Source organism: Somniosus microcephalus, chromosome 27 (assembly GCF_052327205.1).
Source record: "Somniosus microcephalus isolate GS21.2 chromosome 27, FLI_Smic_1.0, whole genome shotgun sequence".
Taxonomy (NCBI): Eukaryota; Metazoa; Chordata; class Chondrichthyes; order Squaliformes; family Somniosidae; genus Somniosus; species Somniosus microcephalus.
The window spans coordinates 18,860,855-18,932,943 of record NC_141013.1 but is presented as its reverse complement, the minus strand read 5'-3'; the positions used below and the strand labels follow the sequence as shown (position 1 = coordinate 18,932,943).

Here is a 72,089-nt window from a genome sequence, read left to right as displayed (position 1 = left end):
CACTACCGGTACAGGTAGGCCCCGTGTACCGGTCGCTGTTTGCGGCCGGCGTGGGGGAGGCGGCAGTGACCAAATATGGCCAGCGGGGCGATAGCGGGGCGCTGCGCACACCGATGACATCATCGGTGGCGGCGCAGCGCTACTGGCTAACGCCGCCATTAGCGCCCCGCTAAATATCGCGGTAGGTTTGCACAGTGGCGCAAAAGCCCTCTTTGGGCGCAAACTGGTGGCGCAGGCCACTGAATTTCTAGGCCATAGGGTCTAATGAGAGGAAGGAACTGAATGAAATCAGTATTTGGAGGGAAATGGTGTTCGGGAAATTGACGGGATTGAAGGCCGATAAATCCGCAGGGCCTAATAATCTACATTCTAGGGTACTTAAGGAAGTGGCCCTAGAAATAATAGATGCATTGCTGGTCATCTTCCAAAATTCTATGGACTCTGGCACAGTTCCCATGGATTGGAGGGTAGCTAATGTAACCCCACTATTTAAAAAAAGTGGTAGAGGGAAAACGGGGAATTACAGACCGACAAGCCTGACATTGGTAGTGGGAAAAATGCTAGAGTCCATTATAAAAGATGTAATAGCAGAGCACTTGGAAAACAGTGACCGGATCGGACAAAGTCAACATGGATTTACAAAAGGTAAATCGTGCTTGACTAATCTACTGGAATTTTTTGAGGATGTAACTGGTAGAATAGATAAGGGAGAACCAGTGGATGTGGTGTATTTGGACTTTCAGAAGGCTTTCGATAAGGTCCCGCATAAGAGATTAGCGTGCAAAGTTAAAGCACACAGGATTGGGGGTAAGGTACTGTCTTGGATAGAGAACTTGTTGGCAGACAGGACGCAAAGAGTTGGAATAAACTGATCTTTTTCCGAGTGGCAGGCAGTGACTAGTGGGGTACCGCAGGGATCGGTGCTAGGACCTCAGCTATTCACAATATATATTAATGATCTAGACGAAGGAACTAGATGTAATATCTCCAAGTTTGCAGCTGACACAAAGCTGGGTGGGCGTGTGTGCTGTGAGGAGGATGCCAAGAAACTCCAGTATGATTTGGACAGGTTGGGTGATTGGGCAGATGCATGGCAGATGCAGTATAATGTGGATAAATGCGCGGTCATCCACTTTGGTGGCAAAAACAGGAAGGCAGATTATTATCTGAACAGCAATAGATTGGGAGAAGGGGAAGTGCAACGTGACCTGGGTGTCCTTGTGCACCAGTCACTGAAGGTAAGCATGCAGGTGCAGCAGGTGGTTAAGAAGGCAAATGGTATGTTGGCCTTCATAGCGAGAGGATTCGAGTACAGGAGCAAGGATGTCTTGCTGCAGTTGTACAGGGCCTTGGTGAGACCGCACCTTGAGTATTGTGTGCAGTTTTGGTCGCCTTATCTGAGGAAGGATGTTTTTGCCATGGAGGGAGTGCAGCGAAGATTCACCAGACTGATACCTGGGATGGCAGGAATAATGTATGAGGAGAGATTGGGTCGATTGGGCTTATATTCGCTGGAGTTTAGAAGAATGAGAGGTGATCTCATTGAAACTTATAAAATTCTAACAGGACTAGACAAACTAGATGCAGGGAGGATGTTCCCGATGGTCGGGGACTCCAGAACCAGGGGTCACAGTTTAAAGATAAGGGGTAAGCCATTTAGGACAGAGATGAGGAGGAATTTCTTCACCCAGCGAGTGGTGAACCTGTGGAATTCTCTACCACAAAAGGCAGTTGAGGCCAATTCATTAAATATATTCAAGAAGGAGTTAGATATATTTCTTAAGGCTAAGGGGATCAAGGAACATGGGGAGAAAGCAGGGACAGGGTATTGAATTTGGATGATCAGCCATGATCTCATTAAATGGCGGAGCAGGCTCGAGGGGCCGAATGGCCTACTCCTGCTCCTATCTTCTATGTTTCTATGTTAAATACAAAAATGCAAATACTTCACAAAGACAGTTCCCTTTTAAAAGTCAATGGAGAAAGATTTCCTCTGTGCACAATGCCAAATTTGTAATGTCAACAAAATTGGAGCTGTGGTCACTCATCACCCGGCCAAGCCGATACCAGGAGCAGAGGCTCACCAAATTATGTTATGCTCTCTGTGCATGGAAAATTTGCCAGATGGAGCCTGATGAGCACTGTGATTGGCCAAGGGATGGGAAATCTGGTGCAGCAGCAGCTCTTAAAAAGCTTCTGCTCAACATTTCAGCTGCCTGGGCCCTAAGCTCTGCAATTCCCTCCCTAAACCTCTCCGCCTCTCTCCCTCTCTTTCCTTCTTTAAGAAGCTCCTTAAAACCTATCTCTTTGACCAAGCGCTTGGTCATCTGCCCTAATATCTCCTTATGTGGCTTGCTGTCGATTTTTTTTTCATAACGCGCTTGTGATGCACTTTGGGACATTTTACTACATTAAAGGCACTATATAAATACAAGTTGTTGGTGTAATGTAGGAAATGCAGCGGCCAATATGTGCACAGAAAGCTCCTACAAACAGCAATGTCATAACGACCAGATTATCTATTTTAGTGATATTAATTGAGGGATAAATATTGGCCAGGACACAGGGGATAACTCTCCTGCTCTTCCTCGAAATAGTGCCACGGGATCTATTACATCCACCTGGTTCCTGGTTTAATGTCTCATCCAAAAATGGCATTTCTGACAGTGCAACACTCGCTCAGTACCGCACTGGAGTGTCAGCCTGGATTTTTGTGCTCAAGTCTCCGGTATGGGACTTGAACCTACAACCTTCTGACTCAGAGGCGAGAGTGATCTAAAAGAATCACAGCTGACCGCTTTCTCTGGTTTCCCTCCTCTAGCAATCCTTCCATCCATTGAAGAAATATACAATCCACTGGCATTATTTGGAAAAGACAGCCACATCACATAAATTAAGGTAATTGTTACACGTTTAGGGTTTTGCTTTGACAAGTACAGCGGCGCTACTCATTCCCATAAGTGGTCTGAATGTCTTATATTTAGGGGTGTGCCCATCAGAAGAGACAGGCAGGTGGCCAAACTTAAAAGTAGCCAGAAACCAATGGTTCAAGCTATAAGCTCAGCTGTGGAGGATAACAAATTATTACTAAAGCACTAACAAGTCAGGCTTAGTGATGTTATTACACTTACTTTTGTCAATGGGGGCACGTTGGGGGCAAGACTGCTGGTTGTCGGGTTTCAGTCCCGCCCCCAACAACGTCCGGCCAACCCACTCTATTTTCCCTTGATTGACCTTGTTAAGCCTGCCCTGCAGGCCAATTAAGGGGAAGCCAGTGACAGAGGACGTCAGTTTATGACGTTTCATCTGTCAAAAATTTTTGACAGATGAAATGTCAGCATTTGACAGCTGTCAAACACTGACAATCTCTGTTCTAAGGTGAGCCCTTGTACTGAAGACTCACCAAACCTCTTTCCTCAGCAAAAATCAGATGACTGCTGCATCTGAGAATGCAGCAGCCATTCTGTCATCTCTGCCATTGAGATGAGACATCTCCGGATCCCCCAAGGGTTGACGCCTGCAGGAAGAAACAAAGGTAAGTAAACTTTTTCCAACACTTTACACTCACCTCTCATACTTACCTCTCCACACTTGCACCCATCACTCACCTCCACAGTGCACTTTTCGACCCCTCTCACCCCCGCAGACCCACTGCTCGCCTCACTGACCCTGGCAAGGTTCGCAGCCGTCGGGAAGCCCGCACTTGCAGGGGTAAAATGGGGATAAACTTCTTAACTGCCTGTTAACTACCTGGTAGTTAATTGGCTCTAATCCCCTTCCCGCCTCGAGGAGATGGGTCCCTGCGCGAGTCGGGAACCCGCCTCTTGGGAAGATGGCACGGAGGCAGGTTGGGGGCGGGTTCGGTACCCGCTCCCAGTTTCTGCCATTTTCCCGGCAGTCCCGCCTCCCCAGGGCTGGCAAAATTCCCCCTGATCTCCACTATCACACATTCTGGCTGACCCACACTGTATAAGAATAATGGTGGATGCTAAGATAGTTGGCACACACATTTACTGACATTCTGGCTATTGTTGAATTAAAAGTGTTCCTGAATATTTTGCATTCACTGTAGGTTTACAGATGAATTCACACAGGAACAATCGATGGTGTCTCGAGTGTTTGAAAAGCCAGCAGCCGCAAAGAAAATCTTTATAGATTCCAGTATAAAAAAAAAGGGAAACAGATTGGACTCGTTCAAAGGACTGATCAGAGCAATACATTTTGCAATGGTTGCTTGACTGATGCCCTTATGGCACTGACTAGAGTCTGATAGGTAATGGTGAGAACCAGCAAAATACAATTCGTTGCAAGGCGAAGCTCCAAATCCCCTTAATTCTCACAAAGGTCAGAGGGTATTTGCTTATTAAATTGAAACCTGTGCTTTCATTTCGATCTCGTCCACAAAAGGAATTCACGGTTTCAGACATGGACCTTCTGTTTCTTTCTGTGGATGCATGAAAAACGATATTAGCAATCTTCAAATTTGAAGCATCACCTGTGATCGTTGTCCCTGCCCCCTCCCTCTTGAGATTAACCACTGTAGTGTATGTAATTGTTCTACCTTTAAGAGAACTATTGTATGTAACCGTCCACCTTTAAGAGAACTATTTTAGGTGTGGCACTACTTTATCCTGGCTGCTGTATACTGTAATACCGACGGTGACCACACCGGTATATAAGTGCTGTGGCAGAATTTATTGGGCAGATTCGCCCTGACCTTCGAATAGTAAAGTCCTGTTTAAGTTACTCTTGTAGTCTGTGTATTACTTCGCTATACAACCCACAGACTTTACAACCACCACTGCAAAAGATGCGACATTAATAGTCGTATGAATGATTGACTTACCATCTTTTAATTCACTAATACGATTTAGACTGCAGCACAAAATATACCAGTGATGTTCACTTGCATGAGAGCTAAAAGTGACTGAGAGTATTGGTGCATGGAATTAGCATTGATGCAAAATGCTTTTACAAATTACAGCACAGCACAACAAGTGACATCAATCATTTTGGCAGACAAGATGCACTCAGCACCAATACAGGCAGGAATAACACTTAGCCTTGCCATTTTTATCTAGATACTTTACATGTAAGCCCATTACATTAACTTCAAGTAGTTAAAATGATATCATGGCAGTTTAAATAGTTTCACTGAGTGAATTTGCAAAACAAAATTTACACTTGATGGTAAAGTGGGGATGTTAAGAATAACAACTGGGGAACTACTAACATTATTTCTGCTGTTGTCCATCTTGATAGTAGTCTTAATGTTGGTACATTGACCAACCAGCTAGCAAAACCACAGGGCAAGCCCCATTTATGAATTTAACAACCATTAGAATTTATTAAAAGAAGCAAGAACTGTACTGGAAGTGTATTCATTTTGAAGCAAGGAAAAGCAAAACAGCAATTAAGTGTTCTCACCTATTGAATGACTGTCCCTAGATGAAGGTAATGTATTGTTGTGCAGCCGGACTGTGTCATCACTGCACAATCCAACCTTGTGGAGACCTGAAAAGAGGTCTTCCTCAGGGATGTACTGGAGTTTCCAACATGACCAGGGCCAAATATGTATTTCAATAACGGCGATTGCAATAAAGAAAAAAGAAAGACTTGCATTTCTATAGCGCCTTTCACAACCTCAGGACGTCCCAAAGCGCTTTACAGCCAATGAAGTACTTTTTGAAGTGTCGTCACTGTTGTAATGTAGGAAACGTGGCAGCTAATTGCACACAGCAAGCTCCCACAAACAGCAATGTGATAATGACCAGATCATCTGTTTTTGTTATGTTGATTGGGGGAATAAATATTGGCCAGGACACTGAGGATAACTCCCCTGTTCTTCTTCGAAATAGTGCCATGGGATCTTTTATGTCCACCTGAGAGAGCAGATGGGGCCTCGGTTTAACGTTTAATCCAAAGGACGGCACCTCTGACAGTGCAGCACTCCCTCAGCACTGCACTGGAAGTGTCAGCCTAGGTTTTTGTGTTCAAGTCTCTGGAGTGGGAATTGAACCCACAACCTTCTGACTCACCACCCACTGGGAGAAGTACAGGTGGCTTTAGTCCTATGCTGTATTGTCTTTGCTTTTTAAGGCTTTCCACGAAAGGGAAGTTCGAGTCTTGGGCTGAGGCAGTGCCAACAAAAATCTTTTAAAAGTCACATTTAGAGATGAACATTTTTTTAAAAACTACTGTAAATGAATCCTAAGTCATCAAAATCTGTGTTTAGGATTTATTACTCTTTGATGGAAGGCTAAGAAAAATGAATGAATTGCAACATTAGTAACAGCCATGATGGAAATAGTAGGATTAGTAGGAGCTTCAGCGCGTCACAAAGAATCGGAGAAAGTAGTAAATCACAGAGTGAAATCAGAGGAAGGAAAACACACTGGCGCCAATGCCAGCGACTAACTTGCTGCTCAGCGGAATTTTGAATCCTCTGCCTGAGGCTACTTTATGGTCTTTTATTATCAGACTTGCCAGCTCAAAACACAGTGCAATTACTTTACTGGCCGGAAAACACCTTCTCAGCATTCTCTGCCTGGCAGCAGTGTGGTTGCCAACTTAGTCCACCAGATGGTGTGTGCTGTGGTCTGGTCTGGTCAGCTTTCCTCATTTCCTGTCGATTGGGGGTCATTTCAACCAAGCCCAGGAATCCTGAACCATCCAAGGTAAACCTTGTTGGAAAAAGCAGCTCGGTAGGTTTATTAGGGATGCCTGTTGCTATCTTTCTTGCAGAATGAGAATGTTTTGAGTTATAGTTATTGGAGCCTTCCACATGTAAATCTGGGTGGCAGAGCAGGTACCTTATTCTGTTTTAATAAAGTTATTTTAAAGTTAGCAACTTGTTAGTTTTGCTAAATAATATCAAAAGATAAATGTCGGATGGTGGTAGGGAAAGATGTACTTTTGTTTTGTACTGCGCCACAAGATCCACAATTGCCCTCCACTCCTATATTCCCTTTCCCCACTGTTTAAATTTAATTAAACCAGGATGTTTCAAGCCTAAGTACCCAGGTGCAATCTTATTTTGGCAAAGGCTAGTGCATGGGGGAGGCACAATTGATTGCTAAAGATGTTACAGTAAGCAATTACATTACTTGTAAACACTGCCATTTACAAGTTTTGAATGTTGTTCATAAAGGAATGGTAATCACTTTTCACTTCTGAAGTATCTGCTCCTTGCAGCTGTGTTGCTGTGTTGTGCCAAACAATGGAACTAGACTTTTGCAGAGCAACAGAGGGACGGGGTCAAAGTTAATCAAAGAGCTGCCAAAAAGTCGCTGTGGGCTCCCAGCAAAGAGGCCCAGCACAGCCACCAAACGCACCTAGGGTGGCCAACTCTGATTGGCCATATTCCTGGAGGTTGCATCACATGATGACAACAACAACTTGTGTTTACATAGCACCTTCAACGTAGTAAAACGTCCCAAGGCGCTTCACGGGAGCGTTATCAAAGCAAATTTGACACCGAGCCACATAAGGAGATATTAGGGCAGGTGACTAAAAGCTTGGTCAAAGAGGTAGGTTTTAAGGAGCATCTTGAAGGAAGAAAGAGAGGAAGAGAAATTAGAGGCAGAGAGGTTGAGGGAGGGAATTCCAGAGCTCAGTACCTTGGCAGCTGAAGGCACGGCCACCAATGGTGGAGCGATTAAAATCGGGGATGCTCAAGAGGCCGGAATTAGAGGAGCGCAGATATCTCAGGGGGTTGTGTGGCTGGAGGAGATTACAGAGATAGGGAGGGGCGGGGCCATGGCAGAATTTCAAAACAAGGATGAGAATTTTGAAATTGAGGCATTGCTTAATCGGGAGCCAATGTAGGTCAGCAAGCACAGGGGTGATGGGCGAACGGGACTTGGTGCGAGTTAGGACACAGGCAGCAGAGACCTCTCACCTCCCACCACCTTGCCCCCACGCTAACACTATAGGTCGCCCAACACATCCAGCCTTCCGGCCCACCACCTTCCCACACCAAGGGTAGAGTGAACAGACTTTTAGGCCCCAATATTTACTGGGGCGGGATTTCCAAGCGGGTTGGGGTGGGGGTGGCGGGATGGGAGTGGGTGGGAGAGGGGTTCTGGTTGGGACTCCAAGAATGGCGTCGAGCTTTAACTCCATGGTGTGCGTGGTTTTTTTAACAACTTCCCCATCCGGAAGCCAGCTTGATTGACAGGTTTGGCTCCCTGTCAGGCAGGGAGCGCTGTAGAAGAGGCTGCAGCCCAGGAGCAGGTAAGTTGGTGCTGCTCATGGTAGAGATCACGAGCGGGGGGGGGGGGGTGGGTACAGCATGGTTTGGAGGGTCGCAGGGGAGGGGGGCAGAGATGGGGGGTAGTCGGGGAGAGATCAGATGGGGGTCAGAATGAGAGATGGGGGGTCTGAGAGAGAGTGGAGGCAGTGATGAGGGTTGGGAGAGTCGGTGATTGTGCGGGGCGGGAGGGTGTCGGTGATCGTGTGGGAGGAGGGTCCGATCGCTGTGGAGGTCTGCTTGGGGGGAGCCAGAGGGAAGCACTCCTGCTCCTACTGGCCCACAAGCAGTGCTGGAAAAGCACTTACCTCGTCCATGCTGCAGCCCTTACCTCCCTTTAGCTGCCGGGTTTCCCATGGCCCGGGAAACCCGGCCGGTCAGCATTAAAGCTGGAACAGAGAGGAAATCTAATGCGACCCGCCTCCTGGGAGTGGGTTGGTCGGCTATTCCTCGTGCTGCCTCCGTTAAAAGTGGGCGGGTTCAAGGCAGGTTGGATTCGGGCATGAGATTTATTACATTTTTACTTCCCACCCGACCCAATCCCATCCATTTTTGGGGTTTAAAATTCTCCCCCTTGGTTACTCGATTGGCTGTTTCTTGACTGAGAGTCATCAAAGAGTGCTGTGAGTTTGGGTAAGTGTGAGAGTTCTTTAATTGTTATTTCTCTTTAAATAATTCTTGATAAGATTACTTAAGCAGTTTAAGTAAAGGGGAAAAGTTAAATATTTGGGATTCTGTTGGTTTAAGAAGAGTAAAACAAGGTTACACTGCAGTAGGAGTAAATTGGCACAGCAGGCAGTGGAAACCAGTTTTCTAACCAATCAGCAGGGGTGACTCATTTGGCTGTAAACAAACAAACAGTATAAAAAGACCAGTCCTAGTGCGAGTCATCAAAGAGTGCTGTGAGTTTGGGTAAGTGTGAGTTAGGGTAAGTCGGGTGTTAGGTGCTCTTTTCAAACTTTAACTCTGTGGGTTGTAGTTAATAAAGCCTTTCTGGTGCAGAGTGACTGTTGGTAAACCATTTAACTGGTGTAACTAGAGGGATTTATTTAATTTAAATCCAATTAATTAAAGGGGATACTAGCATCTAAAATCGGGCAGAGGGTGTCCATAACTAACAATAAAAAATTTAATTAATTACATAGAATGGCGCAGGTGATGTGTTACTGTTGCAAGATGTGGGAGCCGGTGAACCCCATTGAGGCTCACGGTGATTACGTCTGTGACAAGTGTCTGCTGCTACAGGAACTCCAGCTCCGTGTTGATGAGCTGGAGTCTGAGCTTCAGACACTGCGACACATCAGGGAGGGGGAGACATACCTGGACTCTGTGTATCAGGAGGTGGTCACACCTATGAAGTTAATTAATTCAGATGTAGCCCATGGTCAGGGACAGGACGGTGTGACTACGAGTGAGGCAGGTACGGGGATCCAGGAGGTAGAGCTGGAGGAGCTCGAGGTTCTTACTCCCTGTGGGGACAGGAGCAGGGACTGCAGGGAGGATGAGCAACCTGGCCACAGCACTGTGGAGCAGGGGGCCATTCAAGAGGGGGGAGTAAATAGAAATGTTGTAGTGGTAGGGGATAGTATTATTAGGGGGATAGATAGAGTTCTCTGCAGCCGAGAGCAAGAGTCCCGAAGGCTGTGTTGCCTACCAGAGTTAAGGACATCTCCTCTGGGCTGGAAAGAAACTTGCAGTGGGAGGGGGTGGATCCAGTTGTCGTGGTCCATGTTGGTACAAACGACGTAGATAGGACTGGGAAGCCGGTTCTGTTAAAGGAGTATGAGCAGCTAGGGGTCAAATTAAAAAACAGAACCTCAAGGGTAATAATGGATTATTACCTGAGCCACGAGCGAATTTGGCTAGGACAAATAAAATTAGAGAGTTAAATGCGTGGCTCAAAGACTGGTGTGGGAGAAATGGGTTTTGCTTCCTGGGACACTGGCACCAGTACTGGGGCAGGAGGGAGCTGTTCCGTTGGGACGGGCTTCACTTGGCCAGTGCTGGGACTAGAGTCCTGGCGGATCATATAACTAGGGCTGTAGAGAGGGCTTTAAACTAACTAGTGGGGGGGAGGTTCCTAGAGAGCAAATAATAAAAATGACAACAGAGAAGGTCATAGACTTAGGTAGCAGTGGGGAAATTAAAAAACAGAGCGTGTCAGGAAGGGGCAGAAGGCATGGAGTAAAAGGTAAAGTAATAAAAAGGGCAAAAGCAGGAACTAAGTGTCACAAAACATATTTGAAAGTTCTCTATCTGAATGCACGTAGCATTCGTAACAAAATAGACGAGTTAATGGTACAAATAACTGCATATGGGTATGATCTTGTGGCCATTACAGAAACATGGCTGCAGGGTGACAATGCCTGGGAATTAAACATACCAGGTTATTTAACGATCAGGAAGGACAGGCAAGAAGGAAGGGGAGGTGGGGTGGCTATGTTAATAAAGGAAGGAATCACTGTAATACAGAGAAATTATATTGGGTCAAAAGATCAGGATAATGAAACAGTTTGGGTGGAGGTAAGGAATAATAAGGGGAAAAAACACTAGTGGGCGTAGTCTATAGGCCTCCGAACAGTTGCAACTCTGTTGGACGGAGTATCAATCAGGAAATAGTTGAGGCTTGTAATAATGGAACATCTATAATTATGGGGGATTTTAACTATCATATTAATTGGACAAATCAAATTGGGCAGGGCTGCCTTGAGGATGAGTTCATTGAGTGTATTAGGGATGGGTTTCTTGAGCAGTATGTAACTGAACCGATCAGGGGGCAAGCAACCTTAGATCTGGTCCTGTGTAACGAGGCAGGATTAATTAAAAATGTCCTAGTAAAGGATCCCCTTGGAATGAGTGACCATAACATGGTTGAATTCCATATTCAATTAGAGGGTGAGAAGGTTGGCTCTCAAACAAGCGTGCTAAGCTTGAATAAAGGAGACTATGAAGGTATGAGAGCGGAATTGAGTAGAGTGGATTGGGAAAATAGATTAAAGGGTAAGACGATACATGATCAGTGGTGTACATTTAAGGAGTTATTTTACAACTTCCAAAAAATATATATTCCACTGAGAAGAAAAGGGTGTAAAAGAAAAGACAGCCATCCGTGGCTAAGTAAAGAAATTAAGGATAGTATTCGACTAAAAACAAGGGCATATAAGGTAGCCAAATCTAGTGGGAGGATAGAGGATTGGGAAAACTTTACAAGACAGCAAAAAATAACAAAAAGATTGATTAAGAAAGGGAAGATAGATTATGAAAGTAAATTAGCAAAAAATATAAAAACAGATAGTAAGAGTTTTTATAGTTATATAAAAAGAAAAAGGGTGGCTAAAGTAAATGTTGGTCCCTTAGAGGATGAGACCGGGAAATTAATGGTGGGAAATATGGTGATGGCAAAAACACTGAATGAATATTTTGTATCAGTCTTTACAGTAGAGGACACTAAGAATATCCCAACACTGGACAAACAGGGGGCTATAGGGGGGGAGGAGCTAAACACGATCAAAATCACTAAGGAAGTGGTACTCGGTAAAATAATGGGACTCAAGGCGGATAAATCACCTGGACCTGATGGCTTACATCCTAGGGTCTTGAGGGAAGTGGCGGTAGGGTTTGTGGATGCATTGGTAATAATTTTCCAAAACTCCCTGGACTCAGCAAAGGTCCCGGCAGACTGGAAAACCGCTAATGTAACACCCTTATTTAAAAAGGGCAGTAGACAGAAGGCTGGAAACTATAGACCGGTTAGCCTAACATCTGTGGTAGGTAAAATTTTGGAGTCCATTATTAAGGAGACAGTAACAGGACATTTGGATAATCATAATTTAATAGGACAAAGTCAGCATGGTTTTATGAAGGGGAAGTCGTGTTTGACAAATTTGCTGGAGTTCTTTGAGGAAGTAACATATAGGGTGGATAAAGGGGAACCAGTGGACGTAGTGTATTTAGACTTCCAAAAGGCATTTGACAAGGTGCCACACAAAAGATTATTGCTTAAGATAAAAAATCACGGGATTGGGGGTAATATTCTGGCATGGATAGAGGATTGGCTATCTAACAGAAGGCAGAGAGTTGGGATAAATGGTTCATTCTCAGACTGGCAATCAGTAACTAGTGGTGTTCCGCAGGGGTCAGTGCTGGGTCCCCAACTCTTTACAATCTATATTAACGATTTGGAGGAGGGGACCAAGTGTAACATATCAAAGTTTGCAGATGATACTAAGATGGGAGGGAAAGTAGTGAGTGAGGAGGAAATAAAAAACCTGCAAGGGGACAAAGACAGGCTAAGTAAGTGGGCAGAGATTTGGCAGATGGAATACAATACTGGAAAGTGTGAGGTTATGCACTTTGGCAGGAAAAATCGTAGAGCAAGTTATCTTAATGGCAAGAAACTGGAAAGTACTGAAGTACAAAGGGATCTGGGGGTCCTGGTGCATGAAACTCAAAAGGTTAGTATGCAGGTGCAGCAAGTGATTAAGAAGGCCAATGGAATGTTGGCTTTCATTGCTAGGGGGATAGAATATAAAAATAGGGAGGTATTGCTTCAGTTGTACAAGGTATTGGTGAGACCGCACCTGGAATACTGCATACAGTTTTGGTGTCCATACTTAAGAAAAGACATACTTGCTCTCGAGTCAGTACAAAGAAGGTTCACTCGGTTAATCCCGGGGATGAGGGGATGGACATATGAGGAGAGGTTGAGTAGATTGGGACTCTACTCATTGGAGTTCAGAAGAATGAGAGGCGATCTTATTGAAACATATAAGATTGTGAAGGGGTTGGATCGGGTGGATGCGGGGAGGATGTTCCCGATGATGGGTGAAACTAGAACTAGGGGGCATAGTCTTAGAATAAGGGGCTGCTCTTTCAAAACTAAGATGAGGAGGAACTACTTCACTCAGAGGGTGGTAGGTCCATGGAATATGCTGCCCCAAAAAGCTGTAGAAGCTACATCATTACATAAATTTAAAACAGAAATAGACAGTTTCCTAGAAGTAAAGGGAATTAAGGGTTACGGGGAGCGGGCAGGAATTTGGACATGAGTCTAGGTTTGGATCGGACATGGCCCTGTGGGTAGCGGAGCGGGCCCAGGGGCCGTGTAGCCTGATCCTGCTGCTATTTCATGTGTCTAATTCTGTTAGATTCAGGAGATGGTTCTGTGATAGTAGATTGGCGGTTAGGATCAGATCAGCCATGATCTTATTGAATGGCGGAGCAGGCTCGAGGGGCCGATTGGCCTACTCCTGCTCCTATTTCTTATGTTCTTATGTTCTTAAACGGCCAATTTTCCTATCTCCAATATTTTTATAACTAAGAAATGAAAGTACTCAAAGCAAATGAAAATAACTCACAATTTTTTTTATTGCCCCTGTAATTTTTCTCCTGCGTGTTGCTCACAACGGTGTCCTGGAGATTAATCTTTAAGTCCTGGAAACTCCTGGCTAATTCTGGAGCGTTGCTGACCCTAAGCTCATGTGAGGTGACTTGAAGTGACACACAAGGAAAAATATGGTAGACTACAGTTACAGCAGCACAGAGAACGGGGAAGCCATCAGGAAGAGATGAGTGGGCAAATGTCTAGCTATTACAATGGGTGCGGTAGCGTAGTGGTAATGTTACTGGAACTAGCAATCCAGAGGCCCGGACTAATGACCTGGGGAAACAAAAAGAAAATACTGCAGATGCTGGAAATCTGAAATAAAAACAGAAAATGCTGGAGAAACTCAGCAGGTCAGGCAGCATCTGCAAAGAGAGAAACAGAGTTAACGTTTCAGGTTGATGACCTTTCGTCAGAACTGGAAAAAAGCAGGAAATGGAACAGATTTTTAAGCCACTACACTTACTTCAGCGAAGGAAGTCTGCTGTCCTTACCCAGTCTGGCCTATATGTGACTCCAGACCCACGGCAATGTGGTTGACTCTTAACTGCCCTCTGAAATGGCCTAGCAAGCCACTCGGTTGTTTTCAAGAAGGCAGCTCACCACCACCGTCTCGCGGGCGATTAGGAATGGGCAATGAATGCTGGCCTTGCATTTATGAATTTAAAAAAACCCATTGATGGGGAGAGGGAAGATTTCCTCAGTGCACCTCATGCAATGGGATCAAAAGTCTGTTCTATTCTATTTAAACACATTTAAAGTTTTACAGAAGGTATCAGAATGTGGCAGAATGGCAACAATGGATGTACACATGCAGAAAGACCTAATTTGTGCCTCTACATATAAAGAAAGACTTGCATTTATATAGCACCTTTCACGACCACAGGATGTCCAAATGCCAATGAAGTACTTTTGAAGTGTAGTCGCTGTTGTAATGTAGGAAAATTGGCAGCCAATTTGCGCACAGCAAGCTCCCACAAACAGCAATGTGATAATAGACAGATAATCTGTTTTAGTGATGGTGATTGAGGGATAAATATTGGCCAGAACACCGGGGATAACTCCCCTGCTCTTCTTCGAAATAGTGCCATGGGATCTTTTATGTCCACCTGAGAGGGCAGGCGGGGCCTCGGTTTAACGTCTCACCCAAAAGACGGCACCTCTGACAGTGCAGCACTCCCTCGGTACTTGAGACATTCCTCTCACTCTGGCCTCACATCACTGGGCAGACACTATCCCTGCCTTCACAAGTAATATTACGCACAATACAGTAAAGGAGTAAATGTTATATTATGTTAAAACCACATAGCTGGGAGCAAGATAATGGTTGTAACAGAATATTGTGGTGTCAGATAGCATGCATAAATTGTTCAAGGGGTTCTCTCACTGAAACCCTTTGAATATGTTACCATTTTCTAACTGTTTTTCCAGGTATCTGGTAATCCCATATTACCGGAATTGTGGAGCGGGCACAATTATTTAATTTTATGGAAACAGTATTTGTGTCAGTAAAGTGCTTTATATTTTCACTGCAGTCTTCATGATCCACACTCCTGTTCACCACGATCCCGATTATCCAGTAGAACCTTTGCAGGACAACGCTTTGTGCAAGGCCTTGCCTCATTGGACAGCTCCTTTTTGTTATTTGCTTTACTCTTTTCTTGGTAAATAAAGCTGATTAATGTTTATTTTGTTATTTGTTACTTGTATTCCCATACCTCAGATGCACCTGTACCAAACGTGTGTTACTGAAATTTGGAGCCTCTGTCATGCAGCAATTTCAATTATCAACCAGGTTGCCCTGCCGATTGTTGTAGGTAGTGACCGCCCCACTGTACTCCGGGAAACCTGTCTACCTAGACTAGCTTGGTCTGGCATGCAGCATAGGGCGAAAAATATCCAGCACGTCTTGAAAATTTCAATTGACCCAGCATCCACAGCCCTTTGGGGGGAGAGAGTTCTGGATTTCCACTACCCTTGTTCACTTCCTGATTTCCCTTCCAAATGGCCTAACCCCAATTTTAAGATTATGGTCCTCGTTCTGATTTCCCCCACCAGAGGAAATAGTTTATCTGTAGCTACCCTATCGAATTCCTTTATCATTTTAAACACCTCGATTAGATCACCCCACAACCTTCTAAACTCAAGGGAATACAAGCCATGTTTATGCACCCTCCCCACATAATTTAACCTTTTAATCACGTATCATTCTGGTGCATCTATGCTACGCCCCCTCCAAGGCCAATATATCTTTCTTGAAGTTTGGTGCCCATAATTGAAGGCAGTGCTCGAGATGGCGCATGATCATGGCTGTGTACAACTGAAACATCACTTGCTCACTTTTATATTCCAATCCCCTTTAAATAAAGGCCATCCATTAGCCTTTTTGATTATTTTTTGCACCTGTGCACTAGCTTTTCGTGACCTGTGCACGTGGACACCCATTGCTCCTCCACAGCTCCTAGTCTCTCACCATTAAGAAAATATTCCAGTTTGTCTTTCTCGGATCCAAAGTGAACGACCGCACACTTCCTCACATTGAACGCCATCTATGATAGTTTTGCCCACTGATTTAGCCTGTCTATGTCCCTTTGTAACTTCCTGCTCCCATCGACACAATTTACTGTGCCTCCTAATTTAGTGTCAACCGCAAACTTGGATTTTCAACTCTCTATTCCTTCATCCAAGTCATCAATATATGTGGTGAAAAGCTGAGGCCTCAGTGCAGATCTCTGGAGAGCACCATATATTAAAATGAATTATGAAAATATCAATAAATTTCCCCATTCCATCTCATAATTTCTGCCACAAGTTTCTTCTGAAGAGTTTTACCTCTTTCTTTAAAGCCTGGCCTTGGGTTTTGCTCCATTCCTGAAATTTGTTTAGCTGGACTTCGCTGCCAGCTTCTTTGTTGGCTCCACTTTTCAACCATGTCTTCCTGGTAGATATGTATAAGGAGATACATGTATTTGCAAATTCCAGTCATCATCATATCTTCTCTCTCTTCCCTTGGGGAACAGTGTGAAGTAGTGGAAGGATTCGTAGGCTGATTAACTGTCTGACAGGTCGAGACACTAACGCTCCTTCCACGGCCACAACCATCTTCGTACCAGCTGGTAGGGTGGTTGGTCCTATATCGCAGGAGGGTTTTATGGGCTCCCACAACCCATACGATGAAGGCGGAGCCCATAAAACCCACACCCACCGGATGCCAGTATCCCGCTAGATGTCAACCCAGAATTCGAAGCCGGAGCTCCGACTCCACTCGCCGGGACTGTCTGGAGTGGGTTTGAACCCTGCACCGTCTGGCCCAGAGGTGGGACTGTCTGGAGTGGGGTTCAGACCCTGAACCGTCTGGCCCAGAGACGGGACTGTCTGGAGTGGGGTTCCAACAGTGCACCGTCTGGCCCAGAGGCAGGACTGTCTGGAGTGTTGTTCAGACCCTGAACCGTCTGGCCCAGAGGCGGGACTGTCTGGAGTGGGGCTCGAACAGTGCACCATCTGGCCCAGAGGCGGGACTGTCTGGAGTGCTGTTGAGACCCTGCACCGTCTGGCCCAGAGGTGGGACTGTCTGGAGTTGGGTTTGAACCCTGCACCGTCTGACCCAGGGACGGGACTGTTTGGAGTGCTGTTCAGACCCTGCACCATCTGGCCCAGAGATGGGACTGTTTGGAGTGGGGTTTGAACCCTGCACCGTCTGGCCCAGAGACGAGAATGCTACCACTGCACCAAAAGCTCACTCCCTGCAAATTCCAGTTACTCGCCTGGAATGAAACAAACTGGTCCAAGCCAGAAACCCCATTTAAATTGTGCAAATTCGAGCCACAGTCTCACTCGTTGATGATGGGAGGAGGTGGGTTTTAATCCCAGAGTCTGCGCTTTACTTTAGTGTTATTAGCAACACAATCGCTTGCTGTTCTGTGCAACGTGATTACCTAATTGCAAATGTTTGGTGAAAAAAAAACTGCAGCAATGTGAAACTGTATTAATATTGATTCATATTACCTGAGGTGGAGAGGGAGTCTGACTGGCAGTTACACATGCCTGAGGATGGGAGGGAGACTTGAGAAGTACATAAAGATTGATTCATTTCTTCAGATCGGGGGTGTCCTGTCGGCTGAAGGCACAGGCAAAAAGAAGCACGATCGACAGGGGGGTTGGCAACAGTACCTCACACCAAAGAGCAGCAGGACAGAAAGAGACGACAGAAAATACTCTCTGCTGTGAGACTTTCATCAAAGGCTTCAAAAAGAAAATTAAATTCACAGACAAAGCCATTATTTCACGCACACAAAAGCATGTAGGGAAGAACTCAAACTGAAATACAATGAACAGATACAATGTGCATTTGCAGAACTGAATAGGAGACACGTTATAGTGTGAAACATTAATCTAAATTCTCATCTCAATTTTTTAATAGTGTGAAATGATGTAAACCAGTAAAATATAAGCGATGTCATAAAAATATAGAGGAGACTTGAAGAGAAGAAGTGACAAAATAATTACTTTTTTTATTCGTTTATGGGATGTGGGCGTCACTGGCAAGGCCAGCATTTATTGCCCATCCCTAATTGTCCTTGAGAAGGTGGTGGTGAGCCGCCTTCTTGAACCGCTGCAGTCCGTGTGGTGAAGGTACTCCCGCAGTGCTGTTAGGTGGGAAGTTCCAGGATTTTGACCCAGCGACGATGAAGGAATGGCGATATACTTCCAAGTCAGGATGGTGTGTGACTTGGAGGGGAACTTGGAGGTGGTGGTGTTCCCATGCACCTGCTGCCCTTTTCCTTCTGGGTGGTAGAGGTCGCGGGTTTGGGAGGTGCTGCCGAAGAAGCCTTGGCGAGTTGCTGCAGTGCATCTTGTAGATGGTACACACTGTAGCCACGGTGCGCCGGTGGTGGAGGGAGTGAATGTTTAAGGTGGCGGATGGGGTGCCAGTCAAGTGGGCTGCTTTGTCCTGGATGGTGTCGAGCTTCGTGCACCGTCTGGCCCAGAGGCAGGACTCATCCTGCTGCACTCATCCAGGCAAGTGGAGAGTATACCATCACACTCCTTACTTGTGCCTTGTAGATGGTATTGAGACCAGAGTGTGTACACTCAACACCAAAAAAAAAGTGCAAAGCACTTTGAGACATTTTAGTGTGAAAGCCTCTACACAATTGCATTATATTGTTACGTTTGATGATAAGTGTTGTTGGCTTTGGCCTCATTTAATAAACGAGTGAAACTGTATAGTTGCCACTCGAAAGTTACACCCAGCTCCCTACCAAAAAAATACAAACTGCAATAAATCTAAAATTCAATAGTACTCGCTGTGATAGATTGACTTTGAACAAACTTCACTTTTATTGCATTCAGGTTCATTGTAGACAGCATTAGCATCAAAACTTGCCAAAGAGCCCAGTCCTTTTCATACGTTTTTAGATGGCCCTTAAATCAGGTGGGGTCAGCAGACTAACAGGCGGGTGCTACTAACACGACCAGATTAATGCTCAATTGGAAAATCTACCATAGTCTGTCTCGAAGTAGTGTCCTGTGTAAAAGTGAAATTAGACATTTGGCCCTTTGTGTTAATGAATCCGTGTAACATCGAGTCTGTGTCTAACAGAAATAACTTGCATTTATATAGCGACCTCAGGAAGCCCTAAAGCACGTCACAGGCATCAATGTACAGGAGACTTTGTTATATCCGGCACCGACGGGACCGAGCTGGTGCCGATCTATCAAAACTGCCGGATATACCAGCGTTAATGTTGAAGCATACGGAGGTTTTCATCTCCGTTTCTGACAACAAACACTGTTCCTTAGCAACAGCTTCTAAACAGTCGGCCCGTACCTTAGAAGCATCTCTGTAGCTTAGCAACAGCTTCAGAGAGACTTTGCAAAGCCTGACTGTTGGAAAAAAAAGCCACGAGAAGAAAAAAAACCTAACAAAACGGCTCCTGATTTCTGCCGGTAGATCGAGGTTTCCGGACATACAACCTCTGGATAAACCAAAGTTTCCTGTACTTTTGAATTGTAGTCACTGTTGCAATATAGTAAGTGTAGCACCCAGTTCACTAACAGCAGTGAGGTGAGTGACCAGATGCTCTGTTTTAGTGGTGTTGCTTGAGGGGTAAACATTGGCCAGGACATCGGGGAGAACTCACATTCACTTCTTCGAATAGTGCCATGGGATCTTTTACATCCACTCGAGAGGGCACTCGGTTTAACGACTAGTCCTGCGACAGCTATTATTCCCAACACGTCCATCCCTTTTTGGCACACCGATGTGAAAAAGAAATATATTTAAAAAGTAAAAATGAAAGGCTATTCGTAATATGGAACAAAAGATTCTAAAACTACGGACTCAAATTGAGCAATATTTTCACCATGTGCTTCTCACAAATTGTGTTCTTAATTTTGACCAATCAAATTGCAGGGTGAGTGCCTCAAGTTGGCCTTTTAAGTGCAGGCATACACAAAGCCCTCCACATAGGCCCTACCGACGTCAATTTAGTTAATTGCAGGTCTTACATTTATTCAATAAGATGCAGATGAATAATAATCATAAAAAGTATAGGATAACTGAAAAATGTATTTAATATTTAAAGTTATCGCTGAGAATATCAAAAATAGATTTCCAAAATACAAGCATAGTGTCAGTCGTTTTTAGAATGTTTGCCTATGTTATATAGAAACATTATAGTCCATTAAAATAAACTCTGGTGACGCTGGCAGTCTGGGAAAGGATACAGAACATCCCTGTTACGAGGGCTTTATATGTCATCACACAACAGGGCAAGCCGAACCTTTTCTTATTCACAGCAATTTCAAGATAATGCAAATCGCGCTGGCCCGATAGCATCGGGGTGAAGCTTTATACCACAAAGCGTATTGTTGCTGGTTGATTGACACTTTAGAGTTCCCCTTCCCGCTGCGGTGGGTTTGATCAGATGCTGCCAGGTGGGACGTCTCACTTCAGACAGGCTGGGCAAACCCAACATGGTGCATCAGCAAGCATAATGTCAGGGAAGCAGAGCAGCCGGAGGAGGACGTCTGAAGTCCAAGATCTTTTGAAAACGCAAAAAAAACACAGATAGGATAAATCAGAGGTTATCATTAAAATGACAACGTACAGAAATTATGGCAGGCTGCTGCGAATTGACTGGCTGCTGATTCTTCATAAGGATGTTCAGAGAAATAGGCCAGTGCATGAAACACAATGAAAGCAGCATGTTGTGTCCAAAGCAAAATGTAATTTTGATGTTCCAACGGTCACAGTAAATGCCACAGACTAAGCTCTCGAGATCTGACAAAGAACATTCTGTTCTAAAGGCAACTCCGATCAGCACCGATAGTAGCCAAGCAATTGTAGTGCCACCATGTAATGAAAAATAATACAAAATTAACATGTGCTTGCAGCATTTCACAGATGAATTCCTTTTTAATGATTGTATTCAGATTTACAACTAAAATATAAACAAAGGATATTACCTTTTATGTATTAAAGGGGCAGGCACTATCAGTAACTTTACTGCAGTGTCTATTGGCCGGAAGTTACAATTTTAAAGAGTATAGGGGGAAAAATTGAGTCGCGACCCCTTTGGGGCGCTAACTTTGCTGGGGCGCTACTTTTAGCACCCCAGAAAAATTAGCGCCCCCGCGGCCGAAATTGAGTGGTAGCGCCCCAAGAGGGAAGCAGGGCGCTACTGGAAGCGCCCCGCCTCCCTCTTGGGGCACTGCGAGGGAGTATCCTTCTTAAAGGGGAGGCGCCTTGCGCAGTGCGACCCGGGGCCCCCGGGGATCGGGAGTGCTGGCAAAAGAGCCCAGCACTCGAGAGAAGTGCCGGGCTCATGGAGCTCAGCCGGCACTCCGTGGGGGGCGGGGGGGGGCGGTGGGTCAGGAGGCCAGAAGCGGCAGCGGAGGCATGTGCTGGCAGGTGGCCGCCCCGGCCGCAGGTAGGCCCCCCCCCTGACACCGTCAGACATAGCGTCCGGCAGTAAGTCAGGGGGCGCTACCGAAGATTGCGGCCGGGGCGCTGGGCACAGCGGTGATGTCAGCGCCGCGGGTTAGCGCCACCGCTAACATCCCGCTGCATTTCGAGGGAGGCGTTGGCGGCGCTGTGCCCGGGCGCTAGTTGCTTTGCACAAAGCAACCAAATTTTTTCCCCATAGTGCATTAAGAAGTGTTAATATTACAGGCCACATTCCAATATAGATTCAGTGTGAGTGTAAATAATTATTGCTAGTGGGATAAAAGCACTAATTTTAATAACTTGTCTTGTTTGTGAGACACTTGCTCGCCAGTCACATATATTGTGATTTTGCAAACATGCTGCCCTCAATTATTCCACCCCCCCCTTCTATTAAACTGAACAGATGGAAAATGGTGGGCTGTGGCCTGTGATTTTCCAAGAGGCACAGGCACTGGGCAAGGGAGATGGAACTTAGAACATGCCCCTGGGTTGATCCAACTATCACCAAATGTAATTATTTTGAAAGGTGGTTCGATGTCATCGTAAATCATTTCAAATGATATATATGAGATGACTTTCTGTGGGAGTTCTTCCAGTTTCCACTGTAACTTTGGGGTAAAATCATTAGAAAATGGTGTAAAACTCTATTTTTCTGGGTTTCCCCATCAAAGTTACAGCAAGCGAGCGTGAGGACCCTGGGAAAATTTGCCCCTAGGGTCCGTTGCATACACTTCCACGTTTCATTCTATGAGATACTTCACTTGCCAATGAACAGTGGACCAAGCAATGTTAAAACCATGGCTGTGGAGATATCGGCACCTCTGATAGAGACGGGGGCCTTACAGCGATCTGTTCTCCACCTTCACAGTCAAGCAGCTAACCTGAGATGTAGTGCCCTGCCTAAGATATCGCAAATTTCTTCGCTAGCACATCCCAAACCTGCGACCTCCGTCACCTTGAAGTACAAGGCCATAGGAACACCATCACCTCTAAATGAATTTTTTGCATCTGTTTTCACTATGGAGAAGGACGATATAGACATAGAAATAGGGCGGGGGGACTGTGATATGCTCGAACATATTAACTTCGAGAGGGAGGAGGTATTGGCGGTTTTAGCAGGCCTAAAAATGGATAAATCCCCAGGCCCGGACGAAATGTATCCCAGGCTGCTGTGTGAGGCAAAGGAAGAGATTGCGGGGTCTCTAACACATATATTCAGGACCTCTCTGGCCACAGGGGATGTGCCAGAGGACTGGAGAACCGCTAATGTAGTACCATTATTCAAGAAGGGAAGTAGGGAAAAACCGGGGAACTACAGGCCAGTGAGCCTAACATCAGTGGTAGGAAAATTATTGGAAAAAATTCTGAGGGACAAAATTAGTCTCCACTTGGAGAGGCAAGGATTAATCAGGGATAGTCAACATGGCTTTGTCAAGGGAAGATCATGTCTGACTAATTTGATTGAATTTTTTGAGGGGGTGACTAGGTGTGTGGATGAGGGTAACGCAGTGGATGTGGTATACATGGATTTCAGTAAGGCCTTCGATAAAGTCCCGCACAGGAGACTGGTCAAGAAGGTAAGAGCCCATGGAATCCAGGGTGCCTTGGCACATTGGATACAAAACTGGCTTAGTGGCAGAAGGCAGAGGGTGATGGTCGAAGGTTGTTTTTGTGACTGGAAGCCTGTGGCCAGTGGGGTACCACAGGGATCGGTGCTGGGTCCCTTGCTGTTTGTGGTCTACATTAATGACTTGGATATGAATGTAAAAGGTATGATCAGTAAGTTCGCGGATGATACAAAAATTGGTAGGGTGGTAAATAGCGAGGAGTGTAGCCTCAGTCTGCAGGACGATATAGATGGGTTGGTCAGATGGGCGGAACAGTGGCAAATGGAATTTAACCCGGAAAAGTGCGAGGTGATGCACTTTGGGGGGACTAACAAGGCAAGGGAATACACTATGAATGGTAAGACCCTAGGCAAGATGGAGGGTCAGAGGGATCTGGGTGTGCAAGTACACAGATCCCTGAAGGCGGCGGAACAGGTGGATAAGGTGGTAAAAAAGGCATATGGGATACTTGCCTTCATTAGCCGAGGCATAGAATATAAGAGCAAGGAGGTTATGATGGAGCTGTATAAAACACTGGTTAGGCCACAGCTGGAATACTGTGTGCAGTTCTGGTCGCCACACTACAGGAAGGATGTGAACGCTTTGGAGAGGGTGCAGAGGAGATTCACCAGGATGTTACCAGGGCTGGAGCGCTTCAGCTATGAAGAGAGACTGGGCAGATTGGGTTTGTTTTCCTTGGAGCAGAGGAGGCTGAGGGGGGACATGATTGAGGTGTACAAAATTATGAGGGGCATAGATAGGATGGATACTGAGGAGCTTTTTCCCTTAGTAGAAGGGTCAATAACTAGGGGGCATAGATTCAAGGTAAAGGGCGGGAGGTTTAGAGGGGATTTGAGAAAGAACTTTTTCACCCAGAGGGTGGTTGGAGTCTGGAACTCACTGCCTGAAAGGGTTGTGGAGGCAGGAACCCTCACAACATTTAAGAAGCATTTGGATGAGCACTTGAAATGCCATAGCATACAAGGCTACGGACCAAATGCTGGAATATGGGATTAGATTAGACAGGGCTTGATGGCCGGCGCGGACACGATGGGCCGAAGGGCCTCTCTCCGTGCTGTATAACTCTATGACTCTATGGCCTAGATTTTCAGTATAGACAGTTTTGGGGCGCTAACCTTAGCGCCCGCCCAAAGTTAGCGCCCGCCCCAAAGTAGCGCCCCGTTGCCGGAAATTCAGTGGCTTCGCCCTAAGAGGTTGGTGGAGCGCTAAAAGAGGCGTTCCACTACTATCTTTAGGCGCTAAGCCGGCGGTGGAGAGCACAACACCCGAGCTCGGGCGCAGCGCACGGCAGACAATCTGGCGCCAGTGAGCTCTTAAAGGGGAAGGGTGCATGTGTTTTTTTCAAAGGGGAAAATGATGATGATGATGATGATGAGGAGGAGGAGGAGGAGGAGGAGGAGGAGGAGGAGGAGGAGGAGGAGGAGGAGGAGGAGGAGGAGGAGGAGGAGGAGGAGGAGGAGGAGGAGGAGGAGGAGGAGGCCGGAAACATAAATAGACCGTTCACAACAACACACTGGATACTTCCACACAACACATGCAGAGTGCCTTTTATAGGAGTGCCCTTTAATTTGCGCTCCCCAGGGTGTGTTGCGTTCCATTTTGCAAACGCTCTGGACGCCAGCCGCACAATGGGGCGGTCCGACTGAAGTTTGGATTCGGGGCGGCCAAAGGGCGTTGCACGAGGATGTGACGTCATTTTCTGCGCGCGCATCCGGGCGGCCGCTAAACTTTGCGTCGGCGCTAACGGGCAACTTAATTTGGGGCGGGGCGCAAACTGCGCTGCGCCCAGGCGCTACACGCATTGCGCCCGAAAATCACTTCTCTTAAGGCGCTAACTGCTGGCGCAAGCAACTGAAAATCTAGCCCCAAGACTCTAAATCTCACACCATCCTTGACTTGGACATATATATCGCCATTCCTTCATCGTCGCTGGTTCAAAACCCTGGTACTCCTTAACTAACAGCACTGTGGGAGTACGATTGCCACACCTACTGCAGCAGCTCAAGGAGAAGGTTCACCACCACCTTCTCAAGGGCAACTTCGCTCCGTGCCATTTTAATAGGCACGTTTTGGGCAGCGTGTGAGGCCCTCGCTGCAGGCAGGTGATGACCTCATAAATATGCAAACCCTTGTGAACCGGCAGGATCAGGCGTGCTCCTCCAGGCCCTACAAGGACACTATGGACCTGCCCTCTCCCATGCTTCCCCCGCACCCCTCCCATGACCGAGATCACCTCCGCACCCACCCACCACCACCACCCCCCCACCCCCCCACCCACCACACACCCACTGTGATATCCGAGTGGTAAGGTCAGAAACTGAGAGAAGCGAGATATTAGGAACAAAACCCAACTGTTTAATTACATGGTGTAGCAGAGAAACATCTCTTACAGGCTGCAGGCAAGGCACACAATTCTTACTGCCCGATCACAAGATGGAGGAAGAACCTCTGAGTCATACCCATAATGCAATGCCACATTACCGTATAAACTGGTGTACCAGGACCTTGAATACATGACCCATTACCTTAAAAGCTGGTGAATGTGAACCCTTAATATTTGGCTCCATCTGGTGGATAACTTAAACATTACATCCCAGATTACTATATCCCTCCCCTCTTAAGTTGAACATTAATTTCTTAACAACATTCTTAAAAAGTCTCATAAGGAAACTCCTTTAACGATAGTCCATACTGAACGAATCTAGCAGGTCGTTATCAATCTTGCTGGTGGCTTGTGAGACCTTGGTGAACGTCTCACAGTCAAGTCCCTGCTTGGTTGTGGTAGAGCCACCTGCTGCTCCTGAGCAGTACTCAAAGTATCTGACTCTGCTACGCTGGTTTCCTCTTGACAAAGGGGTCCAGGTGGAATTGGCTCTATTCGTGGTGGTGGTACCACCGATGCATTTGGATAACTGGGGGCCAACTTGTCCTCCGACATCTCCTCTGGAACCTCCATTTTGATTTCCCCTGGTCTGGTCAGTATCTGATCCACATGTCTGCATACTACCTGACCAGTTCTCACCATGACCGTATATGATACTGGACCGGTCATTGAGTCTATGATGCCAGGAATCCATTTTGGACCATAACTGAAATTCCTGGTAAGGACCGCATCTCCTTCTCCAAAACTGCGGCTCTTTCTCCTTCTGTCATGGTTCTCCTTTTGTTTGATTTGTTGGTTTTCCACCTTCCTTTTTAGATCTGGGTGAACCAGGTCAAGAGTGGAGCGTAGTCGACGTCCTAACAACAGCTCAGCAGGAGAGAGTCCTGTGGTAGATTGAGGTGTTATTCTGTAGCTGAACAGAACTCGTGACACCTTGGCTGCCAAACTCCCTTCCGCACTTTTTTTCATCATCTCCTTAAATGTTTGTATGGCTCTCTCCGCAAGTCCATTTGAAGACGGATGATATGGAGCTGAGGTCACGTGCACTATGCCATTGTTTCTCATGAACTCTTTTGTTTCTGTACTCACAAAACACGTGGCATTGTCACTTACTACGATCTCCGGTAGCCCTTGATTACTAAAACTCTTACGCAGGCAGTCTATAGTAACAGTCGATGAAGCAGAATTTACAGGATAAACATCCATCCATTTGGAATGTGCATCAATGATTATGAGGAACATCTTTCCCATGAATGGACCCGCATAATCTACATGTAATCTTCTCCATGGTTTATCCGGCCACTCCCAGGGGTGGAGAGGAGCCGCTGCTGGTGCCTTCCTGTGTACTTGACAAGTGCTGCATATCTTGACTAGATTTTCTATCTCCTCATCTAGCTTTGGCCACCACAAGTAACTCCTTGCCAAGGCTTTCATACGCGAAACTCCAGGATGACACTGATGTAGTTGCCCTAGGATATACTGTCGTGCTGGCTGTGGAATAATCACTCGTGCTCCCCACAACACGCAACCATCCTGCACACCCAGCTCTGTCTTCCTGACACTGTAAGGTGTGAAACCAGTCCCTTCCGGATGCTGTGGCCAACCCCTCATCACATATTCTCGGACTCTAGACAGTACTGGATCTTTACCGGTCCATGTCCTTACTTGTTCTGCAGTCACAATTGCTGTGTCCATGTCCTCCAACATCAAAACTCTGTCCTCTGGAGCTGCACGGATAGGTGTACCTGGCAGTGGAAGACGGCTCAAGGCATCTGCGTTCCCATGGTACTTGCCCGCCTTGTCATAGAGTCATAGGGCTAGATTTTCAGTTGCTTGCGCCAGCAGTTAGCGCCTTAAGAGAAGTGATTTTCGGGCGCTATTCGTGTAGTGCCCGGGCGCAGCGCAGTTTGCGCCCCGCCCCAAATTAAGTTGCCCGTTAGCGCCGGCGCAAAGTTTAGCGGCCGCCCGGATGCGCGCGCAGAAAATGACGTCACATCCTCGTGCAACGCCCTTTGGCCGCCCCGAATCCAAACTTCAGTCGAACCGCCCCATTCTGCGGCTGGCGTCCAGAGCGTTTGTAAAATGGAATGCAACACACCCTGGGGAGCGCAAATTAAAGGGCACTCCTCCTGCACTATAAACGGCAGTCTGCATGTGTTGTGTGGAAGGATCCAGTGTGTTGTTGTGAATGGTGTATCATCATCATCATCATCATCATCCTCCTCCTCCTCCTCCTCCTCCTCCTAAAAAAATGCATGCACCCTTCCCCTTTAAGAGCTCACTGGCACCAGAGTGTCTGCCGTGCGCTGCGCCCGAGCTCGGGCGCTGCGCTCTGCACCGCCGGCTTAGCGCCTAAAGATAGTAGTGGAACGCCTCTTTTAGCGCTCCACCAACCTCTTAGGGCGAAGCCACTGAATTTCCGGCAACGGGGCGCTACTTTGGGGCGGGCGCTAACTTCGGGCGGGCGCTAAGGTTAGCGCCCCAAAACTGTCTATACTGAAAATCTAGCCCATAGAGTCATAGGCCTAGAAATTGGGTTCTGGTCTTGCCAGGGCTGTAGCGCCAGAAAGTTTGCGCCAGCGGTAATGCGGCAGCGCCCGACGAAAATTCGGGTGCGCCGGGCCCAGACGGCGGCGGGCGCTAAAACCCTCCTTTAGCGCCTCAAAACGGGCGTGAACTTGGGTTTCCCGGCGCTAATCCCCCGCTGCGGCACCCGATGCGGTGCGGCAGGCGGGGGAACTGCAGGCCTCCTCCTCCTGTTAAGGAGGAGCTGCCTGCAGCCGACAACTGTCCGGCGGATTGACCCGACATCTGAGCCCGGCACCTCGGGGAAGTGCCGGGCTCGCATGAGACACTGATCAGGGCCGCGGGGGGGGGGAATGCAGGAGTCCGGGAAGGGAGGTGCGGGCAGGCGGCCGCCGGGAACGCGGCCGGCCGCCGCTCCACCTTTATGCGCCGGCGCACACTGGGGGAAGACTCTGTTGCCAGAGTCTTAGTTGCGCCTGCCACGGGCGAGGCGGGTGCAACTGAATTTCAGCTTGGGGCCGGGTTACCACGGCAACCGGGATGCTGCGCACACCGATGACGTCATCGGTGCCGGCGCAGCGCTACCGGTCTACCGCCGCGGAAGGGCCCCAGGCAATTTAGGAACCGGCGCCAATTGCAGCGCTAGGCCCTCTAGCGCCGCAAAATCGGCGCTAAGGGCACTGAATTTCTAGGCCATAGGGCTAGATTTTCAGTATAGACAGTTTTGGGGCGCTAACCTTAGCGCCCGCCCGAAGTTAGCACCCGCCCCAAAGTAGCGCCCCATTGCCGGAAATTCAGTGGCTTCGCCCTAAGAGGTTGGTGGAGCGCTAAAAGAGGCGTTCCACTACTATCTTTAGGCGCTAAGCCGGCGGTGCAGAGCGCAGCGCCCGAGCTCGGGCGCAGCGCACGGCAGACACTCTGGTGCCAGTGAGCTCTTAAAGGGGAAGGGTGCATGTGTTTGTTTCAAAGGCAGAGTCTGGGGGACTAAACAAGAGGAGGAGGAGGAGGAGGAGGAGGAGGAGGAGGAGGAGGAGGAGGAAACATAAATACACCGTTCACAACCACACACTGGATCCTTCCACACAACACATGCAGAGTGCCGTATATAGTGCAGGAGGAGTGCCCTTTAATTTGCGCTCCCCAGGGTGTGTTGCGTTCCATTTTACAAACGCTCTGGACGCCAGCCGCACAATGGGGCGGTCCGACTGAAGTTTGGATTCGGGGCGGCCAAAGGGCGTTGCACGAGGATGTGACGTCATTTTCTGCGCGCGCATCCGGGCGGCCGCTATACTTTGCGCCGGCGCTAACGGGCAACTTAATTTGGGGCGGGGCGCAAACTGTGCTGCGCCCAGGCGCTACACGCATAGCGCCCGGAAATCACTTCTCTTAAGGCGCTAACTGCTGGCGCAAGCTACTGAAAATCTAGCCCATAGAGTTTTACAGCACAGAAAGAGGCCCTTCGGCCCATCGTGTCTGCGCCGCCCATCCATCCCTGTCCAGTCTAATCCCATTTTCCAGCATTTGGTCCATAGCCTTGTATGCAATGGCATTTCAAGTGCTCATCCAAATGCTTCTTGAATGTTGTGAGGGTTCCTGCCTCTACCGCCCTTTTAGGCATTGAGTTCCACATTCCAACCACCCTCTGGGTGAAAAAGTTCCTCCTCAAATCCCCTCTAAATCTCCTGCCCCTTACCCTGAATCTATGCCCCCTTGTTATTGACCCCCCTACTAAGGGGAAAGGTTCCTCTTTGTCTACCCTATCTATGCCCCTCATCATTTTGTACACCTCAATCAGGTCCCCCCTCAGCCTTCTTTGCTCCAAGGAAAACAACCCCAGCCTGTCCAGCCTCTCTTCATAGCTGAGGCGCTCCATCCCAGGTAACATCCTGGTGAATCTTCTCTGCACCCTCTCCAAAGCAATCACATCCTTCCTATAGTGAGGTGACCAGAACTGCACACAGTACTCCAGCTGTGGCCTCACCAGCGTTTTGTACAGCTCCATCATAACCTCCCTGCTCTTATATTCTATGCCTCGGCTAATGAAGGCAAGTATCCCATATGCCTTTTTAACCACCTTATCTACCTGTTCCGCTGCCTTCAGGGATCTATGTACATGTACACCAAGGTCCCTCTGACCCTCTGTACTTCCTAGGGTCCTACCACTCATTGTGTATTCCCTTGCCTTATTTGTCCGTCCAAAATGCATCACCTCGCACTTGATATACCTATCAATTCCTCCAATAAAAGGCGAAGAGTTACGAAGGTGACTAAAGGTTTTTATTGACTAAATAACAGAGCCCACTCTCGTGGGTGATCCGATCCAAGCAGGAGGAATACCAGCCAGTCGCTCACCTTTATACCTGGCCTGGTGGGTGGAGCCAAGGCGGAGTCGGCAGTGGTCATCCCAGGTATAGCAGTGTGGCAAGAGGCGACCTCGTACCGTGATACAATAGTGGTCAGTGATACAGTTATAACGAACAGTGGTGAACAGTGCTAACTACTAACAGTGATACGATAGTGAACGTGGTTTACCACATTCACCCCTTGTTTAGAATTAAGTCCGGCGGGGTGAAGTGTACTACCAATTCTGGTAGGTCAGTCTGTCCGGAGGCTTCGTAAGCCTCTCCGATCGCCGCAGCGGTGGTGTTGCCTTATCCGGTGCTGGTGCCTTATCCGGTGTTGATGCTGGTGTTTGCGTGGTCGGCGAGGGCTCGTGGGGTTCTGGCATGCCGTCTACCTGGACTGAGGTTGGGGGGGGTGGTGGCGGTGTTTCCGGATCGGCTGAGGGTGCGAGGTCTCGTAGGGAGACAGTGTCCTCCCGCCCGTCTGGGTACGCCACGTAGGCGTACTGGGGGTTGGCGTGCAGGAGGTTCACCCTCTCGACCAGGGGGTCCGTTTTATGGGTCCTCACGTGTTTCCGCAGCCAGACCGGCCCCGGGGCGGTCAGCCAGGTTGGTAGAGTGGTTCCCGTAGTCGACTTCCTGGGGAAAACGAACATTCGTTCATGGGGGGTGGTGTTAGTGGCCGTGCAAAGTAATGACCGGATGGAGTGCAGCGCTGTCGGGAGGACTTCTTGCCAGCGGGAGGTTGGGAGGCCCTTAGACTTTAAGGCTAAGAGGACGGCCTTCCATACCGTCGCGTTCTCTCTTTCCACCTGACCGTTACCTCTGGGGTTGTAGCTGGTGGTCCTGCTTGCTGCAATACCTCTCTCTAGGAGGAATTGCCGGAGTTCCTCGCTCATGAAGGAGGAGCCCCGGTCGCTGTGTATATAGTTCGGGAACCCGAACAAGGCGAAGAGGGCATTCAGGCACTTAATGACCGTGCTACTGGTCATGTCGGGGCAGGGGAAGGCAAAGGGGAAACGGGAGTACTCATCAACGATGTTGAGGAAGTACACATTACGGTCAGAGGACGGGAGGGGCCCCTTAAAGTCGATGCTCAGGCGCTCGAAGGGGCGGGTGGCCTTGATCAGGCTTGCTCGGTCCGGCCTATAGAAGTGCGGTTTGCACTCCGCACAGGTCTGGCAGTTCCTGGTCATGGTCCTGACCTCCTCGATGGAGTAGGTCAGGTTGCGGGCCTTAATGAAATGGTAGAGTCTGGTGACTCCGGGGTGGCAGAGCTGGTCGTGGAGGGTCTGAAGCCTATCGATATGCGCGCTGGCGCATGTCATTCGTGAAAGGGCATCAGGGGATTCGTTCAGCTTGCCTGGCCGGTACAAGATCTCATAATCGTAGGTGGAGAGCTCGATTCTCCATCTCAAAATCTTGTCATTCTTGATTTTGCCCTTCAGCTTGTTATTAAACATGAAAGCCACCGAACGCTGGTCGGTGAGGAGGGTAAATCGTTTGCCTGCCAGGTAGTGCCTCCAGCGCCGTACTGCCTCCACGATCGCCTGGGCCTCTTTCTCGACCGACGAATGTCGGATCTCGGGGCCCTGTAGGGTCCTTGAGAAGAAGGCCACTGGCCTCCCCTCCTGGTTTAGGGTGGCGGCTAAGGCGAAGTCGGATGCGTCGCTCTCCACCTGAAAGGGGATGGACTCGTCCACTGCGTGCATCGTGGCCTTGGCTATGTCTCCCTTAATGAGGGAGAAGGCCGCGCACGCCTCCTCCATGAGGGGGAAGGAAGTGGCTTTCAGGAGGGGTCTGGCTTTGTCCGCGTAATTGGGTACCCATTGGGCATAGTAGGCGAAAAGCCCCAGGGTTCTCCTAAGTGCTTTAGGGCAGTGGGGGAGGGGTAGCTCCATGAGGGGGCGCATTCTTTCTGGGTCGGGGCCGATGATTCCGTTCTCCACTACGCAGCCGAGGATGGCAAGGCGCGTGGTGTTAAACACACATTTCTCCTTATTGTAGGTGAGGTTCAGCCGTTGGGCCGTACGGAGGAATTTCTCCAGATTCGCGTCATGTTCCTGCCGGTCGCGGCCGCAGATAGTGACGTTATCTAGGTAGGGGAATGTAGCCTGCAGTTCGTTCTGGTCAACCATCTGGTCCATCTCCCTTTGGAAGACCGAGACCCCATTAGTGACACCGAAGGGGACCCTAAGGAAGTGGTATAGGCGCCCATTCGCCTCGAAGGCGGTATACTGGCGGTCCTCAGGGTGGATAGGGAGTTGGTGGTAGGCCGACTTCAGGTCGATGGTCGAGAATACTTTATACTGTGCAATCTGATTGACCATGTCAGATATGCGGGGGAGGGGGTATGCGTCCAGCTGGGTATATCTGTTTATGGTCTGGCTGTAGTCGATGACCAGGCGGTTTTTATCGCCGGTCTTTACGACTACGACCTGGGCACGCCAGGGGCTGCTGCTCCCCTCGATAATGCCCTCTTTCAGGAGGCGCCGCACCTCAGAGCTAATGAAGGCTCTGTCCCCGGCGCTATACCGCCTGCTTTTGGTAGCGACGGGTTTGCAGTCAGGGGTAAGGTTAGCAAACAGAGAGGGTGGCGGGACCTTGAGGGTGGAGAGGCTGCAGGTGTTACGCGGTGGGCGGTTTAACGTTTGCTGGTTGTTGACTGTGAGTGGGGGGAGGGGTCCACCGTATGCTAGGGTTACGCTTTGGAGGTGGGATTGGAAGTCCAGCCCTAGTAGGACGGCAGCGCAGAGATGGGGGAGGACGAGGAGTTTAAAGTTTTTATACTCCGTGCCCTTAACCGACAGGGTCACGACACAGTAGCCGCTGATGTCCGTGGCGTGGGACCTCGATGCCATCGAGATTCGGCTGCGCGTTGGTAGGACAGAGAGGGAGTAGTGGCTCACCGTGTCTGGGTGGATGAAGCTCTCCGTGCTTCCGCTGTCGAACAGGCAGGTTGTGGCGTGGCCGTTCACTTTGATGTCCATCATTGACTTGGACAGATGGTGCGGGCGGGCTTGGTCCAGGGTGACGGAAGCTAGTGTGTAGCTGAGCGAGTCGTTGTCATCTGCGGGCGAGGCGGTCGGGCGTGGTGAGTAAAATGGCGTCTCCCACGAGGTAGGGCCCCATGAGGCACTATTGGGGTCGGTTGCCTTAATCAAAGATGGCCGCCCCCATGACTCATGTGTGGGGATGCTGGCCTCAGTTGCCCTAAACAAAGATGGCCACCCCCATGACTCATGTGTGGGGATGCTGGCCTCAGTTGCCCTAAACGAAGATGGCCGCCCCCATAGTTCGCATGCGGCACTGCTGGCCTCTGAGGATCCGCTCCTGCAGGCCTTGGAGAAGTGGCCTTTCTTCAGGCAGGTTTTACATATGGAGTTCTTGGCTGGGCAGTGCGACCTCGGGTGCTTCTCCTGGCCACAAAAAAAAACAGCCGGCGGCCCGATCGCGGATGCCCGATGTCGGGGCCGGTGCCGGGGGTGGCGGGGCCGGTCGGGTCCGGGACGCCGACGCAGAGGTAGGTCCCGGGGGCGGCGCTGGGAAGGGTGCTGTGGTAGGGGTCGGGCCCGAGTCCCAGGGTCGCGAGCAGTACCTGGTGAATGCTTCCTGATCTTGGTGGGCCACTTCCAGGGAGATAGCGAGGGCTTCAGCTTTTTCCATGCTGAGGTCTTTAGCTTCCAGCAGTCTTTGCCGTGAGTACTCGGACCGTAGGCCTTTCAGGAATGCGTCGCGGATATTATCTTCAGTATTTTCGGCTGCCGACACCGATTTAAAGTCACATTTCCTGGCGAGTGCATATAGCGCCTGTGAGAATTCGGCTACTGATTCTCCTGGCTGTTGCGGCCGTGATCTTAGGAGGTGCCTAGCGTACATGTAGTTTACCGGGGTCCGGTACTTCTGTTTCAGCAGGTTGATGGCGGTCTCGTAGGTAGTCATGTCCTCGATGAGAGTGTATACTCTCGGGCTCAGTTGTGCCTGCAGGACACTTAGTTTGGATGCCTGAGGGACGCTGGATTCTCTCAGGTATGATTCGAAGCAGACCAGCCAGTGTTTAAAGTCTGCGGCTGAGTTTGCTGCTCGTGGGTTCAGGTCCAGGTACGGCGGTCTGAGGGCTCGCAGCCAAGCTGGCTGGTGTGGCTGTGCTCCTGGGAGCTGCGCTGGTGGCTCCTCCGCCGGTTGTGACTCGTTGTCGGACATCATTAAATTTAGTCAATAAAATTGATATACCTATCAATTCCTCCAATAAAAGGTGAAGAGTTACGAAGGTGACTAAAGGTTTTTATTGACTAAATAACAGAGCCCACTCTCGTGGGTGATCCGATCCAAGCAGGAGGAATACCAGCCAGTCGCTCACCTTTATACCTGGCCTGGTGGGTGGAGCCAAGGCGGAGTCGGCAGTGGTCATCCCAGGTATAGCAGTGTGGCAAGAGGCGACCTCGTACCGTGATACAATAGTGGTCAGTGATACAGTTATAACGAACAGTGGTGAACAGTGCTAACTACTAACAGTGATACAATAGTGAACGTGGTTTACCACAGCACTTTTCAGGGTTAAATTCCATTTGCCACTTTTCCGCCCATCTGACCAACCCGTTTATATCGTCCTGTAGCCTGAGGCTTTCCTCCTCGCAATTTACCACCCCACCAATTTTCGTGTCATCTGCGAACTTACTGATCATACCTTTTACATTCTCATCCAAATCATTTATGTAGATCACAAACAACAAGGGACCCAGCACCGATCCCTGAGGTACCCCACTGGACACAGGCTTCCAGTCACAAAAGCAACCTTCGACCATCACCCTCTGCCTCCTGCCACTCAGCCAGTTTAGGATCCAACGCGCCAAGGCACCCTGGATCTCATGGGCTCTTACCTTCTTGACCAGTCTCCTATGCGGGACTTTGTCAAAAGCTTTACTGAAGTTCATGTAAACCACATCCACAGCATTTCCCTCATCCACCCCCCTAGTCACCCCCTCGAAAAATTCAATCAGATTTGTCAGACATGATTTACCCTTGACAAAGCCATGCTGACTATTCCCGATTAATCCTTGCCTCTCCAAGTGGAGACTAATTTTGTCCCTCAGAATTTTTTCCAATAATTTCCCTACCACAGATGTTAGGCTCACTGGCCTGTAATTCCCTGGTTTATCCCTGCTACCCTTCTTGTATAATGGTACTACATTAGCTGTTCTCCAGTCCTCTGGTACATCCCCTGTGGCCAGAGAGGTTCTGAAAATTTGTGTCAGAGCCCCTGCAATCTCCTCCTTTGCCTCCCACAGCAGCCTGGGATACATCACATCCGGGCCTGGGGATTTATCCACTTTTTGGCCTGCTAAAACCGCTAGCACCTCCTCCCTCTCGATGCTAATATGTTCAAGTATGTCACAGTCCCCTTGCCCGATTTCTATGTCTGCATCGTCTTTCTCCATAGTGAACACAGATGCAAAAAATTCATTTAAAACCCCGCCTACATCATCTGGCTCTACACACAGATTGCCACTTTGGTCCCTAATGGGCCCTACCCTTTCCCTGGTTATCTTCTTGCCCTTAATATACTTATAAAACATCTTAGGATTTTCCTTTATTTTGCTCGCCAGTGTTATTTCATGGTCCCTCCTCGCCCTCCTAATTTCTTTTTTAAGTATGCCCCTGCACTTTTTATACTCCTCTAGGCCTTCTTCCGTCTTTAGTCTTTTGTAACTGCCAAAAGCCCCCCTTTTATTTCGAATGCATTTTTGTATATCCCTTGTCATCCAAGGTTCCCTTTGCTTGTTGGTCCCACCCTTGACCTTTATAGGAACATGTTGGCGTTGTACTCTCTCTATTTCCCTTCTGAAAGTCTCCCACTGTTTTGATGTGGATTTTCCTATAAGTAGCTGCTCCCAGTCCACTTTGGCCAGATCCTGCCTTATCATATTAAAATCGGCCTTCCCCCAATTTAGAACCCTTATTTCCGGGCCGTCTTTGTCTTTTTCCATGACCACCTTAAATCTCACCGAATTATGGTCACTGTCGCCAAAATGCTCTCCTACTGATACTTCCACCACTTGCCCGGCTACATTCCCCAGAATTAGGTCCAGTACCGCCCCCTCTCTTGTAGGACTTTCTACATGTTAGCTCAAAAAGCTCTCCTGGATGCACTTTAAGAATTCTGCACCCTCTAAGCCTTTCACACTCTGACTATCCCAATTTATATTGGGGAAGTTGAAATCCCCCACTATTATTACCCTATTATTTTCACACTTCTCTGAGATTTGCCTACATATCTGTTCCTCTATCTCCCCCTGACTGTTTGGGGGCCTATAGTACACTCCCAGCAAAGTGCTTGCCCCCTTTTTGTTTTTAAGTTCTACCCATATGGCCTCATTAGAGGAACCCGCTAATATATCATCCCTCCTTACAGCAGTAATTGACTCCTTAATTAATATTGCAACACCCCCTCCCCTTTTACACCCCCCTCTGTCTCGCCTGAAGATTCTATACCCCGGAATATTGAGCTGCCAGTCCTGACCCTCCCTCAACCATGTCTCCGTGATAGCAACAATATCGTACTCCCATGTGTTCAACAACAACTTCAGTTCATCCACCTTATTTGCAAGACTCCTTGCATTAAAATAAATGCCTTCCAGCCCTGCCATATTCCCTTTTGCCTTCACATATTTGCTCTGCCTTCCCAGCTGACTTGTTTTTTCCTCTGTATTTGGCTGTAAATCACCCCCTACTATAGCTCCACTCTGTACCCACTCTGTAAACGATGACATACTCATATGCCCTCAACGTCACCGCCCACCTCTGGATCCGGGGTGACACCATCTGTCGTACTGCTTTCATTTCATTAAAAAGAGATAAAAGAGTTTTATGATCGGTGCATATGGTGAATTTCCTGCCATATATGTACTTGTGAAACCTCTGTAACCCAAACATTACTGCTAACCCCTCTTTATCTAACTGGGAATAGTTTTTTCCACTGGTGTCAGAGTTCGAGACATAAACCCTATTGGTCTTTCTGTTCCATCTTCCAAGCTGTGTGAAAGAACTGCCCCCACCCCATAAGGTGAAGCATCACAAGAGAGAATGATGTCTTTCTCTGCATTGTAGTGAACCAGCACATCCGAGGACAGCATCAGTTTCTTGGACTGTTCAAATGAAACCCTCTGTTCCTCTTCCCACTGCCACTGTGTCTCCTTATGCAGAAGTTTGTGAAGAGGTGCTAACACTGTTGCCAAGTTTGGTAAAAATCTGTTATAATAGTTTAGCAGTCCCAGGTAAGCTTTTAACTCAGTCACATTGGTAGGAGCTGGGGCCTCCTGCAGTGCTTGTACCTTCTCCTTGATTGGATGGAGCCCGGTGGCATCCACTCTGTGTCCCAGGAACACGGCCTCATTCCCCAGGAAAGTGCACTTACTCCTCTTGAGCCGTAACCCAGCCTTATCCAATCTTTGTAGTACCTCTCTCAGAGTGCTCAGATGTTCCTGGTCGGTTCTTCCCGTCACCAGAATGTCGTCCAGATAGATTGAAACATGTGGGATCCCTTGCAGTACCCCCTCAATAGTCCTCTGGAAAATAGCTGGACCAGGTGAGACACCGAATGGTAAGCGGTTATAGGTAAACAAACCCTTGTGTGTATTTATGGTTACATACTTCTTGGATTCCTCATCTAGTGTAATCTGCAAGTATGCATGACTCATATCCAGCTTCGTGAATTTCTTCCCTCCAGCCAGGTTTGCAAAGAGATCCTCTGTTTTGGGAATAGGATACTGTTCTAGTTTAGACACCCTATTTACTGTCAATTTATAATCTCCACAGAGTCTTACCGAATTGTCCGGTTTTAAAACAGGTACAATGGGAGCTGCCCATTCTGAACATTTCACGGGTTCCAGAATGTTCTCTCTCAAAAGACGATCCAGCTCAACCTCTACCTTCGGTTTCATGGCATACGGCACAGGTCGTTGTTTAAAAAACCTTGGCAGTGCCTCCTTGTCTACATAAATCTTAGCTGGGGGGCCATTAAATGTGCCAAGTTCTTCCTTGAACACGTTCTCATGTTCAATCAACACTTCTTGCAAAGACAACTGTTTGCCTCCCTCTATTTGATTGCTCCCCAATCTAATTTAAGTTCTTATATTCAGCCCCGACCTAACAAGTTTGGTCCGGAACCCGATACTACAACTATTGGTAGCTGTTCCACGGTGTCCCTGTGTTGCACAGTTACAGTAGCTGTACCCAATGTCGCCACTCATTCACTGGTATATGTTTTAAGCTGCATAGAGCAAGACTTTAACTCTGGAACTTTTGCACAGTTCCACAACTTTGAGTACTCCTCCCTGTTCATTATGGTCACACCACATCCTGTATCCACTTCAAAGTTGACCTTAGAGTCATTTACTCTCAGTTGCAAAGTGATAGGATCCACCTTTGGAATGTTCTCTACCATACTATGCATTATGAACATGTCGTCTTCTTTCTCAGCTTCTCCGCTGATGTGATGTGCTCCCTGTTTTTTAACTTCTCTTCCTAGGTTTTGCTTTCCTCCCCCTTTTGGCTTGTATTCCTCCACGGTTGCTTTTGCCCTGCATGCACGTTTTATGTGTCCTTTTTTCCCACACTTGTGGCACTTTTCCACCAGAAACCTGCATTCCCTCGCCAGGTGATCGCCATTGCATCTATAACATGCCTTTACATGCTCACGTTGTGGTTTCTGATGCATATTTAACTTGTGCACAACAACCTGACCTGCAACTTGCTTTGTAGTAGTCTAGTCTGAACCTTGTATTTCTTTTACATCTCAGTTCGCTGTCTCTATGGCTTTAGCAAGTTCCAACGCGTTTTCATGTGTAAGCCCAGTCTCGGACAATAATCTCCACTGCATTCGATCATCCATTATCCCGCAAACTAGCCTACCTCTCAGCATGTCTTTCAGGTTGTTGCCATAATTGCAATCGTGTGCCAATTTCCTCAACACCGCTACATAATCCAATACAGTCTCTCCCAGTTTTCTGTTCTGTGAATTAAATTTGAAACGCTGTACAATCTCACTCGGTCTGGGATTGAATTGGTCCTTTAGCAAGGCCACTAAGTTAGCAAATGATCTGTCTCCAGGCTTTTCAGGACTGCATAAGTTTCTCATTAAACTATACATCTGACTTCCCACGGAAGTGAGCAAAATCGCTCTCCTTTTTCCGACATCATCTATATAATTTGCTTCAAAGAAATGCATCAACACCTCGCAGTATTCATCCTAGGTCTGCATCTGAACATCAAAAGCAGAGATCTTTCCTACCGTAGCAGCCATGATCTGTTATTCTGTGTTCCTTTTCTTTTTTTTTTCTTCGTCAAGATGTGATCTGTTTATCCTCATCGCCAATATGTGATATCCGAGATGTAAGGTCAGAAACTGAGGGAAGCGAGATATTAGGAACAAAACCCAACTGTTTAATTGCACGGTGTAGCAGAGAAACATCTCTTACAGGCTGCAGGCAAGGCACACAATTCTTACTGCCCGATCACAAGATGGAGGAAGAACCCCTGAGTCATACCCATAATGCAATGCCACATTACCGTATAAACTGGTGTACCAGGACCTTGAATACATGACCCATTACCTTAAAAACTGGTGAATGTGAACCCTTAATATTTGGCTCCATCTGGTGGATAACTTAAACATTACATCCCAGATTACTATACCCACCGATGCATTTATCTGACTGCTAGGGACCATTCCCACAGATCCCAGCAGTGGTCCCCTCCTGCCCACTGGCGAGGGACAGATTCCTACCGAGATTGGGGGGGGTGGGGTGGGGGGGCGATTGAGGGGGAGGGGACTCACCAGCGAGATGGAGATAAAACCCACGGGAGTTCAAATGGTCTGGACCTCACTGCAGAGGGGCCCTGCAAGCTCAATGCTCGCTTCCGAGTTAAAATCGAGGCTTAATTTTTTACTCAGCTAGACAGTAAGATGGAGGTAACATTGAAAACACCAATTTGCTCAACTGTAACATGTGATTAGGAAAACGTAATTTTGATTCCAATTACAATTGATGATAACAGGAGCAGTATGTAAAACTTCCTAGAAGCTTGCATGACTGTGGAAACAGTTTCAGCTGTTGCATCTTGGCTGCTCGAACCAACTGACTCAGATTTCAATTTGCTCTTGATGTTCTTGTATGATGCTCAGAAGGATCAGATCAACCATCCATGTAATTGCTGGTAAACAGAAACTCAAATCCACCAACAACAGTTAATAATAATCAGGGAATCTAACGAATCTGTTTAAAATACCATGGTAGTTACTGCAATCATAAAACTACCGTAAACGAGTATATTATGTTAAAATAAATCTAACTGATTTTCTCTCTTGTAGTCTACACGCATTGAAGCAAGGGATTCCATTGGATTCTCTGAGAGCAAGATTTGTGCAGCATTTAGTTTTATCACAGAATAGACAGGGCTTTAGAAAAAGACAGTATTGCCTGAGAACTGACAGATCTACCCTCCTGCATAAAAAAACTGCTGTTGATATAACTGACACCTTTTCTGTTAATTCTAGTAAAGGATTATAAAGCACCAAGGACTTAATAGAAGCGCATTCAACCTTCTTTACCCCTATCTGACCTTGCTAGCTGTAGCAATCGTAATTAATTTACTTTCTAGAATTTGTATGTCTATAATTTATAATAATTACAAACATGATCATTAGAATTACTCAGGAAAGTAAATTAAAGACTGTGAACCTCAGCAAAATAAAAACCTTATGAATATTTTGAGCAACGGTCCTGTCACTTAAGGTATGACTGAGAGGACTTCATGCATTAATATATTAAAATTTGTATGCACAATAGGAGCTGGCTGACACAACAGGTCAGATCGGTACTTTCACCTCTGAGATCTGAGTTTGAGTCTCACCTAGATTGATGAGGTGCATGGCTCCTCTCTCTCTCTCTCACAGCTGGCAAAGGTCCTAAGTGAAATTAGTTTGTGCATTCTCAATCTATTTCCTAGCAAGCACAAGCCCACAATACTGGGCACAATTCAGCACTAATTGAAAACTATTACCATGTGAGGCTGTAGAGTTGTAGCTGTGTGGCAAAAGGAAAAGTTTGATGAGGGTCACTGTGTCTGAGAATATCCCTTCCTCAGTTCCTGCTTCACCCCACCAGGGACCCCAGGAGTTCTTGATGCTGATATTAAGTGAAAAATATTCTGTTCCTCACCTTGACTGACACAAAACTTCAACTTCAATAACAGATAAAAATCCCCATCCATTTCCCACAATCATAGAAACTGATAGATGCTAAACAATAGCAATGGCAGAACGATATCTGCTTTGGAGGTTTGCTGCAATCCAATGTAAGCACAGATCCGACAAGCATACTTGAGGTGCATATTAAAAAGCTCTCAAAAATTAAAAACGTTTGAAATGTAATTGCTTCTTTTGCTTCATGAAACGAACCCACTGAGCGAGTTACTGCAAGGCCTTTTCTCAATTTTGATCCGATTATTTTGACATCACTGAAATGAACTGCGAAATGCTTTCTCACTGGGGAATCTGAAGAAAAGGAACAGCATGGTAAAGGGGTCATGATCACTGCCTCCGTGAAGAGCTGAGTGATTCACTGAACAGACAGATGGAACATTTTTCATTTTGTGTCTTCCCATCTCAATAAACTTTAGCAAGTGAACCATATTTTTTCATTATCAACCAGTTGAATCTCAATTCAGTTACTCAGTAGGACCATTGATCCTGCGATTTTATTAAACTGGGTATACTATGAGAGGAAATTGCAACGAGAAATGGATTTTCTGAGCATACAGGTTACTTCAACTGCTTCATCTCACATCAGGTTTATTCACACTGAGTCGCTGCATTCCTCAGCTGGTGCTTTCTGATCAGCAGAGGAAATGGTGCAAAGATTTACACTGCGTAGAAAGTTGATTATGTACAGCTGGAGCTGACAGAGAACCGCTGCTGTAATGATCTGGTCACTACCCTTCGCTCTTTAGCTATCCTGCTAAAAGCTGGTTGGTTTACATCAGTTAAAAATTATTTTAGCTACTGTAGCTCTGAGCTCATTCTGCCCCCACCCCCACCACACAACTGAAGAATTTAGGCTGCAGCTATGGGTCTGAGGATGGCAGCTGCAACATCAGTCCAGCCAGGCAGGACTTTGTTTGTACAACCTGACTGGAAGTGCTATTCTCCTGCCCAGGAGATTGGCCTGTGTTTTTTAAAAATGTATTCATTCACGGGATCTGAGCGTCGCTGACAAGGTTATTGCCCATCCTGAATTGCCCTTGAGAAGGTGGTGGTGAGCCGCCTTGAACTGCTGCAGTCCGTGTGGTGAAGGTACTCCCACAGTGCTGTTAGGGAGGGAGTTCCAGGATTTTGACCCAGCGATGATGCAGGATCGGTGATATACTTCCAAGTCAGGGTGGTGTGTGACTTGGAGGGGAACTTGGAGGTGCTGGTGTTCCCATGTGCCTGCTGCCCTTGTCCTTCTAGGTGGAAGAGGTCGCGGGTTTGGGAGGTGCTGTCAAAGAAGCCTTGGCGAGTTGCTGCAGTGCATCTTGTAGATGTAGATGGTACACACTGCAGCCACAGTGCGCCGGTGGTGGAGGGAGTGAATGTTTAAGGTGCTGGTTCGGGTGCTCATCAAACTGGCTGCTTTGTTCTGGATGGTGTTGAGCTTCTTGAGTGTTGTTGGAGCTGCACTCATCCAGGCAAGTGGAGAGTATTCCATCACACTCCTTACTTGTGCTTTGTAGATGGTGAAAAGGCTTTGGGGAGTCAGGCGGCAAGACACTCGCCGCAGAATACCCAGCCTCTGACCTGCTCTTGTACCCACAGTATTCATGTGGCCGGTCCAATTAAGTTTCTGGTTAATGGTGACCCCCAGGATATTGATGGTGTCGGTTTCTATGCTAGTAATGCCATTGAATGTCAAGGAGAGGTGATTAGACGCTCTCTTATTGGAGATGGCCATTGCTTGGCACTTGTGTGGCACAAATGTTACTTGCCACTTATTAGCCCAAACCTGAATGTTGTCCAGGTCTTGCTGCATGCTGGCATGGGCTGTTTCATTATTTGAGGAATTGCGAATGGAACTGAACACAGTGCAGTCATCTGCGAACATCCCCACTTCTGACCTTATGATAGAGGGAAAGTCATTGATGAAGCAGCTGAAGATGGTTGGACCTAGGACACTGCCCTCAGGAACTCCTGCAGCGACATCCTGGGGCTGAGATGATTGGCCTCCAACAACCCACAACCATCTTCCTTTGTGCTAGGTATGACTCCAGCCAGTGAAGAAATTTCCCCCTGATCCCCATTGACTTCAATTTTACTAGGGCTCCTTGATGCCACACTCAGTCAAAAGCTGTCTTGATGTTACGGGCAGTCACTCTCACCTCACCTCTGGAATTCAGCTCTTTTGTCCATGTTTGTACCAAGGCTATAATGAAGTCTGGAGCCGAGTGGTCCTGGCAGAACCCAAACTGAGCACCGGTGAGCAGGTTATTGATGAGAAAGTGCTGCTTGATAGCACTGTCGACAACACCTTCCAGATTGAGAGTCGGCTGATGGACGGTAATTGACTGGATTGGATTTGTCCTGCTTTTTGTGGCCAGGACATACCTGGGCAGTTTTCCACATTGTCGGATAGATGCCAGTGTTGTAGCTGTACTGGAACAGCTTGGCTAGAGGCACAGTTAGTTCTGGAGCACAAGTCACCAGCACGACAGCCGGAATGTTGTCAAGGCCCATAGTCTTTGCTATATCCAGTGCGTTCAGCCATTTCTTGATATCACGTGGAGTGAATCGAATTGGCTGAAGACTGGCTTCTGTGGTGGTGTGGACCTCATGAAGAGGCCAATATGGATCATCCACTCGGCACTTCTGGCTGAAGATGGATGCAAATGTTTCAGCCTTGTCTTTTGCACTCACGTGCTGGGCTCCACCATCATTGAGGATGGGGATATGCATGGAGCCTCCTCCTCTCATTAGTTATTTATTGTCCACCACCAATCACGACTGGATGTGGCAGGGCTGCAGAGCTTTGATCTGATCCCTTGGTTGTGGGATTGCTTAGCCCTGTCTATAGCATGCTGCTTCCGCTGTTTAGCATGCATGCAGTCCTGTGTTGCAGCTTCACCAGGTTGGCACCTCATTTTCAGGTACGCCTGGTGCTGCTCCTGGCATGCTCTTCTACACTCCTCATTGAACCAGGGATGGTCCTGGGTCAATGTTGAGGACTCCCAGGGCCACTCCATCCCGACTGTATATCACTGTGCCACCACCCCTGATGGGTCTGTCCTGCTGGTGGGACAGGACATACCCAGGGATGGGGATGAAGGAGACGTTAGCTGATAGGTATGATTCTCTGAGTATGACTATGTATATGTAAGGTTACATGCATGTTCCTCACCTAGTGGTTAAAATTCAAATGTTTAGATAGCATAGTATCTAATCATTTAAATTAACAGCAAGCACATTTTTGAAAGTGTCCAGGGCATCCAACAGAATCTGAAGCTCTTCATAAATCTTGCTTAACATCACATGCGTTACGCTCCAAGTGGTGCGAGATTATCTCCTCCAGTTGGTGTCTTGAATCGGATTGCTCTCTGACTCTGCATTTATAGTGCAATTTAAGCATAACTGCGAATGCACTTCACAACAATGCTAAAGTTGCAGTATAAATCCAGCCTAAGGGCTTCTGGTGTATAATTATTTGTGAAAGAGAATATTCCCCATGTTTGTGATGTCTGGTTAGTTCCTGTGAATATTGTTGATTCAGGTGATGCAAGGTTATTTTATTACGCATGTTAACATAATTACTTGTGATGCCCAGGATAACTTGCCAGAAACGTTTGAGGTTTAAATTGCTGTGGATCTGAGCTAGCAGTTACAGTATAAAGCTACTCTGTTCCTTTAAACCTGTAGATCCGGTTCTTCCTTTAGTAAGCCTGCTAAAAGCAAAGCTGCAACGTCACTTTATTGATGTTACGACTAGAATCCCCAAAAAAGAGATGGAAGAAAGGGTTCTGCTATGACACAGTCAATGACGCTAATAACAGGGCTTGGCTGTCTACAGGATATCCAGGAGGATACCTGAAAAGGCTTGGCAGACACCTGGCAGTACAGACAGCAAGCCCAGACAGTGGCTAAACAACAAATCCAACATGCTCCTGCTGACTCCCTGTAGCAAATACGATGATTCCAACAAGCCCAGACCGAGACTCATTAGCAAATGCATCAAGCCCAGATGGAAACTGAGAGGGATCTGTCGGACACAAGGTGTGATGAGTGCAAAAATAGGTCAGTAACATAAGCACATTAGGAATGTTGAGGAAAGTGGTAATGACGTACGAATGAAAACTAGCGCACAATGTGCTGAGTGGTGGATTAGATCAGAGGCTGTGCAGGCAAAAACAGAAGAAACATAAATTGTCAGGATCATAGCAAGAAATGCATCTAACTTGAGTGACGGTGATGCACAAAGTCTGGGGAGCTAAGATCACATTAAAAACTATCTCCTATTTATTCACTCAGATAAAAGGATACTGGAATATTTGATGATTTGAATAGAAACTCTAGCACAAAAAGGTGGAATCTACCATCAAAGTTAGAAACTGCCTCAGGCTTCAAGCATACTAAGGCGCAATGTTCCTTCTAAATTGTCTTTGTTCTGCGCGGCCTGTTTATTTCAATGCGCGGTCCCTTTAAATTTCTGCGCATGCGCAGTATTTTCAAATGGAAACACCCGTGAGAGGCCTGCGCGGGACCTTGCAGATTACTGCGTGGCCTCGCACACGAGCAGCCTAGAGGGAACATTGCTAAGGAGTCAATCAAACACATCATCTGAGTCGGAGTTTTATTGAATCGCTAACCATTTGTTATTAGGCTTGTTTACATCCTGCATTTCAGAGCCACTCCGCACCGTCTCCGCAATAACAGGCCCTGCACATTGCTGGATGGCCTAATTGGGAGAAGCCTTGGACTTCAACAAATTACCATCCCTCCCTCTCCTCACATCTTCGTGGGCAACGGCACTGCCTGATGTAAAGAAAGAAAGAAAGACTTGTGTTTCTACAGCGGCTTTCACGACCTCAGGACGTCCCAAAGCGCTTTACAGCCAATGAAGTACTTTTAAAGTGTAGTCACTGTTGTAATGTAGGACCGTCGGATTCAGAGGTGGGAAGCGCCACGGCTGAGACTTGAGGCTTATTAACCTAGAAGGTCCCAGGTTTTCAATTCCTGCTCTGTGCTGAGTTAGGTGATCCCGACAGAGCAGCAGCAAGAGTACGATTGGCCTCTGCATCCCTGGGATAGTGAAGGGAAAAATAAGCCAGGGTGCCCTAAATAACAGTTGGCTTTAATAAACATTTCTTTGACAGCAGGATGTTGTCTTTTTTCCCAGATTTCGAAGTCTGTAGCTATAGTGCTATGACTCTGTATCGGAGTCTAACTCAGTTTAAAGCAGAGTCTGGATGGAGCCTCTTTAATGGGGCTGTGTAAAGTTTGGGACCAGTTGGAATCTGTTTGTTGCCGATCTAGAGAGTAAGCATTTAAGGAGAAGCTAGAACGTATTTAAAGGGAAGCTCGATAAGCACACAAGTGAGAAAGGGAGAGAGGGATATGTTGACGGGGTTGGGTGAAGTAGGGTGGGAGGAGGCTCGTGTGGAGCATAAACACCAGCATGGACGTGTTGGGCTGAATGGCCTGTTTGTGTGCTATAAATACTATGTAAGCCTTAAACCAACCACTGGAAATCTAGCACCGCCTTGGTATGTCTACAGTGCTCAGCTTAAAAGCGAAGCCACCTTAAATGTATGAGCTGGCCTGTCATGTTGTGGGAGTTTTTGACAATTTTTTCACAGAAAGGACTTGGGGGTTGGGGCTTTGCAGGGGGGGGGGGACACAGTTAAATATTGGGTTTTTAAAACATAGTGGCCTAGAAATTGGGTATAGCCCCGCTTGGGGCGTTAGAATTGGCGGAGCACAAATTTATCGCAACTTATCGACACCTCGTGCGATATTGGGTTGCAGCGCCCCAAAGGTGATTGAGGCGCGAGTTCAGGTGTTACACGAGGCACCTAAGGCGCTAACATGCCGGCGCAACCCAATATCGGGGCGTCCAGCCGCAGCGCAGGTGCTCTCAATTACCCATGACCACGAGACTTGCAGGCGCCGGCCAGCTCTTAAAGGGGTGGGTCAGGCAGCTCCAGCATCCACACTCTGCGCCTTGTAGGCCTGCAAATCGGCGCAGGCCCTTCTCTGGCGCAAAAAACTTGGATCAGATGGAGAGGGTGAGGCAGAGAGCAGAGCGCTTCAGCACTGAGTCCCTGGAGGAATTGGTGTCCGCAGTGGAGCGCCGGCGAGATGTCCTATACCCAGACAATGGCAGGAGGCCTCATCATAAGGACTACCGACGAGCTTGGAGGGATGTTTCTCAGAGGGCCAACTCCAGCAGCATGGCGACCAGGAGCCCTGTCCAGTGCAGGAAGAAATTCGGGTCGTCAGGGTGAGTGGAGTTAATGTAAACTTATGCATCCCTCCATGAGCACCTGACTTTATGGCTACAGGGTGCGCGATACCCCAATGGCCATCTGTCAGCAAGCACCCATGGCCCTTTCTGGTCACACACATCCACATTTGACTCAGGGCTGTTCCACCATGGGGGGGCATGAGATCATCACTCAGGGCATCATGTAAGGGATGTTCCACCATGGGGGGCATGAGAACATCACTCAGGGCATCATGTAAGGGCTCTTCCACCTTGGGGGGCATGAGATGATAACTCAGGGCATCATGTTACATCACTTCCCATCCTTTGCCCTGCAGGCCAAGCTGGCGCGGAACCGAAAGTAGCAGCTTCGCACCGGAGGAGGCCGTCCTCAAGTGGAGCCTCTGACGGATCTCGAGGAGAGAGTCCGCCAGATTGTGGGAGGATGTCTGAGTGGTCCTGTCACCACTGCAGCTGCCGACCCCATTGTCCACAGCGATGGTAAGGTTCTCAACTATTACAGCTGTCACCTTTCAGTTGTTTCCCCCGCCAGCATGCTTTCTCAATGTGGACCCATGTCATAGCATTGCCGCACTGTTGCATCCCTTGCTGCCAAACTGTCCTTTTGCTAAAGCCACTCTTCAACCTCCCTGCTTTCAGATGCTGCATCACCAGCTCAGGAGCCGGCCCCTCAAGCTGCCAATGCAAGTGCCTCCGGAGGCGACGACCAGGAGGAAGTTGGACCATCCGTGCCAGCCTCAGGGGAGCCACCGCATGTGGAGATTGGGGATAGTAGTTCCCTTGAGGAGAGGGGGGGCTCTGATGAGGAGCCAGTTGCAGGGACCAGCAGCCTGCAGCAACGCGCGGGGGGTAGGGACGCTCGGGGGCCGTTTCCCCGGAGGGCAAGGCAGGCCACCATGACTGCTGCACAGAGTGCAGAGGAGGTGCGGTGCCTTGCCGAAATGAGCGCCCAGGCCCGGCTCAGGCACACTGAGCTTATGGCTGCAGTGGGGAGGATGCCTGAGTCCATTGACACACTGGCAAAGAGTGTGGTGGACTTTGGGGCAGCAATGGAAACGACTGTCCAGGGCTTCGGGGCAGCAATGTTAAGGTCTGTCCAGGGCTTGTCCAAAGCAGTGGAAAGGACTGTTCCGGCCTTGTCCGAGGCAGTGGAAAGGACTGTTCATGGTTTCTCCGAAGCAGTGGAAAGGACTGTTCATGGCTTCTCCGAAGCACTGGCACCTGCCACGCAGGTCCTCACTGCTGCCACGCAGTCACTTGCTAGCCTCGTCCACACGCAGATTGAGGCCACGCGAACACTCACTGCTGCCACCGTAGCTGCATCAGGCAGGATCACCCCAGGCCCTTGCAGCACCACAGCAGGCCATGAATCTGTGGAGCAGTCGATAGCGGCGGATGATCCGGTGCGGCACCGTCAGAGTGCCAGTGTGTCGGCCGACAACGGTGCAGGTGTCCTCTCTCTGCATGTGACCAGTCCTGATGCCACCGCTGGCACGTCAGCAGAGCAGCTGCCACCACCTGCGCGGCACACTGCTAGCAGACATGCCCAGTTGGAGCAGCCTGCTTGCGGGACCTCCAAGCCCAGAGGTCGTCCAGGCCGTCCCTCAGGGGCTTCAGCGCTTCCAGACACTCAGCAGGCGTCCCCCAGCCTTGACGTAGCCACTGGGGTACAATTACGGAGGAATTGCAGGGGGGGAAGGGGCCGACCTCGTAAGAGGAGTCGGTCTCCATCAAGGGGTCACCAGTAGAGGGAGGTGCTAAGACGTCTCTTTTTCCAGTTTTAAGGCACTCCACACCTGTTGTGTTTGTTTGTTATGGTTTGGTTAGTTTCGCCGGGTTGCCACACAGTTATCTGTTAGTTTGTTAGTTATGATTTCTGTTGCCATTATGTTGTCATGCTGGAAGGAAGCACTTGTTTGAAAATAAAGAAAACGTTTTATTTACAATCGACCTGTACACTATTTACATTCATCGATGCCTTCATAGGCTTACAGTGAACCGGAGGGTGCTGTTTGAATCACAGCCACCATTCCGTCCGAGGGGCCTAGAACCGAGTCCTTATGAGCCTCTGACGAATGGCCCTTCCAGTTTCTGGAGCCCTCCCATCTTCCTGCTCCTCCTCCTTCTCCTGATCCTCCTTGCCCGCATGCTCCTCCTCCTCCTCCTCCAGCTCCTCGTCCGCCTGCTCTGCTGGACCTTGAGGGTCGGCTGGCATTGGCTGGGTGCGTTGAATGGCCAGGTTGTGGAGCATGCAGCAGACAACAATGATGCGCGCCACATGCTCCGGCGACTACTGTAGGGTGCCCCCCGAATGGTCTAGACAGTGGAAACGCTGCTTCAGCACACCAATTGTGTGCTCCACAATGTTCCTGGTGGCCTGATGACTGCTGTTGTAAAGCTCTTCTGCCGGGGTGCTGGGCAAACGGAGCGGGGTCATGAGCCATAGGCAGAGAGGATAGCCCTTGTCGCCCAGAAGCCAGCCTCGTGGGTGAGCCGGGGCCTCAAAAAGGTCAGCCACTGAAGTCTGCCGCAGGATGAAGGCGTCATGGCTGCTGCCAGGGAATTGTGCGTTCACCGCCATGATCATCTGCCGGTGATCACAGACCAGCTGCACATTAAGGGAGTGGAACCCCTTTCGGTTGCGGAACTCCTCCGGATTCTGCAATGGTGCCCGCAAAGCCACGTGTGTACAATCAATGGTCCCCTGCACCATGGGGAAGTCCGCAATAGCCGCGAAGCCCTGTGCATGCTCCCCCTGCTTCTCCAGGGTCACAAGGAAGGTGATGAATTCGCGCCTCCTTTTGTAGAGGGCAGATGTAACTTGCCGGATGCAGCAATGCACCGCAAATTGAGAGATATTAGATATGTCCCCAGCTGCTGCCTGAAACGATCCGCTGGCGTAAAAGTTGAGCGCAACAGTGACTTTCACGGCCACCGACAGAGAGGTCCTGCACCGTATCCACGGCTGCAGATCCCCAGCAAGCAGGTGGCACAGCTCAGTGACAACATCCTTACCAAATCTCAGCCTTCGCAGACACTGCTCCTCCGACATGGTAAGGTAGGAGACCTGCTGCCTGAAAACCCTGGCAGCGTATGGTCGGATTTGGCGATGTCCATTGGCCCTCCTCCTTCTGGCCAATCCCAGCCCTCTCTCCCTCCGTCTCTGTGCCCTTGCCAGTTGCTCAGCCAGGATGACGTTCCCCTCCAAAGCAGCTCCCATTATTCTGGCCGACGAGTAAGACGCATTCAGCTTTCTGGATCCAACTGTTCTGGACAGGGCTGAAGGTCCCAAGGCTCCTCTGGCTCAATAAGAACAAGTCTGTGCCACTGAAGGCCTGCAACTCTCTCCAGCAGCGAGCAGTATGGCCAGGCCAAATAGCTGCCGGTTTTATACTAGTGCTGTCCCCTTTAAAGAGCGCCCGCCGAGTCCGAGAAGGACCTGGTAACGTTCCATCCAACTGTCACTAATAGCGCCAGGCGGAACGGAGGGGGGCGCCACTGAATTTCCGGTACGGGGCGCCAAAAAGGCGTTGCACAATGAAATGACGTCATTATCTGGCTGCGCCCGCGAGCGGGCGCAAAGACTTAGCGCCGGCACGACCAGGCTACTCAATATGGCTGGATGTGCTAGGATCACTGCGCACGTCCGAATATTGGGTAACGCCCAAATCTCGGGCTCTTTAGGCGCTAATCACTGGTGCAACCAACCGAATTTCTAAGCCAGTGTATTCACACACAAAAAAACAATAAGAAGATTGATTGATTGATGGAGTGATTCCTGGGATGAGGGGATTATCCTATGAGGAGAAAATAAGTAGGCTAGGTCTATATTCTCTAGAGTTTAGAAGAATGAGAGGTGATCTCATTGAAACATATAACATTCTTAAGGGACTTGTCAGGCTAGATGCTGGAAGGATGTTTCCCCTGGCTGGGGAGTTCAGAACTAGGGGTCATAATCTCAGAATAAGGGGTCGGCCATTTAGAATCATAGAATCATAGAATGGTCACAGCACGGAAGAAGGCCATTCAGCCCGTTGAGCCCGTGCCGGCTTCTTGAAGAGCACCTCAGCTAGTCCCACTCCCCTACCCTTTCCACGTAGCCCTGCAATTTTTTTTCTTTCAAGCACTTATCCAACTCCCTTTTGAAAGCCGTGATTGAGTCTGCCCCCACCACCCTTTCAGGAGGCAGTGCATTCCAGATCCTAACCACTCGCTGAGTAAAAAAGTTTTTTCTTATGTTGGCCTAGAAATTCAGTATAGCCACGGTTGGGGCGGTAAAGTCGGGCGGGCGCTAAAGTTTGCGCCCGCCGGAAAGTGGAGGCCACTTCGCTGATATTCAGTAGCTTTGGCCAAGGAGTTTGGGCGAGCGCTAAAACTGGCGTTGCACCCCTATCTTTAGGCGCTAAGCCGGCGGTGCAGACTCATACCGCCGAGGCCGGGCGCAGCGCAGGTGCGGTCATGTTTTGATTGACAGCAGACACCCTGACGCCGGCCAGCTCTTAAAGGGGGAAGGGTCAACTTGGTCTGCTGCCACGCCCTGGATACTGCAGCCCTCCAGCTAGGCCTAAACACTGCTGCTGGAGAGAAATAGCGCCAGCAACGATGCAGCGGGCCCGTGAACGAGCGCAGCGCTTCTCTGCCCATGCTTTGAGGGTGCTGCTTAGGGGTTTGGAGAAGAACAGAGATATCTTGTGCCCGGACAGTGGCAAGAAGGCTCCCAAGAGGCTGTACAGGAGAGCCTGGAGGGAAATCGCCCAGAGGGTCACAGCCAACAGCGATGTCCCCAGGACTGGTGACCAATGCCGCAAGAAGTTTAACGACCTCACTCGGTTGGTCAGGGTGAGTACCCTTTCCAGTGTCCTCCTCATCCTTGCATGTGCACCTCACATTATGGGCAAAGGGACCTCAAAGGCCTAATGGCCAGCCCTCCTCCAGCAGCTATGGCAGTGGCATGATCATCAATAGCACTTTCTGCACTTGACACACTGGCCAAGCTATTCGACCATGGGAGGCAGTGCACACAACAACAGGGCACCACACTGGCCAAGCTATTCCACCATGGGAGGCAGTGCACACAACAACAGGGCACCACACTGTACTTAGAGGCCGTCCTTTCTCTTGCAGGCCAAGCTGGCGCAGAATCTGAAGAGCCGGACTGTCACCGGGGGAGGCCGTGTCCAGTTCCAGGAGCTCAGTGAGCTGGAGGAGCGCGTGGCTCGACTCATGCGTGCCCGGGTGATTGGCCCCGTTGCTATTGGAGATGCCGATCCTGTGCTGGGCCCCAATGGTAAGGACATGACCGTTTGGACCTCTCTCGTTCCCCTTGCGCTTCAGATCTACATCCTTTGCCACTGTCCCACCAATGCGCATAATGCCACCACTCATGCCTCCCTCGCTGATGCCCTGTCCTCACTCTAAAGCTACTCTTGTGCCTTCCTGCTTTCAGCTGGTGAGGAGGAGGTCCCTGAAGCTGCGAGTGTCAGTCCCTCGGAAGAGGAGGACGACGAGGACCAAGAGGAAGGCGGCACATCGGGGGAACCCTCATCCGCGCCAGGGGATGGCAATGGAGGGGACACGTCTTGCCTGGAAGAGAGTCAGGGGGAAGTGTTGCAGGGGGGTGTAGCTCCTGTGCCCAGTGGCGTCCAGCCACGCGGGAAGGGTCGGGCAGCACGGCTGCCTTCTCCCCAGAGGGGGGAAGTGTTGCAGGGGAGGGCAGTTGCTGGGCCCAGTGGCGTCCAGCCACGCGGGAAGGGTCGGCCAGCTCGGCGGCCTTCTCCCCAGAGGGAGAGTCCGGCCTCCAGTCCGGAGACGGTCCTCGCCCAGGAGGTGCGCCTCCTTGATCAAATGTCCGCGGACTCGGAGCGGCGCCACACCGAGTTCATGGGGGTTGTGGGACAGTTGCCTCAGGCCATTGAGTCCCTGGCTCATAGTGTGGCCGATTTCGGGGACTCACAGGCCAGGGGTGTCGAACAACTCGCGGCAGCACAGGACGCGAGTCGAGAGTTCATGAGTGGTGCCGTGCAGACACTGGCTGGTCTGATGCGGGCACAGACCACTCACTTCTGCCACACTCGCTGTGTCACGGACGCATCGCCAGGGCACCCGCCGTGCTGCTGCAGCACAGCGGTCTGGCCTTCACCAGATTGCTGCGCTTGCTGCAGTGCCAGCCCGGCCGAGTGCCAGTGTCTCTGGCGACCAGCGAGCGCCTGGCATCAGCCAGCTTGCCCCCATTGCTGCAGCCGCCACTGCCACTCCCCCAGCAAAGCTGCGACGAGCTGCTGGAGAGACTGATGCTGGCCAGCCACAGCTGCAGCAGTCAGCAGCCGGCCCCTCCAGGGCCGGACCTCATCTAGGCTGACCCCCAAGGGCACCTTCCGTCACGCATTGTGCCCCTCAGGAGCCTTCCCCCAGCCTTGCAACACACACAGGGCCCAGGTTGAGGCAGAGCAGCAGGTCGGGCAGGGGCCGGAGAAGCCTGCACAAGGACTCGCCCTCTCGGCACACCAAGTAGAGTGTGTTGCCAGATGTTTTTTTATATGGGGGTGTTTGTGTTCTGTATGGGGGGGCTTATTTTGGTAAGGCCGAAGATGAAGGCAAATGTTTTTTTAGATGGGGGTGTTTGTGTTCTGTATGGGGGGGTTTGTCTTGGTAAGGCCGAGGATGAAGGCCAAATGGATGGACAAGTTTTGTTATTCCTCCGCAGGTTGTGGGAGTGAGATATGTTTTTGACTGTTTTTTGGGGGTCCTGTCTGTTTTTGTGTTTCATGTGGGAAGGGCCCTGAGTTTGTTAAATAAAGCTTTTTATTTATTCAGCTTGTCCATGTGTCATGTTTCAAGTGGTTGTTGCGTTAACCGGCTGAGGGCTTGCGGAGCGGCTGCATTCAGGTGCGTTCATTGCCACAAGCCATTCCCTGAGAGGGGGCCTAGCAGTGTCGTTCAATAAGCCGCCGGCGGACGGCCCTTGGACCTTGTGGCTCCCTCCTGGGCTGGTACTCCTCCTCCTCCTCCTCCTCATGGTCCTCCTGCTCGTCCTCCTGAGGTGGTGGTCCAACGTGAGGTGGCAGTGCCTGAGTCCTGCGGATAGCCAGGTTGTGCAGCATGCAGCAAACGATGACGAACTGGGAGACTCTATCCGGCGAATACTGTAGAGATCTGCCGGAACGATCCAGGCAGCGGAACCGTTGCTTGAGGACGCCAATCGTTTGCTCTATGATGTTCCTTGTGGCTTGATGGCTTTCGTTGTATGCCTCCTCAGCAGGGGTCCTGGGCGCGCGGAGCGGGGTCATGAGCCATGTACACAAAGGGTAGCCCTTGTCCCCGATAAGCCATCCCCTTGGGGGAGGCTGTGCCTGGAACATGTCAGCCACAGTAGTCTGGCGCAGGATAAATGCATCGTGGCTGCTTCCTGGAAAGCGGGCATTGACAGCTAGGATGCGCTGCCTGTGGTCACACACCAGCTGTACATTGAGGGAATGGTAGCCCTTCCGGTTGCGGTAATCCTCGGCATTGTCGATAGGTGCCCGCATAGCCACATGCGTGCAGTCAATGGCGCCCTGCACCATGGGGAAGTCGGCGATCCTGGCAAATCCGACTGCACGCTGCTCCTGCCTCTCTAGGGTCATGGGGAAGGAGATGAATTGGTGTCTCCTTGCGAAAAGGGCATCGGTGACCTGCCGGATGCAGCGATGCACGGCGAACTGGGAGATGTTCGCTATGTCCCCAGCAGCGGCTTGGAAGGAGCCGCTTGCATAAAAGTTCAGAGCCACCGTGACCTTCACTTCCACCGACAGAGACGTCCTGCACATCAGCTGTGGACGCAGATCTCTGTGAAGCAGCTGGCAGATCTCTGCAACCACCTCCCTTCTGAAGCGCAGCCTCTTAACACAATGCGCGGCAGTCATGGTGAGATAGGACACCTGCTGCCGGTATTCCCTGAGTGGGTAAGGCCTACGTTGCCGACGCCTGATGGCCCCTCTGCGTCTAGGCATGGCTGCCCCTCTCACACAGCGTCTGCGAGCCCTTCGCACATAATGCTGGAACTGAGGGTTGGAACCCCATGCAGCCCCCATAATATACTTGCAAACAGTGAAATCACAATGAGTCAAATTTCCAAGCTCTGGCCAGAAGCCAAAAATACCTCTCCTATGTTGTCCCAAATCAGTAAGGTCTGTTCCTTGGCCTCTGTCCAGAAATCCAAAGCACTAAAGTCATTGCAGCAAAATGGCTGGCCTTTATAGTCCAGTCTGAGTGCCCTTTAATTAGCGCTCCCCGAGGCCCGCAGGGCCTCTGCTGCGTTCCACTTCACAGTTCTTAACAGCGCCATGCCCACATTGGGCGGGCGCCACTGAAGTTCCGGTTTGGGGCGCACAAACGGCGTTGCACGACGAAATGACGTCATAAGCTGCGCGCGCAGCTGAGCGGGCGCAAACACTTTGCGCCGGCGCTAAATGTCAACTGAAGTTGGGCGTAGGCGCAGATCGGCCTGCGCCCGGGCGCTAAGTGCCTAGCGCTCAAAATCTACCCCTCTTATGGCGCTAACGGCTGGCGAACGCAACTGAATTTCTAGGCCGTTGTCTTTTGCCAATCACCTTAAATCTGTGTCCTCTGGTTCTCAACCCTTCGGCCAATGGGAACAGTTTCCCTCTATCTACTCTGTCCACACCCCTCATGATTTTGAACACCTCTATCAAATCTCCTCTCAATCTTCTCTGCTCTAAGGAAAACAACCCCAGCTTCTCCAGTCTATCCACGTAACTGAAGTCCCTCATCCCTAGAATCATTCTCATAAATCTTTTCTGCACCCTCTTTAAGGCCTTCACATCCTTCCTAAAGTGCGGTGCCCAGAATTGGACACAATACTCCAGTTGAGGCTGAACCAGTGTTTTATACAGGTTCATCATAATTTCCACGCTTTTGTACTCTGCTCTATTTATGAAGCCCAGGATCCCATAAGCTTTTTTTAACTGCTTTCTCAACCTGCCCTGCCACTTTCACTGATTTGTGCACATATACCCCCAGGTCTCTCTGTTCCTGCATGCCTTTTAGGTTTGTACCCTTTAGTTTATATTGCCTCTCCTCATTCTTTCTACCAAAATGTATCACTTAGCACCTTTCGGCATTAAATTTCATCTGCCACGTGTCTGCCTATTCCGCCAGCCTCTCTATGTCCTCTTGAAGTCTATCACTACCCTCCTCACTGTTCACTATATTTCCAAGTTTTGTGTCATCTGCAAACTTTGAAATTGTTACCTGGACACCCACATCCAAGTCATTAATATATATCAAGAAAAGCAGTGGTCCTAATACCGACCCCTGGGGAACACCACTGTGTACCTTCCTCCAGTCCAAAAAACAACTGTTCACCACTACTCTCTGTTTCCTGTCACTTAGCCAATTTCGTATCCATGCTGTCACTGTCCCTTTTATTCCATGGGCTTCAACTTTGCTGGCAAGCCTATTATGTGGCACTTTGTCAAACACCTTTTTAAAAATCCATGTACACCACGTTAACCACATTGCCCTCATCAACCCTCTCTGTTACCTCATCAAAAAACGCGATCAAGTTGGTTAAACACGATTTGCCTTTAACAAATCCATGCTGGCTTTCCTTAATTAATCCACACTTGTCCAAGTGACTGTTAATTTTGTCCCTGATTACTGTTTCTAAAAGCTTCCCCACTACCGAGGTTAAACTGACCGGCCTATGGTTGCTGGGGTTACCTTTACAGCCTTTTTTGAACAAGGGTGTAACATTTGCAATTCTCCAGCCCTCTGGCACTACACCCGTTTCTAATGAGGATTGGATAATTATGGCCAGTACCTCCACAATTTCTTCCTCCACTTCCCTCAGTGTCCTAGGATGCATCCCATCCGGTCCTGGTGACCTATCTACTTTAAGTACAGCCAGCATTTCTAGTACCTCATCTTTATCAATTCCTATCCCATCCAGTATCTTCTTTATCTCCTTCTTCACTATGTCTATGGCAGCATCTTCTTCCTTGGTGAAGACAGGTGCAAAGTACTCATTTAGTACCTCAGCCATACCCTCTGCCACCATGTGTAGGTCTCCTTTTTGGTCCCTAATCGGCCCCACCCCTCCTCTTACTACCCGTTTACTATTTATATGCCTATAGAAGACTTTTGGATTATCTTTTATGTTAGGTGCCATTCTATTCTTATACCCTCTCTTTGCCCCGCTTATTTTCTTTTTCACTTCTCCTCTGAACTTTCTATATTTAGCCTGATTCTCAGATGTATTCTCGACCTGCCATCTGTCATATGCACTCTTTTTCTGCTTCATCTTACTCTCTATCTCTTTCATCATCCAGGGATCTCTGACTTTAGTTGCCCCGCCTTTCCCCCTTGTGGGAATGTACCTTGACTGTACTCAAACTATTTTCTCTTTAAAGGCAGCCCATTGTTCCATTGCAGTTTTGCCTGCCAATCTTTGATTCCAATTTACGCGGGCCAGATCTGTTCTCATCCCACTGAAATTGGCCTTCCTCCAATTAAGTATTTTTACTCTAGATTGCTCCCTATCCTTTTCCATAGCTAATCTAAACCTTATGATACTATGATCACTGTTCCCTAAATGTTCCCCTACTGACACTTGCTCCACTTGACCCACCTCATTCCCCAGAACCAGATCCAGCAATGCTTCCTTCCTCATTGGGCTGGAAACATACTGACCAAGAAAGTTCTCCCCGAACACACTTCAGAAATTCTTCCCCCTCTCTGCCCTTTACACTATTTCTATCCCAGTCTATATTAGGATAGCTGAAGTCCCACATTATCACTACTCTATCGTTCTTGCATCTCTCTGTAATTTCTCTGCAAATTTGCTCCTCCATATTTTTCCCACTAGTTGGTGGCCTATACAATACACCTAGTAGTGTAATGGCACCTCTATTATTTCTCAACTCTAGCCATATAGATTCTGTCCTTGACCCCTCCAGGACATGCTCTCTCTCCAGCACTGTAACATTCTCCTTAACCAATACTGCCACACCACCTGCTATGTTTCCTTCCCTATCTTTCCTGAACACCTTATATCCAGGAATATTTAATACCCAATCCAGCCCTTTTTTGAGCCAGGTCTCCATTATTGCCACGGCATCATATTCCCAAGTGGCTATTTGCACCTGCAGCTCACCAACCTTGTATACTATGCTTTGTGCATTCACATACATACACTGTAAACCTATCTTAGACCATCCTGTGTTCTCCCCACCTACTACCTGACTATTCCTTGCTTTAGTGCTATCCGTCTCTCCCAATCCTTTGTGCCCTTTGTTTCTTCTTTCTAATGATACATCCTGGTGCCCATCCCCCTGCCAACTTAGTTTAAACCCTCCCAACAGCACTAGCAAACCTCCCTGCGAGGATATTGGTACCGGCTCTGTTGAGGTGCAACCTGTCTGGCCTGTACAGGTCCCACCTCCCCCAGAACCAGCCCCAAAGTCCCAGGAATCTGAAGCCCTCCCTCCTGCACCATCTCTCCAGCCATGCATTCATCTGCGCTATCCTCCTATTTCTATATTCACTCGCGCATGGCACTGGGTGTAATCCAGAGATTACTACCTTTGAGGTTCTGCTTTTTAATCTCTCTCCTAGTTCCCTGAAATCTGCCTGCAGGACCGCATCCCTCTTTCTACCAATGTCGTTGGTACTGATATGGACCACGACCTCTGGCTATTCTCCCTCCCCCCCCTCAGAATGTTCTGCAGCCGCTCGGTGACATCCTTGACCCTGACACCAGGGAGGCAACATACCATCCTGTAGTCACGTCTGCAACCACAAAAACACCTATCTGCTCCCCTAACTATCGAATCCCCTACCACTACTGCTTTCCCTATCTTCCTCCCCCCCCCACCCCGCCCCCCTCCACTGTACAGCTGAGCTAGCCATGGTGCCGTGGACTTGGCTCTGGCTGTGTTCCCCAGAGAAACCATCGCCCTCACCAGTACTCAGAACAGAATACTGGCTGGAGAGCGAGATGCACTCAGGGGACTCCTGTACTACCTGCCTGGCCCTCCTCTTCTGTCTGGCGGTTGTTATGTATTGTGTGTTCTCCTCCCACCTGCGGTGGTGCTGTCACAGCAGATAAATGGTTGGGGTTGTTCTCTTGGTTAAGTTTTTGTTCTCTTTGTTCGGTACTCTCCAGAACCTTCTTTTTGAATAAAGCACTTCATGTTTGAATCTCTGAGCTCTGAGTTCTTATTGTGTCTAGGTAGAAAGGTACAGACACAACAAAGTGGCGATGAGGATCGGATGAATCTGCGTTGTGGGAACTTTCTTGTTTTCGACTGCAAAACACTCGGAACAGAGATTGCAGCATTACATTAACGTTATGGGTGCAGTGAGTGAACAGAAATTAAAATGTGAAATGTGAGATGGCTACTATATTAGGAAACATCGGTGATTTTGATGAAAATGTGGAGCAATGGAGCACTTATACGGAACGTTTTGACTATTTTGTTTTGGCGAATGCGGTGGCAAACGAAAAGGTCGTGCCTACCTTTTTGAGTATAATGGGGGCAAAGACATTCAATTTACTTCATAGCCTTGTACAGCCAGATAAGCCAAGAACTAAAACATATAAACAACTAGTGGAAATTCTTGGAGCACATTTTTCACCAAAACCTCTGGTTATTGCTGAGAGATTTAGATTTCACAAATGGAATCAAGAGGAGGGGGAATCAGTGATGATGTTTATTGCTGCTTTAAAAAGGTTGTCAGAACACTGCAAGTTCAAGGAGATGCTGAATGACACCATTAGAGACAGACTTGTGTGTGGTCTGCTAAGTGCAGCCACACAGAAGCGCCTTCTTACTGAGGACAACCTTACTCTTGAAAAGGCCATTGAAGTTAGTGTCTCCATGGAGATGGCAGAAAAGGAGGCTCACCAGTTGAGTTCAACAGGGAGAGTTCACAAGGTGTCGTCTGAGCCTAAAAGGGCGCGGAACGGCACACGTTACCGTTGTGGGAAAACGGGCCATTACGCTAATGACTGCTGGTGTACGGAGCTGGAATGCCGAAATTGTGGCAAAAAAGGTCACATTGAACGTGCCTGCAGAGGTAAAAAAAAGAACAGACAGAGCTGGGAAGCATGAAAGCAAAATGTCTGTATTTGGACAAGAGAAGAAAAAGAGTGTTCATTCAGTGCAGTATGATGGAACAAGCAAAACAGAGGGGAGCGACACCTCTGAGGAGGAAGAGGTGCACATACTGACGGTTGCAGGTGGTCCAAATGGCTACTGGGTGTCACCACTGGTGGAGGGACAATCAGTGCGGATGGAGGTGGACACAGGCGTGGCTGTGTCCCTTGTTTCAGACACTGTCTACAACAAAATGCTAAAGCATCTTACCCTTCAGCCAACAAACATTGTGCTAAAGACGTATACCGGCGAACCTGTGGCCATGAGAGGCGCCATTGAGGTGACAGTTAAATTGAATGGACAGACTGCGAAACTGCCACTATATGTGGTAAAGGGAAATTACCCATCGTTACTGGGACGTGCGTGGCTAGAGAAAATCACGCTGGACTGGCCTGCAGTCCGCATGATGTCAAAAGGGGAGTCAGGTCTGACTGCAGTTTTAAACAAACATGCAGAACTCTTCAATGGTGAACTTGGGAGCATGAAAAAGATCAGCGTGAGTCTGGACATTAAACCTGATAGCAAGCCGAAGTTTCACAAAGCCCGACCTGTACCCTATGCAATTAGGCCAAAAGTTGAGGCTAACTTGGAGGCCTTAGTCGAGAATGGAGTCCTGGAGCCTGTGAGTGTGAGCAAATGGGCCATACCCATTGTTCCTGTCCTGAAAAAGAATGGATCTGTTCGAATCTGCGGGGATTTTAAAGTGACTATTAACCCGGTGCTGTCTGCGGAACAGTACCCTCTTCCTCGCATTGGTGATCTGTTTACGGGCCTGGCCGGAGGGCAAAAGTTCAGCAAAATAGACATGCCAGGCTTATCTACAAATGCATGTCGATGACAAATCAAAGGAGCTGCTGACAATTGTGACACACAAGGGGCTATACCGGTATTGCCACCTTCCGTTTGGTATTACGTCAGCCCCTGCTCTATTCCAAAGGGCAATGGATCAGATTTTGAGTGGACTGCCAGGAGTCCAGTGCTACCTGGATGACATCCTTGTCACTGGGACAAATGAGGAGGATCATCTTCTGAACTTGGATGCGACACTACAGCGACTGAAAGAGTACAGACTCAGAGTTCGTAAGGACAAATGTGAATTCTTTCAGTCTTCAGTTGAGTACCTGGGGCATGTGATTAATGCTACTGGCCTGCATAAGGCGCCGTCAAAGGTCAAGGCGATCGTGGAGGCCCCAGCACCCCAGAATGTGAGCCAGTTACGTTCATTTCTGGGGCTACTTACCTACTATGGGAAGTTTATTCCAGACTTAGCAACATTGCTGAAGCCGTTACATCAGTTGCTATGTCAAGGCAAAACATGGAAATGGACTGAACTGTGCAACGAAGCTTTCGCCCAAGCAAAGAAAGCATTGCTGAAGTCGGAGGTCCTGACACACTTCGACCCAAAGCTACCCATGCAGCTAGCATGTGATGCATCACCATATGGTGTGGGAGCAGTCATATCCCACATCATGCCTTCTGGGGACGAGAAACCTATCGCCTTCGCATCACGCACCTTGAACAAGGCCGAGAGTAACTATGCACAGATTGAGCGCAAGGCCTTGGGAATCGTTTTTGGAATTCGAAAATTTCATCAGTACCTGTTTGGGAGAAGGTTCACACTCCTGACGGACCACCGTCCATTGACTTCAATCTTCGGGCCCCACACCGGAATTCCGTCTCTTGCTGCAAGCAGGATGCAAAGGTGGGCTTTACTGTTGTCAGGACACACATACAACATCAAATATCGCAAATCAGACTTGCACGACAACGCAGACGGTCTCTCGAGGCTGCCCTTGCCTGTTACTCCCCCAGAGCCTCATCAGATAGACATCTTCTACTTTAGACAAGTGGAGGGAGCACCTGTCACTGCAGTTCAGGTGCGAAGGTACACCCACAACAATCCAGTCCTGTCTGAGGTAATGGACGATATCATTCGAGGGAGAGCTATAGGAGATTCTCCTAGTTTGAAACCTTACATTTCAAAAAGAAATGAGCTCTTCGGCCAGGCAGGTTGTCTTCTTTGGGGATGCTGTGTCATCATTCCGCCACCTCTGACGGAACCTATACTGCAACAACTTCATACAGGCCACAGTGTGATGGTTCGGATGAAGGAAATGGCAAGAAGCTACTTCTGGTGGCCAGGTCTCGATGGAAATATTGAGGAGAAAGCCAAAACATGTTCCCCATGTCAAAGGGTCCGGAATGTTCCACAGCTGGCAACCCTACACCCCTGGGATTGGCCTGAAGAAGTGTGGCAGCGAGTACATGTGGACTTCGCCGGTCCTTTAGAAGAGAAGATGTTTATGGTGGTTGTGGACGCTCGTAGCAAGTGGCCGGAGGTCGCTGTGATGAGGTCTACCATGGCAGAGAAAACAATTGAGAAACTTGGTGAGATGTTCAGCCATTATGGCTCACTGGAACAACTCGTAAGTGACAACGGTCCACAATTTGTATCACAGGAGTTTGAAACCTTCCTGCATGTGAATGGTGTCCAACACATCGGGTCTGCGCCCTATCATCCCTCTACTAACGGCCTGGTAGAAAGGTTCGTGCAAACTTTGAAGCATGCCTTGAAGGCATCGCAAGGTCAGGGCTCAATCCACCAACGTCTGAACAGCTTCCTGTTGTCCTACAGGAACGAGCCGCATGCCACAACCAAAACTTCCCCCGCTTCGCTCATGATGAAGAGGCAGTTGCAGACAAGTATTGACTTACTCAAACCTCCAAGGGCAGAGCAGGTTGTCCATCGTCAACAACAAGCTCAAGTTGAAAAGAGAGAGAAAAGAGCCAAGGAGAGACGGTTTCATCCTGGAGAGCACATCCTAGCTCGAAACTACAACACTGGACCGAAATGGGTTCCTGCTACAGTGATCGCACAGACGGGCCCTGTGTCTTACACAGTTGAGACTGCTGAGGATGTCGTCTGGAGAAGACACACAGATCAACTGTTGCTAGGAGCAGTGACAGCCACAGAGGCTCCAACAGCTGGTTGGCCTGAACTGTTTCCGGATGATACCGCAAACCAGCATCCTTTGCCACAGTGCTCTTCTCCAACACAGGAAGTCAAAGAGACTGTTCCACCTGTGCAAACTCCTGACTTTCAACTGACACAGGCACCTTCTCTATCTAGGCCTGTGTCAATGCCTACTGCTGTGGAAGCCAGCGATGACTGCCGGTATCCTGTCAGAGAGCGGCGGCCTCCAAGATGCTTGGATCTGTAGGCTTAGTGACTTACCCACAAGACTGGGGCAGAATAAACCCCAGGGTAAAGTCAGGGTTTGAGGCAGTCTACCTCTACCCTTGGTTAGTTGAGTGCATTGAAAGTAACTCACCTGTTGAGGAATAATGTGGACCTTTCATTTAAGAGGGGAGGAATATGTTATGTATTGTGTGTTCTCCTCCCACCTGCGGTGGCGCTGTCACAGCACATAAATGTTTGGGGTTGTTCTCTTGGTTAAGTTTTAGTTCTCTTTGTTCGGTACTCTCCAGAACCTTCTTTTTAAATAAAGCACTTCATGTTTGAATCTCTGAGTTCTGAGTTCTTATTGTGTCTAGGTAGAAAGGTACAGACACAACAGCGGTCATCCATTCCCTCTCTGCGTGCACACTCCTTAGCTGCGGGGTGACCACCTCCTGAAACATGCTATCCATGTAGCTCTCAGCCTCACGGATGCACTGCAGTGACGCCAGCTGCTGCTCAAGCTCCAAAACCCAGAGCTCGAGCTCCTCCAGCTGACAACACCTCCTGCACACATGGTTGTCCAGGACTCGGGAAGCATCCTGGAGTTCCCACATTGCACAGGATATGCATTCTCCTGGACTGAGCTGCCCTGCCATGCCTTTATTTATTTGACTATTAACTAACTTTACAGAAACTTAAGTTCTAAGATGGGGGTGTGGCAAACAGTGATGATGATATCAATCAACTGCAACAGGACATAGAAAGGCTAGCAGAATGGGCAGACAAGTGGCAGATGGAATTTAATACAGAGAAGTGTGAGGTGATGCATTTTGGCAGAAGGAACAGGGAGAGGCAATATACACTTAATGGCACACTTTTAGAGAGTGTGCAGGGACAGAGGGACCTGGGAGTTAATGTGCATAGGTCCTTGAAGGTGGCAGGACATATTGAGAAAGTGGTTAACAAAGTATATGGGACCTTGGGCTTCATAAATAGAGGCATTGAGTACAAAAGTAGAGAAGTTATGCAGAATTTTTATAAAGCGCTGTTTAAGCCACAGCTGGAGTATTGCGTCCAGTTCTGGTCACCACACTTTAGGAAGGATGTGAAGGCCCTTGAGAGGGTGCAGAGGAGATTTACCAGAATGGTTCTGGGGATGGGAGATCTTAGCTACAAGGACAGGTTGGAGAAGCTGGATTTGTTTTCATTAGAGCAAAGGAGGTTGAGGGGTGATTTGATAAGAGGTGTACAAGATTATGACGGGTTTGGATAGGCTAGGTGGGGAAAGGCTGTTCCCACTAGTTGATGGTACAGGGACTAGGAGACACAGATTTAAGGTTTTGGGCAAGAGATACAGGGGGGATGTGAGGGAAAACTTTTTTACACAGCAAGTGGTGATGACCTGGAATTCGCTGCCGACGGACGTGGTGGAAGCGGAGACACTCAATGTTTTCAAGGGGAGACTGGATAGGCACTTGAGGGAAATAAACTTGCAGGGCTCCGGGGATAGAGCGGGGGAATGGGACTGACTGGATTGCTCTACAGAGAGCCGGCACGGACTCGATGGGCCGAATGGCCTTCTGTGCCAGTATGACTCTATGATATTATGACTCAATGTATCTAATTCAAGTTATTAATATAATATAGTATTAGCTGTTACTAATTTAATATAGTATTAACAGTTACTAATTTAATACAGTATTAACAGTTACTAATCTCCAAGCTGCTGCTTTATCTCTAACTAGCTATTTAACCCCGGCCCCTAACTTGAAGAGAAAAAAAAAACGGTGTGACCTTTACCAACCAATCAGTTACCAGCTATCCTGTGACGTCACTCCTTGTGTTTTTTTGAATCGCCGCTCAGCTCCCTTTATGCTACTGCCGCTGCCTCCACTGCCACAGTCCCGCTTAGGTTCACGCTGAGATGAGAAATTTCTTCAATCAAAGGGTTGTGAATCTTTGGAATTCTCTACCCAGAGAGCTGTGGCTGCTCAATCATTGAGTATATTCAAGACAGAGATTGATACATTTTTGGATACTAAGGGAATCAAGGGATATGGAGATAATAAGAACATAAGAACATAAGAACATAAAAAGTAGGAGCAGGAGTAGGCCATACGGCCCCTCGGGCCTGCTCCGCCATTCAATAGGGTCATGGCTGATCTGAAACTAGACTCACGTCCACTTCCCTGCCCGCTCCCCGTAACCCCTAATTCCCTTATCAGCTAGTGCGGGAAGGTAGAGTTGAGGTCGAAGATCAGCCACGATCTTATTGAATCTTGGAGCAGGCTCGAAGGGCTGAATGTCCTACGCCTGCTCCTATTTCTTATGTTCTTATCATAGATGGTTAAAATGCTAATGAGCTAAATGTTTATATTGTTTCCCCATTGACTAGGTAATAAGCAATTTTTTAGCCTGCCTTAACAATCGACAAACACTTCACACCCATTGTGTTGGGAAGTCTCTGACCCCTTCTGATCATGCACAGAGGGTAACAAAAGACAGAAATGCAGGCAGGCAGCCAGATTTTCAAACAGAATGTTCTCAGGGCAAACTCTCACCACGCTCAGAAATTTAGCATGCTGGAGGGTAGTAGTTATTTTGTTTGTAAAGTAAAATGACCCAACGGTATAGGGAAGGGCAGTATGTTCATTATTTTGTATTAATGTGTGAAGACAGGTTTGAACTGATTAGAACTAAGTGGATCTGTTCATAACTGCGGCTCTGTACGTTCATTCAGTATGAAATATAATAGCTTAAACCATACTTACGTAATACTTTGAATTCAGCTTCATCTTACCAAACATTTTCTCGGTCTAAGAGAGAAAAACAAGCACATGTGCTATAGGCAGTGTTTTACATTGTATAGTGTTCATGTCTTGATAAAATAGTGCAGCCACTGTCTTACTGTGAGCAGCACCATGAGAGATTTGTTCATTGCATCGCTGGCGCACGTCATCATATTTCAGATGTCACATTTCAAAGTGTCAAAAATACTTTAAAAAATGACAAAATGTTTCATGCTGGTTTCTTCTGTCCTGGAGCCTGCCATTTACTAGAACCTGGCAACCCTCAAACTACCCTCACTCACAGCAAGTAACTCCTAATTAACCTCACAGCCAACTTACAGCAAATAAACCTCGTGGCCTTAAAGGGCAGAGCAGTTACACGCAATGCTATTTTAGCAGCAGAATAATACATCACATGTTGTACGATGTTCCCCATCAATCGGGAGGTCCCGCGCAGGCCGCTCACCAGCTCCTGCCGCTGGATGAGATACCGCACCTGCTGCAGGAAATGTAAAATTTAAAGGGCCTGTGGGGTGTGGGGGGGAGTAGAGGGAACATCGGTGTTGTATGTTGTACACTTCTGTCATTATGAAACAGGACATCAGCTCACTAATTGAGCCAATGTCACATGAGATCTGCCAGTGTATTGTAATAGGGAAGCAAAAAATTATTCTCAAAACACAACTGTATTTACCTCAGTCTGCTAACCTTCAGTCTGTCACATAATTTAGACCTCAGTTCAGGATGTTTGCGATTCGCCACTGCGCAATCTAAAATTCATAATCTTCTGCGCATCTGGTATTCTGGAGTCACAAATTACCTTGTTATTTGGGATCATTTGCACGCTAGTTTTGCATCTGTATTCTGCTGTCTCCGCACGCATCAGGAAGTCACCTTCACAGTCACCTTGTGTGACTGTTGCTGGGAGAATCGAGCTGCTGTAAGCTTCAGTGTCCTTGGAGAAGAAGTCAAAGCAAGAAAAAAAAAACCATGCCAATCCATCAGTGACTCCGAGCCCCACTCTTGAGACTGCGCTTCAGAGGCGACAACATTAATTCAGTGCTGAAATGTATTCTAATTTTTGCACTGAAACGATGCAGTTTTGTAAACATGTACCGTTTAAATTTTGACAACTCATTTTCTTTTTTCAAATCGGGAGCTATCTCTCTTCTGTAGCTCATATTTTTTTGACACACTGTGCCTTCTGGTATGTGGCACCTCTGAGTTATTTTCACACTGCTGTTCTGTAGGATTTCATGATACCTTCGCCTTTCCCTGTCAGTGGAAGCTGAGCGATATGATGTTTGGCAGGGGGAGGAGGGGATGCAGCAAACGCCGCTGTTTCCAATCTTTCGGTCCTTCAGCCCGTCAGAACCCAATGACTTTTTATTTTTAAGAGTAGATGAAATCCACTCCAGGGGATGTTGAGGGCAGAAATCATTTCACATCCCAATTTATTAAAAAAAACAACTGTCTGTTCATCTCACCAGATGGTCTGAAACAAAATTTGTTTTCATTTTATTTTCCCAATTCCTCCCTCTTTTTGATTCCCCATACTTCTTTCTAATCTCGGTTTCCTGCCCATCATTTCACAGTGAGGAAACTGTCTGCCAAGTCTTTGACAATGTTATTCTTCAACTGCCTGTTACGTGACGCAGAAGAATAAGCCAGGATCGCACACCCGCCACTCTTTTCCCAGTCCCTGTGAGAAAGTTTACAATTGGTGCCATACTTACCAGCATGATCAGACACCTGTCATACCTCAAACCTCAAGCAAGAACCTGCATGCTCCTGCTCCATGGCACCAATGTGTATCCCTTCTTCACTTTTGTGTGATTACTTTTTACGTAAATGCAAGATGTCTTCTGCATCTTGTATACCTGGATGACTAGGAGACAGTCGCATTGTTGTAAGTTTAAGATTTGTACCGTGCCCATGTAGTTTATGCTGTAACATTTTCCTCTCTTGTGACTTTTGAATTTTATTGCAAACGTGCTGAAAATGAAACACTTTCAACTGGTTGGTTAATAAAAGTAAAGTCACATTGCAATTGCAATGCTGCGGTTTTACAGGCTCTTTATGAATTTGGTTCTTGTGATTTTTGTTTCTGAATTTATCATCCTGGGTTTCTAACATTGAAACTCTCGGGGCGCAAAATTTGGGTACGCCCCGTTTGGCGGTGGTAACCGAGTGAAGGCCGGACATCTAGTGCCCGGCGCGGAAGTACCGCCCCAGCCGCTAAATTTGATTTACTGCCCCATGCAGGACATGGAGCGCAACCTCAGGCGTTCCACTTCCTAGTGGGGCGGTAACTGAGGCGATGTCAGAGTGCTGCTGCGTTTCAATGCCCCTCCCCTGCGTGCTCTGCAGGGCCTCCGATGGCCCACACTAGGCCACCAGGGCGACGTGGTGCTGCAGACGCAGGCCAGCACCGAGACCCAGTGCCGAGCTGTGCGATGGTGGCCAGGATTGCGCCACGGCACATCATGGAGAGCTAACCTGGAGGTCGGCCAAACAAAGAAAATGGCGGCGTGGGTCGCGGCCACACCTCCCCTTTAAATACCGCCCCACGAGCAAAGGTCAGCCCGGTTCGCGACCCACAAGGCTGGCGCTGACATCGCCCGCAGCAGCCTCGTGGGGCACAGCTGAATGTCTGCTACGGGGCGGTAAGGGGCCATGGTGCACGGTGATGACGTCATTGCCGGTGGCGCCACGGCCCAGGGCGCTACCGGTGGGAGCATGGCACTATCGGGTAGCGCCTCAGCAACACCACGTCGAATTTCTTGGGAAGCGCTTTTTCCGCCCCGCCCCGGCAATAAGCTCTTTGCACTCCAGTAGTGCCAACGGCAGGCGCAAATGTGCTGAATTTCTAGCCCAAACAGGTTTCTTCTGTTTCACCTGTTTGGGGCCCTGGACAGTGGGAAGGGAGGAGGTAAAAGGGCATGTGTTGCATCTCCTGCGCTTGCACGGGAAGGTGCCAGGTGAAGGAGCAGGGCTGTTGGGGGTGATTGAGGAGTGGACCAGGGTGTCGCGGAGGGAGCGGTCCCTTCGGAATGCTGAAAGGGGAGGTGAGGGGCAGATGTGTTTGGTGGTGGGATCACGTTGGAGGTGGCGGAAATGGCGGAACAGCGATTTACTTGTACTTCTTGCAATCTAGTATACTGTATTCGCTGCTCACGATGTGGTCTCCTCTACATTGGGGAGACCAAATGCAGATTGGGCGACCGCTTTGCGGAACACCTCCATTCAGTCCATACGGGTGACCCTGAGCTTCCGGTCGCCTGTCACTTTAATTCACCGCTTCACTCCCACTCTGATCTCTCTGTCCTCAGGCTATTGCATTGTTCCAATGAAGCTCAACGTAAGCTCGAGGAACAGCACCTCCTCTTTCGATTGGGCACTTTGCAGTCTGCTGGACTCAACATTGAGTTCAACAATTTCAGATAATTATCCCTGCCCCCATTTTTCATGCAGTATGATTTTTGCCATTCCCATTTGCAACATTTTATCTTTCCTGCCTCTTACAAAAGTACAGGATGTTCTTTCTACTCCTTCCTCCCCTCCTAACCCCCCCCCCCCCCACCCCCGTCTCTGCACCTGCTTAATATCTGTTACATCTCCAGCTTTTTCCAGTTCTGACGAAGGGTCCCAGACCTGAAATGTTAAATCTGTTTCTCTCTCCATGGATGCTGCCTGGCCTGCTGAGTATTTCCAGCATTTTCTGTTGTCATTTCAGATTTCCAGCATCTGCAGTATTGTGCAATTAATTCAATCTACATCCAGTTTGCTTGAACTTGTCATTGTCCAACCACATCTTCTGTTCCCTGTTTGTGGATTCAATTTTTCCCCACTTTTTTTTTTAGTGCAAGCAAAGGAACAGACAGGTTTCCATGGTGCATTCTGGGAGCTCAGATGGAAACACAAGTTTGGGAGCAGCAGGAATTTCAGGAGCTGGGCCAACCAAATCCAGCAAAGGGTAATGGAGGAGATCTGAAGGACGAGCGGAGCCGAGCTGAGTCAATGGCCACGGGAAACAAGCAGCTAGCAACAAAGCAGATATCGTTCAGCAGCAAGGGAGCAGAATCCAGAGCAAGATCGGAGCCAGCATGAACGGATGAGAGCTAGCCAAGTGTAGAGTGAAAAATCTCAGTGGAGGAGCAGAAAGTGAGCTCACAGGAGCAAGCTGGGCCGTGGGATAGAGACAGCCCAGCAGAGAATTCAGTCTCAGTAGAAAGAAGGAGGTCACAATAAAGCCCAGTAGCTCGTGGAGGAATGCAATTCAGCCCAGGAGAAAGCAGTTTTCTGCCCAGGACCCTGATCAACAGTAGAGTAAAGCTGAGAAGTGAGCAGTACACTGGAGTACTGTCCTGAGACTCAACACGAAACAGCAGCAGCTGTAGGCTAGAACAGGTTACTGTGAACTTGAAATGATTGAGTGGCGGAGCAGTGTTGCGGCAGCCAAGGTACTCAGTGCAGTCCAGTAAGGCAACAAAATGCTGATGGCAGAGCAGTCCATGAAATCAAATATGAGCAGAGTCACAGCCATCAAAAAGAGCACAAGTAAAAACACAGAACAAACGCGATGGGCAATGTGCTCTGTATAGGTGGTAGCTTGAACTTGTAGATGGAGTTAAAATGTAACCACTATGAGGAAGCAAAGAAGGAAAGGAGACAGGTAGGGGAGGGCAAACGATGGTTATGGATGGAGTAGGAAAAGGAGAGGAACTCAGGGAGCTGCCAGCTTGGGAATCGCCTCCATCTGTGGTGGGACTATACAGGAAGTTCCAGAGGGTCGGAGCAAAGTGGCTGAACAGGCCGCTACCATTGGTGGTGCAGATTATAAAGTAAAGATGGGGAAAAGCCATAGAGTGACTGGAAAGGGAGGTCAAGAATTTTGAAGTCAGTTCACTAGGGCATAGGGCATAGGGTGCCCGTAGAGCAAGGAGAGGAATGGTTCATGGAAAAGCAGA

The 72,089-nt window shown here is 48.6% G+C and overlaps 1 long non-coding RNA gene across 1 annotated transcript; it reads right to left on the bottom strand.

The window, feature by feature from the left end:
• Positions 1–20,232: 20,232 nt before the first annotated feature.
• On the bottom strand, positions 20,233–68,116 carry LOC147100030 (uncharacterized). The gene is made up of 3 exons (XR_015073858.1): positions 67,940–68,116; positions 67,102–67,146; positions 20,233–20,680 (listed from the first exon to the last, which is right to left on the bottom strand). It is a non-coding gene; the product is annotated as an uncharacterized LOC147100030 (long non-coding RNA).
• Positions 68,117–72,089: the final 3,973 nt, after the last annotated feature.